The following is a 72,089-nucleotide window of genomic DNA, read 5'->3' as shown; positions in this document are numbered from 1 at the left end:
GGCTAATGAACCTCATGCACAAGGAGAGAAAATGTAGGTGCAGTCGACACCCGAGTTGTTATCGAACCCGATATTCAATCCTTCAAATTAGGACAGGGCATCATCATCTTGAACTAATCGACTTGAGATAATGTTGCCTGGGCTATGCGATATATAAATGGGGATCATTTAACGTATTGCGGAGCGGTCATGAGTTCAGGCCAAGTAATCACGAATTTAGGTTGAAACTTTCAACATGTGGATGGCCAGTCTAATTGAGAGCTTAAATAAGATCGTGGCTATTTTTGCTAAAAGTGCACCCATTATGCCTTAACAAATAGTGTCTCAGCCAATTGTGTTTTAGTAAATTGTTAAGACTAATTCTATCGGAAACCTAGCACCGGTACCGCCAGCACCGCTAGTTCTTATTTCACAACGGAACACACATCTTGATCCAGTACAGGAAGTGCGGAATATTACACCACTTGTAGAGTTCGGACAATTTGAACCAGAAAACATAAATTTCATTCTTGAGGCCAGAAATCCAGGAATACTTAGGGTGCAGCCCTTTGCTAGGAATATCTCTTACAATGTGGAACAATACCCGGTAGGTCTTGAGACACTACTCGTGGTTAAATCTCGCCATTTGGACCGTGATCAAGTTTTATAATTGATCCAAGAAGTAGCAAGCCAAGTTATTGGTTGTACTATTATTCCGATCTAACATGAGCCTTATCTAGAATGGATTGACCAACAAGCTCCATTGTTGCGACTAAATTTGATTTTTTTTTTACTAAGATGGCTGCGTTCAACTAAAATGTCTAAATTTGATATTTTTCAAACAAGATCGAGTTCGACAAAGATGGCTGAATTTGATGTTTTACGACCAAGATGTCCGAGTTCGACCAAGATGGTTAAATTTGATGTTTTTCGACCAAGATGGTCACAGTCGAGTGCGACCATGATGGTTGAATTTGATTTTTTTTTTTTTTTATCAAGATGGCTGAGTTAGACCAAGATGGCCGAATTTGATATTTTTCAACTGAGATGGCTGAGTTCATCCAAGATGGCCAAATTTGATGTTTTTGCCTAGTTAAGCAGTCACATTTATTCACCGAACGATGAACCAACGTCGCTTTCACCTTTTTATCCAAAGGTGAAGCAATATGGGGGCAATGTTGTATCATATTTTTTACCATTCCTACAAATAACCAATGAGGAAAAGACAGTTGTTAATATTGCATGGAAGAGAGATAGTATGATCTTTAAAGATATTTGGAGCACTTTTTACAAAAGTATAGAAGGCGCTGAGTTGGATGATACACGCCATCTGATGACGAGGCAGACAAAAAAGTCTAAGAGGCATAAAGCGGTCGAGCAAAAAAGAACGTTTAGAGAGGCATAAAGAGACAGAAGGATCTGAAAGACTAACATGGCAACGATTCAGTTGCATAAGCGTTAAAATAAAGAAGAGAAATGCTTGAAGAAGAGCTGCAACATAAATCTATAAATAGCAAGAAGTTCAACAAATCAAATCATCTCATACCAATCCAACAAACCAATCAAATTTATCTAATCTTTCCTTATCATAGCTTAGCTCTATCCTTAGAGTAGCCATAATCTTTAGCTATAATCTAAGTCTATACTCTTACTCTAGAATATTTTCATTTATATTACAAGCAGTTCTTTCAAAAAGGCTTTTCTGCAGTTGCACTCTGTGATCGCTGTAAATATTCCTTTTTGTTTGATTGTTTTCAATTAACTTGATGTACTAAAAAGTTATTCCGTACGGAAGATAGTGTGCAACTCATCTTCGGAGGAAAAAGCCCACCTTCCGACAATTGCCTAATCATCTTATAACAATTTTGTGAGTGCCTGAATAGACAGCTGATCTTCTCGAGTCTTGGTTATATATGATAGCATTCAACGTATCCACCTATCTCAACGCTTGGGGTTAAAAGTTGTTCGCTTTGAATTGAGCCGCACAATTGGTTTTGACATGCCTGCGCGCACACACCCGAGACCAAAACCAAACCAACTGTCAACAAGTTCATCTAGATCAACACCATACACAACTGTATACATGACGAATCAAAACCATCCGCCTTGGGGACCCCACAATGGATTGCCCAGGGTACAATAACCAGAGTAATTGGATGATACATCTCCAACTAAAGATGGTCTGAACATTTCTCGTTTTTGCCATCTTCTTGAAGGTCAGATTTGTTATTTGAAATTTTCTGGCCATCCTTGAAAAGGCCCACCGTATTGAAGATTTGTACCGGCCGCACGTATAACAGCATGTGGTAGTGAGCTGTATTGAACCGAGGTGAGTCCGGTGCATGAACCAGCAAAACCCCTCTGATTATTACAACCAGAACACATGCTAGTCTGGCTAAGCATGTGGGACAGCTGCCATGTGCATAAGTTGGCTAATTCGCGAGGATTAACATATGCATTGGGAGCACATACTAAGGTAGCCAAATGATGTGAAACATCCATATCGTTGCTAATACCATAAATAAGATATTACCCCATAATTAAGGGATGTGGATTGCCTCCAACAGCCCGTTGGATGTGTGTCCAACAATGATGAAGTGTGATGGTTGTGTATTAGGTATAGGATTGAAAAAATTTATTCCAAATAGGGAGAAATTATTGTTCGTAGTGTGAACATAAATCGGCCATAAGCTTTTTCAAATGTTACTTAGTTATCAAAATCTTGATTTTTTTAATCTTGATTTTTTTCGAACTTCAATTTCTAAAATCTCGATTTTGAATAAAATACTAAGGATGTAGAGTGGGATTTTTCATGTGATATTGCAATGTACTTAAATATCAGTTTTAAAGCAAAAAATTAATAATAATTTCCACTCAATTAATATAAAAAAACAAAAATCGATGCATTCAATCAATTGATACAAATATAATCTTAGATACAAATAAATACAATTAAATGGCTGAAAAAAAAACACTTCTTAGACTAATAAAGTACAATTTCCACTAAATTCTACAACACACACACACACACACACACACACACACACACACACTAGAGGTTGGGGCAAAAGTGATTTTATGACGGACCATGATCAGTCGCAAAATCAAATAAATCCGTCGCTAATTGGTTTATGTATCTTCGGTATTTTACGACGGACCAAAATCCATTGCAGAATCTTAATTTGTGACGGACTAAATCTGTCACAAATATCATTTTAGCAACCCGAGTACATCCCGCCACACCGAAACCCATGATTTCCAATAAAAAGATGTGCGACAGACATTTTCCGTTAGAGACGATTGAAGCCTGTCACTAAACCAAGCCTTCTTTTTGTCACAGATTGTGTCCATCGCATATTCACACTTTTCATTAGTGGCATTATGTATGAATTTTTACTGTAATAGGTCATATGAAGTCATCCGACTTATATAATTAGGTTGTGTCAGCACCTTTCATGAGAAAATGCATCTAACTTAAATTCACGGTTTCAGAAAAAAAAAACTATTTTTAATAAGTTTTAATTTGAATGTATTCCATCCATTTTATAAATTTGGTACATGTAGCATTTTTGGGATTTGCCTTTAATCACTACTGGAAATCATCCGGCACAATTAAATTAGGACTTTCTATTTTTAGTAAAAATATTTATTTTGGGTAATTTCTAGTTTAATAGAATCCTCTTTTTGCTATTTCTTTACAAGTGATGTAATATGGAATTCTAAACAACATCGGATAATAAAATTCTGTACTTTCCTTTTTATCTTATAGATTTAAGAATAACCTTGTAGGTTCAAGGTAGACCGGTGATCTTCCTCCTCACACCCTTTCCAGCATTAATGAGTCTTATATACCTAACACGTGCACATACCATTTATTTTTTTTAATGCTCTTTATTAATAATTAAACGTTTTGAATAATTCTAACCATTGATTTTTTAAGGTGAATGTGATCAATTGAAAATTTTCTTTTCATTGTTCTATATTCCTTTGCAAATAATTATAGGCATAATCATCGTTTCAACATTATTTTCTTGTGAATACCTACATAGCAATTAATACAAAACATGGGACAGTTCTGAATATTCTGTTCATTGGACAACTTAGGATGTAAGCCCAAGTGAGTAGCGATAGATGCTGGATCTTGGGCCACGACAGAGGGAAAACAAACTCCCAGTAAAAGAGTGGACAGTTTTTTTTTTTTTTTTTTTTTAAAGGAAAAAGAAGAAGAAATGAAAACACAAAAATGCCAGCACTCCAGATTTCAATTTGTTGCCTACCTCATGCTCCGCACGGTCCAAGTTGGCAACTGTGCTGCATGTGAGTGTGTGTGAAGACGGATGCATTTGGGGGGTGCAAACCTCTGCCACGCTAGGAAGTTTCTTTTAAAAAAATTAATAAAAAAGAGGACTTCAAATCCGTCTCAATGGAGCATGAAGGGACTGTTGAGATCAACATGATCAGTCCATTTTCTTGGCTTAATTATATCATTCAAAATTTCAAATTAAATTAATTTACGGGTCATGAAAGGTAAGGCCCCATGGTGGACGGTAGGGTGTCTTGCTATGATAAATTAAGACCGTCCATCTTCTTATTGATTGACTCAATGGACAAGAACCTTCAATAAAAGTTATTCTTGAGAGCCATGAGAATTAGAAGCTGTTGCCACATGATGGACATTAGATCGAATGGACAATAACCTTCAATAAAAGTTATTCTTGAGAGTCATTGTAACTAGATCGATGATAAGAACCATTAAAGTATAATTGATTTGAACTATCCATTTTCGTTATTGATAATTATATAATTAGGATTATCCAATCAAAATTATTCTTGAGAATTACAAGCAATCAAAGGTGGGCCTCACATAATGGGCAATTAATCTCAGCAATCAGACCTCTTCTGGTATAGTTAATTTGAAATGCCCATTCTTAGCCCATGTTTGGAAAGTTAGGATTGTTGATGATTAGATCTGGGTGACTCTCCACTTTGACCCACGAACTCTGAACCGCTTTAGCCTCGTGAACCTGCACACTTGCAATGAGCAAAGGAGACCCTGATCTAGGCAGATGGCCATCCGATGCCTAAGTCAGGTCAAGGGAATCTGGGTCTAAGTTCGGGTATAGTAAGAGAGTACAAGATGTTGCATACCTGTAGCAATGGAGTTTCATTATATTTATACCTGACTATCGGACGGTCTGGGTTCGTTAATCTCAGTATGATTCACTCAATTAGTGAGATACTATGATTGTGGAGATATTATCTGTAGTCTGGGGATCATGTAGCGTATCGTGCATATCTACAGGCGAAACAATCGGTCGTGTCCACTTAAGGTAGCTTCTTAGTTTAGCGCATGGAGCGTCCTTATCCCGCCTTGGCCTCGGCTCAAGATCCTAGGCCAAAGAGGCCTTGACTCTGAGCTTCGGGCTTAGACCAGCATACATATGGGCTTTTGTCATTGAGTTGTCAAGCGAGGACCGCATCGCGAGTTCGAGCCGAGCTCTGACCTGGACTTATGGTGGACTCGGCCTTACTTGTCTATTAAGTATTCCAGAGATCTCCACTTCGAGCTCCGAGGGGGGCGGCAGACTTAACCTGTCGAGTTGAGTTTCCCCGCTACGAGTGACACAGATGTGAGTGGTCGAACAATTCGTCTCTGGTCGGACGGTAGTGGGGCAGTTCGAGATCTCGCAAGTAGACTCTGGTATGATCTTCATACCGACTGTCTTAGTCTTGGATTACTTCGAACCGACAACCTCAGTGCCAAATCGCAACTAAGGCCAAGCTGAACATCATCCTTCAGATCAGTCCAGTTTTATTCTTATGTATCCGATCCGGTTAGTGTGGCGTCGGACCTCGGAATTGAAGGGGCTCGGATCTTCCTATAACAGAAGCCCCCTACTGTCCAAGTTCGGACACAAATTCGGAGAGTAGACATATATGGAAGATCAATCGCTTCGCTTGTCATATCTTCCATACGTGCAGTTGCAATTATAATTTCTATATTTAAAGAGACACGTCTTCGGGGTTTCTTGTCCACAACCCAACCTCCAGTGGGCACGTGGTGACAGTTAAGATCTCGAATCATTACTGAACCTATGGCTAACTGCCACGTATGCCATGGGAGATGTTCGAGCGACGTTCCCCTACTCGAGCGCCGCTTCTGTTACTCCGAGCTTGTAATCCAATGCCAGAAGTACGAGGCCTGGCAGAGCTTGAACCAGTGATCTACAACCACGTATGTTCTGGAGTGGCTCGCGACAATTCAGCTGCGGCCATCATGCCTCACCATTAATGCGGTGATCCTTCCCAGGCTATATAATTCTTAGTGTTTCGAAAACGCTTCTCACTTCTGCATTCTGAATTTGTGTGGCTGCTGGTTCCCTGAGGAGGCGATTTTCGACGAAAGCGATTCCGGTCGATTCGAAGTTTCCTGCAAGGCGATTCTGACCGATCAGGGGTCTACGGCAGAGGTGATTCCCGGTGACCGTCCGGTGAGTTCACCCTTCTTCTAGCGCTTTCCTCTCTCCTCTGTGAGATGTCGTCCGATTTGGATATGGTCCGAGAATATTATGACGATTTCGGGCCTGGAAGCTCGGATGACAGGAGAGGGGCATCCGAAGGCCCCTTGGAAGCAGTGCCTCTCTTCCCTTGGCCTCAAAAAAATAAAGAGATGGGGGCTCGGACCCGTCGGGTCGGCAAGAAGAAAGCTACCCGAGCTCCCCGAGACTTGACAACAGGCATCGCTGAGATGCCTGCGAGCGGCGGGCTTCAGATATTATCCCGGGAGGCTCCGTACTGACGGAGTCCCAAATGAGGTAGATCTGTTTGGAGTTTGAGATCCCAGACTCCGTGCAGATAAGGGCGCCAGAGCCCCTTGACACCACCGGCGCTCCTGCTGAAGGGGAAGTCGCCATTTTCCTCTGTTCTCTGCAATGTGGGCTCCGACTTCCTCTGTATCCTTTCGTCCGAACCCTGACGGCCCACCTGAGACTAGCTCTTGGCCAAGTTACCCCCAATGCTTAGAGGGTTTTGATTTTTTCCTTCATCATCTGGCATTAAGTTGGGAACCTAGAACTGACACCAAAGGAGTTGATAAGCTTGTATTTAGTCAAGCATGACAGCCAAGAGCCGTGGTATTATTTCGCGACTAGTGGCAGCAAAGGGTCGGGACTGGTCATGAATCTTCCATCCTTTAACAAGGACTGGAAGAACAAATGGTTCTGGGCCTCGAGTGAGTGGGATGCGCCGGCAGTGGAGCTCGGGAACTTGACGACTCGGGTCCCCATTTAGTTTGCCACCCCAGGTCGGACCTTCCACCCCCTTTTTTTATTTTATGTATCCCTTTCCCTTCTGTTGTGATTTCATTGAAGCTTTCTTTTTATTTCTGTAGACTTCCCGAGCAGTTCACCTCTCCTTATCTTAGACTTGAAGAATCAGGTCGCTAAGGCCAGGGCGCGCTCGGGAGAAGTCCGTTCCTGGTCGGATTTGATCAGAGCCACTAATCTTCATTGGTCCGGAATTTACAAATCCAAGCCTCTCCCCCACTTCCTTCAGTAAGTTTTTCATGTACTCCTTACCTTGAAAGGACTGAACTTCTTGACTTAGTTGTTGATTCGTTGCTTTATACGTAGGCATGACCGAGGCAGCCGGGTCCTAGAGGAGGAAAGTCGCCCCTACCGTCGATGAGATCTTGAGGGCCGAGCCCCGAACAAACATGACTGTTCAGAGGGGGCAGGCAGTTCCTCGCGGTGAGGGCCCCTCGGCCCTAATTTCTGTCGCTGCAGCCTCAATTTTTGTTGTTGCACCTCCGGCTACAGCGCCTGTTGCGGCTGAGGCCACTGTTGACGATGCTCCGGGTCCCACTCTTCCCCCCTCCGTCGCCCCTTAGGTTGCTGAAGCACTTCCCACAGCCCCCGAGCCCTGCATAGTCGTCCTGTATTCATCCGAATAGGAGGAGGCCGTTCGGATGGCTGATGCCATGCTTTCCCCTCCCGAAGTCGGGAATGATCTCAGAACCTATCCAGCCTTCTCGCCAAGTTAGATGAGTCTTTCGTCAACGATATTGCTTCCGTCTTCTACCGGGTACTTTCATTAGCTTTTCTTGCCTTCAGTGGTTATTGCATCCGAATGCTCATTCTCTTATTTTTGTTTAGTCCGTTCCGAGGCTTCTTCTGACTCGAAAAAGATTGAGGGAGCTGGCAAAGAAAGATGCTGAGGTGGAAGCCCTCAAGGGCGAGGCTGGGATCCTACGGGATGAGAACGCCTTTCTCCAGATGGAACAGGCGGAACTGTGTCGGCAGCTTGATGACGGGAGGGCTCGTGAGTTCCATTTACAGGGGGTCATGAGTGATCTCGAAGCCCGATGCAGTGCTGCTACAACCGAGCTATCCCGAGCTAGGGCCCATGTGGACTAGCTTGTTCAGGAGAACGCCCAATTGGGGGAAGTGCTGGAGTGGACCAGAGCCGAGGTGGTAGAAAAACAGAGCCGAGCCATCTCCCAAGCGAAGGAGGCTCAGCGAGCTAAGGATGAGGCCTCCCTGGCCTCAACGATGGCTGCTACAGTGGATTTCTTCAAGGCTTCAGAGGAGAGGGCCGTCGAAGCTACTAAGTTTTACAATTGTGGCTTCGATGCTTGCATCGATGCGGTATAGGACTTGTATCCGGACCTCAACCTTGAGCATCTACTGCTCGAAGACGCAGGAGAAAAGCCCTCTAGAGATGCTCACCCTGACAGGCTTCTGGCTCCCAAGCTCCTCCTCCTCCAGCTCCGATAAACTAGCTTTTAGCATTTCTCCCCTTTTTTTTATAACTTTTTTAATCTTGTCTTTTGGTGAATGATGGATGATATTTTTTAACCCTCTAGAGAGGGTGTGTGGATGATGATATTTTATATGTTAATTTATAGGTGATTTTTGGATGATGATTGTTAATTGATGAACTGATTCGTTGACAGGTTGATTCATTTCGGGGCATTGACGAGCTGACTCCTTGACGAGTTAGCTCGTTTCACTGCCGTTTCATAGAACTTTGTAATTCGTGGTGTTGCGATTGTCAAGCCCGGCCCCCTAGGGCATCGGCTCCTCCCACGATTGGCGAGCAACTTTAAATATATCCGTTAGTCAGTCGATGAGTCAACTCCTCTATTGGGGAGTCGGGTAGCCTATGGGCTTTTCCCCTAATGGGGGGATGCCTTGGAGATCTTTTTGTGGGGTAACGTACTGACCCCTTCTTCAAGGGATCAGTTCATTAAGTCTGCCCCTGCTTATGAGAGGTGACTTTTTATTAGTAGATAATCCGCTCATATAGATATGAAGAGATGTGAACCTTATTGAGAGCCTTAAAGGCTAGTCGCTCGAAGGCATACATTTATTGGGGGCACATAACGGCCATTACATTAAGGGTAGTAGACTTTCAGGTGCTCAACATTCCAGGGGTGGGGGAACTAGCGGCCCTCAAGATCTTCTAAGTGGTAAGAGTCAAGTTTGGTCAATCAGACCACATGATATAGCCCTTCCCAATTAGGCCTGAGTGCCCCAACCCCTGGTTCTATAGTGTTCTGGAAGACTCGGCGAAGGACTAGGTCCCTTGGACGGAAGAACCTGGTCTTGACTTTGGAATTGTAGAACCACGCTAACTGTTGATGTCAAGCAGCAACCCAGAGCCCTGAGATGTCTTTGGCCTCTTCAAGTAGATCTAGGTTGGCTGCAATTTGCTCGTTGTTTTGTCTCTCTTGGTAATTTCTGACCTGAACTGTAGGGAGGCCAATTTCGATTGGCACCATTGCTTCCAAACCGTAGGAAAGCGAAAATGGGGTTTTTCCGGTGGATGACTGAACCGTAGTCCTGTAAGCCCAGAGGACGAATGGGAACTCTTCGACCTAATTGCCTTTTGCTTTCTCCAATTTTGTCTTGAGATAGTGCTTGATGACCTTGTTAACAACCTCTACATGTCCATTGAATTGCGGGTGCCGAGGTGAAGAATACGCGTTTGTAATGTCGAGCCCCTGGCACATACTTCGGAACTTGTCGTTATTAAACTGCCTGCCATTATCAGACACAATGGTATGTGGAATCCCGAACCGGCAGATAATGTTTTTCCAGACAAAATCAATCACCTTCTGTTCTGTGATCTTTGCAACAGGTTCAGCCTTGGCCCACTTGGTGAAGTAATCAACTACGACAATGGCGAACTTGACTTGCCCTTTTCCTGTGGGCAGGGGGCTGATGATGTCGATCCCCCACTAAGCGAACGGTCACGGACTACTCATGGGAGTCATTTCCTCTGCAAGTTGCCTTGGCACAGCCGCATATCGTTGGCATTTGTCGCACCTTTGAACATAATTCTTCGAGTCCTCCCTGATGGTTGGCCAAAAATATCATTGTCGGAGTATTTTCAGGGCCAGGGCTTGACTACCACAGTGGTTTCTGCAGATTCCTTTGTGAATCTTCCGAATCACATAATCTGCCTCATCGGGTCAGAGACACCTAAGGTAAGGTTGTGAATGCCCTTCTTTATACAAGGTCCCGTCCAGGATTATGTACCGCGCCGCTCTGACTCTCAAGCGCCTAGCTTTCAGCCTATCCAAAGGGACCTCGCCAGATGTGAGGTAGCTATAAATCAGGTCTATCCAGCTCGGAGTATCATCTACCGGGTTGATCATTTTCTTCTCCGCTTGGTCAATGCTTGGACATTCTATGAACTCCATGAGAATGATTCGCGAGATCTTCTCTTCTGTGGCCGAGGCTAGCTTCGCTAGGGCGTCGACCTAGGAATTTTCTGCTCTGGAAATCTGATGGATAGTGCAGTTCCAAAATCTTTCTATCAATTTCCTTGCCTCATCTAGGTAAGCAATCATCCTAGTCTCCTTAGCTTCGTATTCGGTGGATATATGATTCACTACTAGCTGAGAATCACATCGTACCTGGAGAGACTGGACCCTCAGACTAGCCGCCAGTCTGAGTCCAGCTAGCAGAGCCTCATACTCCGCCTCATTGTTAGATGCCTTGAAATCGAGTCTAATTGCATATTGAATGGGTGTAGAATCAGGGGCGATTAGGACAATTCCCGCTCTGGCACGCTTGGCACTGGACGACCCATCTACATAGAGGACCTATCCTGGTTCAGATACCATTTTTGGACTACGTGGGGGGTCAGGCAAAGGAGTCACTTCGACTTCTGCACTGATCCCTTCTTTCTCTGAGGCGGTGAATTTAGCAATGAAGTCGGCCACGGCTTGATCCTTAATTGTTGTCCTTAGCCAGAACTAGATATTGAACTCCCCGAGTTCAATGGCCCACTTGGTTAGCCGCCCTGACACTTTGGGCCTCTGGAGGACTTGTTTGAGGGGAGAGTCGGTCAACAAGACGACGGAATGGGCCTGGAAGTACGGACGTAACCTCTGAGCTGAAATGACGAGACATAGCTCTAACTTGTCCAGGGCTGGATACCTCGTCTCGGCGGGCACCATGGCCTTACTCACATAATATACGGGATGTTGTTTGCTTCCTACCTCTCTAATCAGTGTTGAGCTGACTGTTGAGGCCGAGACCGTAAGATATAAAAATAGGGGATCGCCTTCCTCATGCTTAGACAATAGGGGTGGCGAAACCAAATATTGTTTTAGTTTCTGAAAGGCCTGTTCGCATTCCGACGTTCATTCTGCCTTCTTATGACCCTTCAACTGTTGAAAGAAGGGGAGACATTTATCCGTGGCTCTAGATATGAACTGTCCGAACGCTGCTACTCGTCCAGTGAGGCATTATATCTCCTTGACAGTCCAAGGTGAACTCATATCGATGAGTGCTTTGATCTTATCGGGGTTCACTTCAATGCCTCTTTGGCTGACTTGAAACCCAAGGAATTTATCGGAGCCAACTCCAAAGGCGCACTTCGCGGGATTCAGCTTCATCTGGTATTCTCAGAGGATGGCGAAGGTTCCTCCGAAGTCTGGTAAGTGATCGGATGCCTTAATGCTCTTGACAAGCATGTCGTCGATGTAAACCTCCATACTGTGTCTGATCTGCTTAGCGAACATTTGATTCACCAGCCTTTGATATGTGGCTCCAGCGTTCTTCAGGCCAAACGACATGACCTGATAATAGTAGAGTCCCTTGTCAATGACGAAGGTAGTCTTCTGCCTGTTTAGGGGATGCATTGCGATTTGGTTATACCCGAAATAAGTGTCCAGGAAGGAGAGTAATTTGTGCCTCGCTGTGTTGTCCATCAGCTGATCAATCCGCGGCAACGGGAAGCTGTCCTTCAGACACGCCTTGTTCAGATCCGAGTAATCCACACAGACCTGCCATTTTCAGTTGGCTTTCTTGACGAGGACCACGTTTGCGATCCAATTGGGGCAATGTACCTCCTCTATGAAGCCAGCGTCGAGCAAAATGGAGACTTTGTCGGCTATGGCTTCGTACCGTTCGGCATCGAACGGTCTCCTCTTATATTTCATGGGTTTGTGATCCGGGTCCATATTCAACCTGTGGACTATGACATCCGAAGAGATTCCGGGCATGTCCCTATGCGACCATGCAAAGACATCCCTATGTTGTCGTAGGAAAGTCATCATTTCGGATCGCTGCTCGGAACTTAGCGACGTTCTGAGTTGAACGGTCTTGCTCGGGTCTGCTTCATCAAGTGGTACTTTCTCTAGGTCTTCCACAGATGAGTCCTCTGTAGGTCCTCTGGGATTTAGACGTTGATAGTGAATTCTTGCTTCACAAACCCTTTCCTTACTACTATAGCGTAACATCGCCGATCTTCGCGCTGATCGCCTCGGAGTTAACCTGTTCCGCCCTCGGTGGAAAACTTCATCATCGGATGATAGGTGGAGACGACTGCCCTCATTGCATTGAGAGAAGGTCTGCCCAGAATGACGTTGTGCACTGATGGCACATTGACAACAAGGAAGTCTACTATGAGGGTGGCTTGGTGTTGACCTTCTCCTGCAGTCACGGGGAGGGAGATGGCTCCTTTGGAGATTATCCTTTCTTCATCAAAGCCATGCAAGGGGGGTCTTCACAGGTTTGAGGCGTGGCCTTGGAATCCTCATTCTTTCGAAAGCCTCAGAATAAATCACATCGGCCGAGCTTCCGGTGTCAATTAGAATGTAGTACACCTTATGGTTGGCTATGGTTATAGTAACCACTAGGGCATCGTCGTGCAGATGCTGGATTCCGCGCGCATCATCTTCCGTGAAGGTGAGATTGCATAGGCTGACCCGAGGTTCTTTGCTAGGCCACTTGGTCATGTGAATGTAATGCTCCGGATCTGACTTCCGAGAGTGGGCTTTTCGGGCCCGGTTTGAGTCTTCTCCACAAGACGAGCTACCAAAGATGGTGTGGATTTCGGCTGGCTCTTCTGGGGTGTTATTCGACTGCTCTCACTCTTCTTTCCGAGCCGTTCTTTCTTCCTCTGTATATTGGCGTAGATGACCTTTACGAATAAGGGTCTCAATCTCATCCTTGAGGTCTATGCAGTCGGCTGTGTTATGACCCTGATCCCGATGGAAATGATAATACTTGCGTTTGTCTCAATGCTCAGGGTCGGCCTTCATGCAAACAAGCTAATTTAGGAGCTTCTGCCCTTGGATGTCCAGTAGAATCTGCTTGGTGGATTTGTTGAGGGGGGTATAGGAATAGAATTTACCCTCTGATTTTCTGCTTGGACGATGATCGCGGGGAGCGCGGTCATCTGGGTCTTTGCTCGGTTTCTGAGGCTCTTCGTTCCTTAGCCTCTTCCCTTTGCCAGTCGGCTCTGTTACTTGAGCATTCTTGTAGGCGTTGGAGAATTCCTTAGCGTTAGCATATTTTTGAGCTCTGGTGATGAGCTCGGTTAATGTCTTCGGAGGATTCTTCCCAATGGAAAAGGTGAACTTTTCCTCTTTTAGACCACTGAATACTGCAGAGAGCGTCATCTTGCCGTCGTAGTCTTCCACTTGCAACGCTTCCTCATTGAAACGAATGATGTAGTCATTTAAAAACTCCTTAGGCTCTTGCTTGATAGTGAACAGGTGGGTATTTAGTTTCTGAGTCTTCTTACCGCTTATAAATTGAGTAAGGAATAACCGGTTGAGTTCTGCAAAGGAATCAATAGAGTTGGGTTTGAGCTCGCGGTACCAACTCTGAGCGGATCCTGTGAGTGTGATTAAAAACCCTCTGCACATCATTGTGTCCGTCGCTGTCTAGATCTACATCCATGAGCTATAAACCTCCACGTGCTCGAATGGGTCACCAGACCCAGAATATTGGATGACGGGAGGTGAAGGGAGGCTCGGTCTCTTCCATCATTACTTGAACAACAGCAGGAACTGACGATGGCTGTTGATTCTTTTATAGCGTTAGGATCTTCTTATTGAGCTCCGCGAACTGTGTTTCCTACGGATCTTTATTTTCAGCCACTATTTCTTGGGTGTCTTCCATTTCGGGAGTTCTCCTTCCCCTCCTCCTTTCCAACTCATGGTGGAGATTTATTGGTGCTAGGGTCGAGGTGATTGAGGCATTCGTTGGGACCCAAATTGTTGTATTCCGAGCTGGATCTCAGATTTGGGTAGGGGGAGGGTTCTAAACAGAAGCTGGTACTCGAGCGGGTTGCCGCTGAGACCCCTCGGGTCTTATACTCCTTGGTGTGGAATGCGCTTTCACTACCGGACCAACCATTTCCTGAACAAGGTTTTCCTGAACAGGATGTGGCCGCGGCTCTTGTTGTCGCTTCATTTGGTTAATTTCGTCGCGTAGGGCTTGTATCTCGCTTTGCATAGCTCGGTACTTGCTTGTCCGATTGCAAGAGCGTTGGGAAGGCCCTGGAGCTGATTCAGCGTGAAGTAGTGAAGAGGAGCGAGTCTGATCATTTTGCTCTGGTTCCACAGCTACCACTTTCATCTTTCCTCTTGCCATAATGTTTAAGAATAGGAACCTGACCTTTCGTATCAAGTTCCCACAGACGGCGCAAAAAATGTTGATGACTAGATCTAGGTGACTCTCCACTCTGACCCACGAACTCCAAACCGCTTTAGCCTCGTGAACTTGCACACTTGCAATGAGCAAAGGAGACTCTGGTCTAGGCAGGAGACCCTCCAATGCCCAAGTTAGGTCAAGGGAATCTGGGTCTAAGTTCGGGTATAGTAAGAGAGTGCAAGATGTTACGTACCTGTAGTAATAGAGTCTCATTGTATTTATACCTGACTATCGGAGGGTCTGGGCCTGTTAATCTCGGCACGATTCACTCAATTAGTGGGATATTATGATCGTGGAGATATTATCCGTAGTCTGGGGATCGTGTAGCGTATCATGCATATCTGCAGACGAAATAATCGGTCATGTCTGCTTAAGGTAGTTTCTTAGTTTAGTGCATAGAGCGTCCTTATCCCGCCTGGGCCTCGGCTCGGGATCCCAGGCCAAAGAGGCCTTGACTCTGAGCCTTGGGCTTAGACTAGCATACACATGGGCTTTTGCCATTGAGTTGTTAAGCGAGGACCGCGTCCCGAGTCCGAGTCAAGCTTCGGCCTGGACTTATGGTGGACTCAGCTTTACTTGTCTGTCAAGTATTCCGGAGATCTCCACTCTGAGCTCCGAGGGGGGCGGCAGACTTAACCTGTCGAGTTGAGTTTCCCCGCTACGAGTGACACAGATGTGAGTGGTCGAACGATTCATCTCTGGTCGGACGACAGTGGGGCAGTTCGAGATCTCGCAAGTAGACTCTGGTATGATCTTCATACCGACTGTCTTAGTCTTGGATTACTTCGAACCGATAACCTCAGTGCCAAATCGCAACTAAGGCCGAGCTGAACATCATCCTTCAGATCAGTCCAGTTTTACTCTTATGTATCTGATCCGGTTAGTGTGGCGTCGGACCTCGGAATTGAAGAGGCTCGGGCTTTCCCATAACAAGGATCATTCTATCAAAGTGATAAGGATAAATAATCAAAGCTAGGGTCACATGATGGATGGTATAGATTGGTGATTGGGAATTTCCATTATGATCAATCAAGTTTGTTGACTTTCTAGTCATTGATAAAATTCCTTGAATAGTTTGATCAAAGAGTGAATATCAGGAATCATGGAGGCGGGCGGGCCAACATGATCGAGGTCGAAATCTAAGATTAGTTGGGTGAACTGGATCATTATAAACTTAAAATTGATTTTAGTTAATAACCAAACAAGTGACAGCTTTAAATGTAAGAGCCTGAGGTAGATGCCTAAAAATGAATTGATCTCATTTTAGTTAATCATAATCAGGCCTGATCTAATGGGCTCAGTATATTGAATTTCTAATTTGGACAAGAAGGCATCCTCATCAACTATCTGGACCGTTCATTATGTTCAGCCCACTCTACCAATAATATGCAAAAGTCACAGCAATCTGTGATTGTAAGCATTCATAACTGGACCTATCTTCTGAAATTGATCTTCTCCATCCATTTTTGCATGCAATTAACTTTATGGTTTGAGTCATCAGATCAGTGAAATCTTTTCAAGGCATGCTTGGAAGAATCAATTCGATCTAACGTGCGGTCCAGATAGGTGAAGTGGATGCCATTAAGTCAGATGCAACTACATGCATGGAAGTTTCAGTACACTTAGCCCACTAGATTGTTTCTCAATGGTAATAATGTATTGGAGATTGTGATAATTGGTTATTGAGATTATTCTTAATCCCTAACAAAAACAAATATCATATCTAATATATAATTAGGTTTAAAGAAAATGAGATGAACTTATTTTTCTAGTGGTGTACCAAACAAGCCCTAAATCTTAAACAAGACAACCAAATTACCCCGTGGTTCATCCAGAACTAAGTTATAATCACTATTTAACATATTTTTTAATCGGATACCTTCAAATGTTGATTGTTGGGTTCCAGCCCATGGTTCACTAGTAGACAGAGTGCAATAAGCATTTAAGTTCAAGGCTCCAATTCATATTACCTATGTAAAGAAATAAACGGTTTTGCTAACATACCCACCTTCATGGGACATTAGCAACATTCAACCTTTGGAAGGTTAGGATCACCCCAATGGCACGATTTTTGCACCATGGAGTTGTATGGATGAATGAATGATTCGGATTGACAATAATTCAGCCTATGTGCCATTTAAAAGGTTTGGAAACGTTGCTAAAAAAAAAAAAGGCAAAAAAAAGGCTTTTCTTCTTTTTAAACATTTAGAAGCTTGAACGTGAAACCTTAGAACAAAAGCGTAAAAATGATCTTATGATAGACATCTGTCATCATCGTAATGAAATTTGGTGGAAAGGTAAGACCATTTTTACAAAGATTTCAATGGAGAATAATTTTCAGCAAGAATATCAACAAACCACATTCAATTCTCCCAAGGAAAGTTCAATGAAAATCTTTAGAGTCACGAATGGCCGGCAGAGACTTTTTTTTCCCCCTCCTTCAGCAGAGACAACTAAATCAAAGTGACACAAAAAGAAGAAAAAAATAAAATCAAACACTTGAGTGGGGTTTGGATGAACTGGTGAAATGAATTGAGAAGCTTTCAAGTTCGCTGCACGCTCTAGAGAACAAGTGGCGGTGTGATTAGCGTGTCTGGGTTGTCTAACTGGTGGGCCCAAGGGTTGAGCCACGTGAGCCCAGATCTCACATGAGTAAAACGCGCTTGTGTGATCCGTGAATGGCCTCTTCAGTCCATGGTATGATAGCTTTAAGATTTCTCTTCATTGTCAATGAGGGAGACAGAGCCATCATGGCTAGTCGGGCTAAGCTCAATGCCAGACTACTATGTTCTTCAGGTTGGGTTGGGTCCAGAAGTTCGGCTGAGTCAGTAATCGGTATGGGCTGGATTTAGGGGCACAATGTTCCATTGCTTGGTGGGGTCGGGCGAGAATCCCAGTAAGGGCACTTGATCAAATGGGTGAAAAGCATACTGCTCAGGAAAACAAACAAGGACCAGGCGAGAACAGAGATCCACAATAGCAGTGCCCACGATCTACCTGCGCATGGAAGTCTTTTATACATCCATTTACCTTTTAGGTAAGCTTAGACTTCCAGTGCCCCACAACTATCAAGCAGATCCATGGAGATTTGAAACACGAGAGTGCCTACCTCCGAGCCGAGAGTGCCCACCCTTCACTTTTTCCATAATGCAGTCTGGGATAACCGTGACCGTCCACAACAGTCAACAGCTGGCTCTTTCGGTCCTAGCTAGCCAGTCCAGCGTGTTGGTTCCTTAGGTTGGGTTTATAAAATACAATTTTCGTTAAATTCGGGTTCAGCATAGGATGACCCGGACTTGGCTAGGTCCATCATGAGTTGTAAGTGGGCTCAACCGGGCAAAGCTCGTCTAGAATTTATATGGGTGTTCAAGCCGTCTAGAATTTATATGGGTGTTCAAGCCCATTTATGCTTGCCGGCTAAGAAATCGAGCTTCGACTTGGACTAGCAGATAAGACAAATTCAAGCCGAAGTCCATAATTAGCTATGGGGCCTAAAACTCAGGGCCTGGTCCAACCATGTGCCTTGAGGATCATCCTAATCCCATACAGCAAGCTAGAGCTGCTGGACAATCGAGATGTTTGGATGCAACTTGCGCAGCACGGGTTATGCAAGTCTAGCTGTGTCGGCATAGGTTATCAAAGTTAGATTTTTAAGATTGGTTATTTCAATATTCCTTATTTATCGAATATCAAAACTAGGATCCTTACTCTTGCTCCAGTAGTAGACTCTCAGGAGTTTCAACACCTGATCAAGGGTTTAAGGGCGTGTTTGGGCAGTCGGATTAGAAGGGATTAGGTGGGATGGGATTCATCTGGTCCAGTGCCAATTCTACTCCATGTTTGGAAAGAATGGAAAAGCTTAGAATTAGATTAGATGGAATTGCATTGGGTCCGTACCAATTTCACTTAATGTTAGCAAGTTGTGTAGGTCCCACCATGATGTGTGGGCTATATCCACATTGTCCACCCATTTTTCAAGATTATTTTAGAGCATCAGCCAAAAAATCAGGGCCAAAAAATCAGGTAAATCTAAAGCTCAAGTGGACCCCACCATAGAAAGTAATGGAGATTAAATACTTACCGTTAAAAACTTCTTTGGAGCTACGTAAGTTTTGGATCTACCTCACTTTTAGGCCCATGCCATAAAATGAGGTTACAAAACAAACGAATGGTTTTAAATATAACACACGTGTGTTATTCTCAGTAATTTCAAATGATGGTGGGTATATCCATTCAATATACCACTGTATTACCAACAAAGCATGGCATTAATCTTATCAAATGCCAACAGGAGACCATCCTTGCCATGGGTGATAATTATGTTTTTTGAATCTCATCCCATCTAATCCCTTCTAATCCCACCGCCCAAACACGCCCCAAGTATCCATAGGTAGGTGGTGAAATTCTACTACAGAGCGTGAGTGTGTGTAAAAAAAACCCTGACAGTAGGGCCCACCTGGATATATTTATTGCATGTCTAAGCTGTCTATCTATTTTTCCAAGCTTATTTTATGTGTGAAAAAAACCCTGACAGTAGGATCCACCTGGATATATATCCACCCTGTCCATCTATTTTTCCAAGCTTATTTTAAGATATGGTCCTAAAAATGAAGCAGATAAAAATTCCTGACAAAATAGTGGTCATTGAATGCCACCACCACTGTAATGTTTATTAACCATCCAACCTGTTGCTGAGGTCGATAAAACAAATGTAAGCTTGATCCAAAACTTTCGTGAACCACAAATGAATTTTAATGGTCAATAACCACCATTTCCTGTGGTGTGGTTCACCTGAAATTTTTATCTATTTTAGTTTTGGAACATAGCCTAAAATAAGCTGGAAAAACAGATGAATGGTGTGGATATCCAATGCATACATTGAGGTGGGCTCCTACTGTCAGGGGTCTCACCCACACCGCAGGTTCCATGGTCGCAGCCAAGCTGCACTCGATATGTATGGAAATCGGATTGCGTACCGAGTTACTCAGAACGATCGTACTGATTAAACACTGTTGGGCTCACCGTGAATGCATGTACTTTATCCATGCCGTCCATCCGTTTTTCCAGATCATTTTAAGGGTTTAGCCCAGAATTGAAGGATATCTAAAGCTAAGGTGGACCATACCGCAGGAAACAGTGTAAATATTGATTTCCACTGTTGAAACCTTTCTAAGGCCTCCAGTGATGTTTACTTGTCATCCAATCTGTTCATAAGATCAAAAAGACATGGATAAAGTGAAAATACAAACATCAGCTTGATATAAAACATCCGTGGCCCTCAAGAACTTTCAACAGTAAATGTTGAATTCACACTGTTTCAAGCGGTGTGGTCCACTTGAGCTTTGTTATGCTTCGTTTTATCAACAAAAATCTAAAATTATCTGATAAATTCGATGGACTGAGTGGATAAAATGCATGAATGATGGTGAGATCCACCGAGACTCGGTACGCAATCTGCTTCCTTATATGTGCTATATGTTGGGCATTTGAAGATTGATAATCGTTCATGTATACATACAAGTTCTTTACAATTGATGTACTGATTGATATCAGCATAGGAAGCCTGTTGTCCTCACTAAATTCCTGTGCTTAGATAGGCTTGATAAACCACAAACAAGCTATTTGCACAGGTACAGCTTTTGCCAACACAACTTTTGTTGAAACCAAACGCCCCTAAGAGCATGAGTCAAGCAATCCTGGGAGGGTTACTTGCACGCCATATGTGTATTGGTAAGGATTTGAACCAGACCGCTCGCTTAAATGGGTCAACCATCTGTCTGGGTGACTCTACCTAAGCATGAGTAATGCTGGTTTCCAGGATCGGCTCTTCCTAAGCATGAGTAATACCACTTTCCGGAATAATCAACGGGTCTATTGGATTGATGTAGACCTGTGCCACCTATTAACAATTTACATTATTTACAAAAATTTGAAAAGACGTAGATAATCTTGAGGTGGCGACATCCATATCAATAAAGAAAGGAACGGTGATGATGGTAAGGACGATCTGATGATAAAAAAGGTTCATAGGGAGGCAAAAATGGGAGTTACAGTGCTTATGGGCCATGACTAACTGGGGATGACCCTTGCTACCAACGGACGAGGATTCGAGTTCTTACGCTGGAAGCCAAGGTGGGGCCCACCATGATATTTATACAAAATCCATCCTGTCCATCCGTTTTGTGAGATCATTTTAAGAGATGGGATCAAAAACGAGCCTGATCTGATAGTCAAGTGAGCTGAAAGCATGAGGATTGAACATCCACGGTTGAAATATTCATGGGGCTACGGAAGGTCGTATCAAGCTAATATTTGTGTTTTTCCTGAGCGGCATTTAAACGTCACTGTCAACCTCAGGGAGGCTTGGAGGGTAAGAATTTCTCTACTCACATTTTCTTTGGTGCGGCTCACTTTAGTCTCGGGTATTTCTCATTTTTAGTTTAAAGTTACGAGATGATCTCATAAAACGGATGTATGGGTAGATTTCGTACAATCATTACGGTGGGCCCGGCTAAGTTTCCAGAACAGGAGCTTACTGCAAAGGCTTTAGCAGGAAATCCGCATCTGCTACGAACATCCAACCATTTAGATAATGAGGTGAGCCCTACTGGCCTACAAATGGATGGTTGACAAAATCCAGTCATATTTAGCTAGAAAATACCTATTATTTTGTCATTTTCTCAATGGGCCATCTATAGATCTACACCAACGGTTCCGATTGTGGAGGATTGGTCCATGCTCAATAAAGATCACGCAGATTACAATTTAAAACGAGCACGATTTCAATGCCCTCCAGGAGGTTAGTGGCCCCATTGTTTCCCACCGTTTAAAGACAATTGGCGGGAAAGCATAAACATCACAAAAATTGGATTTTCAAAAGTCGAATTTTGCGATGCGTGTTGAGAGTCCCATCCCCTCCCCCGTCGTTAGATGGTGGGAGATACGTACGCATCGACTCTCGGCACACACTGCGAGCACTTGATACGTTTCCCAGAATGTGAAGATCCTCTTTCGCCATCTACAAATGGAAAATTATATGATACACGAAGGAATATTTTCACAATCTACGCCGGCTTTCAATTCTGTCAATTTGGGACATTGGTTCAGTAATCCAGACCATTGGTTTGTTGCGTCCCACCATTACGAATGATAATTATTAATATTACAGTCCTTAACATTCGATCTGTTCCCTAGAATTTTTCCACTAAGAAGGGTTTTATAAGACTGCAGTCCACATACAAATGTGAGAAAAAATTCCCGTGAATTATTGCTGGTATCTTGATAATTTTTTAAACTATAGTCCATCAACTCCTTTAAAAAAATATCAATGGTCTGGATCACTGGGAAATGGGTCCCAATTGTCAGAATTGAAAACCAGCGTATATGTTGAAAGACGTGGGTCGTGTAATTCCTCTTCTATAAATACCCTCGAAGTTCCAGTCACCTTTTTCTTCCCTCTCCGTTTCGATTTGTCGGATATAGCTCGCTCGCTTCCTCTCTCCGATACTCGTCTCCTACCGTTTTCTCCGCCCCAGCTTCTGCTCGTTCGTTCATGAAGCTGTTCTCCGAGAAATTTTCAATTCCGGTACTGTAAATCTGCATCCGAGACGGAGAATCCAATGCTCGGATCCATCGGTGAGTTTTTTTCCCCTTTCTCTCCTTCTCAATCAATCTTTCTCATCGCCTTTTCAAGATTGTTCATTTTAATTTCGCTAGGAGGAATGCTGATGGAGAATTTCGTTCCGATTTTCCAATCTGTTAGCCAGAATTCGATGTTTAATTCTCGTGTTTGATCCAATGGTGGACTGGATCCATGCATTTCTTTTTTTTTTTTGTATTATTTATCTTTCTCTGATTTGGAATTCCTTTCATCGGGATTTCTATTTTAGCGTTCTTTCCGCAAGCTTAGGTCTCCGAGATGTTGGAATTTCTAGGGATGTGAACGGTCGTGAATGAAGTTACGAATAGTATTATGTGTTGTGTGGTGCTGTATAGCTTCGATGGGATTCGGGAAAGATATTAACTTAATTCAATTTCTGTCATTAACTTAGTTTTGATTTTTTATAGAAATATTAGAAAAATGAAGTACTGAAAGATGCATTGAAAATTTAATTCAGTCAATGTCCTTAAAAATGAAAATTGCAGAGTGAGTATAGCATAATTAATCTAATCCTCGATCTGAACGGTTTGTTCTTCAGGCCCTACCTTTTATGGCCTATCATTCTCAAGAATCAATTCAACCATGTGATCCTAACTATTCCAGCAAGAAAGTGAATGTTTGGATGGATAGGGTCATCTGGTTGATGTGATTTTTATTCGTTAGCTCATGAAGACAGGCGTGGACCGAAGGTGCGGTCCAGATTGATTGATTGGACTGCTCACGTGTTCAAATGCATCTTGATGCGCTCTAACTCGCAAAGTATTGAGCATAATGGAGCAGCTCATTGCCATCTGTACGTGTCTCTCCCTCTTCTTGTGCTCTTCCACGTGTCAAGGTTTCTGTGGGCGTGTGGAGGGCAGGCCTACATATTTATCTAATGAATGTATATGTAGACTATCATATATAAGCATATGGAAAACTGCTTACATCTATAAGCAATAAGCAGAATTAGCATTTGTTTAATTATGATTCAACATTCTTCACTGCCATAGTTGATACATGCCACATTGATGATCAATGTCCATCTTGGTAATGAAATAGGGTTGTTTGATCGAGGATGGTTATGATGATAGAATTTATAACATAGTACTCAGATATCTTTTTTGGAATATTTGGGAGATTAGTCATTCTAAATTGACTTTGGCAATCTTGCTCATATTTGTCTACAATGTCTAATTTTAATGGAGAGAACCTATGGTTTTTGTATTCTTTCTCCTCTTTCTGTTGCTGGAACATAAAATTTGTAATTCTTTCACCCAAATTTTGTTAACTTCATAAGGGCATGTTTGGCTGCTACTTAAAAATGAATTCATCTCATTTTAGTTAACATTAATTGTGTATTAGATGTCATAGTTTATATAAATTGCTGGTTATATTTTTTAATCCATACAAAAAATTGAACTCTAATACATAAATACTATTAAATGAAATGGGATGACTCATTTTTTAGTGGCACCCAAACAGTCCTTAAGTAGTTACTGTCTGTATCTTCTCGTTATAGGCTGGTATTATGTTTTTGGAACTAGTGTCTTCTGCAGAGAAAGTTATACCGATCTTTCAGTTCGGGCTGAATCTGGTCGACTTTTTGATCTACCATCCCGACTTATAAGTGACACTTTAAAAAAAAAAAATTGTATCCAATCATTTAGAAACACACACACACACACACACACACACACACAAAAAGAGAAAAAATCATATAATTTTACATTCACATCTTCAAGGGATTGCTTCTGAGCCTGATGTTTCCTTGTCATTGTCCTTTCCTTTCTTAGGTTTTATGAAACATTTAAAATTTTGAAACCTTACAGAGCCAGTGTGGACATGTAATAATAAAATGTTTGATCAGAACTAAGTGATAACAATTTTGCTATTTTGCAGATGAGGCAACCTTCAGCTCACTAAAAGCATAAATGGAGAGTTTTCAGCTTTTGTTGCCTTTGGTTGATGTAGTCCTAGATTCAAAATGTTCTCTATGAGGTGAGAGGTGGGACGAAATGGTTTTATTTTTGAAAGCTTCAATGAGATGGAGGAGACACCAGGAGATGCAGGGCTGTTGGAACCTGGGCCTTCTAATGCTAGTTGGTTGCCATCAGGTTTTATGGAGAAGTTAAAATCTGTATCTCTGGTTTCTCAAGAAGATACTTTGAATATTAGAGAATCTGCATGCAATTTGGAACAAGATGAGTTGTCATCTCAGACAGCGTCACAAATTCTGTGGGCCACCGGTTCATTTTCTGGACCGATACCCAATGGTTTCTACTCCGTCATTCCAGTGAGTAATAAATTCATTTTTTCTTCTCCTTAGGATTTGGTTTTTGATGTTCTTTTTTCAGTGCCATCCTGATTTACATTTCCTAGCACTGGATGTTTTAAGACTTAAGTTGATGCAACCAAAGGTTTATCGGAATTGGGTTGTTCAGAAGTTTCATGAGTTCCATTAATAGTTCTGTTATGCTTCCCAATCTTATCATGATATGTGGTTTTTATAATATTTGTTGTGGGTTGGTTACTATGGGCATCCTTTGTATACAGGTGTTTAGGATTGCTTAATATTGATAATATTGACAATCATTCATTTCTAATTTAGGTAGTTGTCTATGACTACCTGTCAGGAACATTCAGATCTCTCTATTGGTGAAACCCAAGCTTTTACATAGAATAGACGCCTAAGGAGTCGTTTGGATGCCCGTAATTTTTTTAGTTGTAATCGGTTTACATGCTATTCTGTTTGGCTTTTAAGTGCTAATCTGTTTACAGGTAAACAGATTGTGTGTTTGGCTAGCCTGTAAAGTGTTTACAATGAATAAAGTAGGTATTCATACCAGAGAGCTTGGGCGGTGTACCTTCAAAAATCTGCAAAAATCAAATAAGAAAGACATGATTTTTTTTAGGGCCCTAAGAGAGCATTAAAGCATGAACACTAAACGGATTGAGTGTTTTCCACCCATCACAGTGCGCCTCAAATGCAATCTAATAGTTTTTAATGGTGGACGTCCCATCCTTCCCTCGTGTGGTCCATTTGATAATGGACGAGCTGTTTCTTTAGGGTCATAGGAGAGCATCAAGGGAAGTACATGATGGATAGATTGGACATAACATACACATTATGGTGGGCCCCACATATCATGAGTATATATAAACCATTGTGTTCTAACTTCTAACATGTATACTGCCTTTTTAGCTATAAAGACTTTACCTGTAATCTGAAACATGGCTTTTTACCAGGTTTCAGATTACTGCTAAAAGCTGTAATCTGTTTAGAGCATGTAAAGCCTTTACAGACAAATACGTGCATCCAAACAACCCCTGTAATATGATTACCTGTAATCCTTTTACAACTCAAAGACTTTACAAGCAACCAAATGACCCCTAAAATAGAGTGGCTACCTGGATATGAGTAGAGTCAGGAATACAGTGGAATCTGTTTATCAAGGTTGGGCACATATAAGGAACATTTGTATCATAAAATAAATTATGCACTGATTATCGATGTCTCTCATCCCACCTTTTTAAGCAGGTTATAACAACAACAACATTTGCTTCTATATCAGTGGCAACTATTTCCCAACACACTATGTTCATGTTAAGTTTCACTGTGAGGCTTCCCCAGTTTGGTCCTGCTTCCGTTACCTTGAATTCATGATCCTTTGCGTAATCTCTTCATCTAGTTTTCAATGGTTGATGAAGTTTCACCTTTTTGTAGTTCTGACAGCCCTTGGGTTGCTGAATCTTGCTGACTTTTCAGGCATGATATATTGTGATGCTATGTTAGTTCTGTTAATAAAATAACAATGGCATGAGGTCAGAATCATCAGACTCATTGACTTGGCTTTTAAGATGCATGGACTTCTCAGTCCTTTATAGGATTTGATATATTTTATGTGTTAGATTGGCGATATGGAACTAGCACTTAAATTACTTGAGAAAGAATGTTGTAGCTTTTCCACATTCAATTATGCTCATGCATTGTTATTTAAGGCCACTGTTTATAGAATAACGGCTGTATTTAATAGAACTCATTGGGTGCAGGAAAAAAGAATCAAGGAGCTTTTTCATAATATTCCTTCTCCTGATGAGCTTTGTTCTTTGGGTGTGGAGGGTTCTAGAGCTGATATAATTCTTGTAGATGCAGAGAAAGATAAGAAGCTTTCCATGTTGAAGCAACTAATTGTAACACTGGTGAAGGGCCTTAATTCAAATCCAGCTTCAATGATAAAAAAGATTGCTGGACTAGTGAGTGGACTTTTGCATTGTGGCATAGATAAACTGATATTTTTACATCCTTGGAAACGGTGTCTTTATCATAATTATGATTCTTTAAAAGTGCTCTTCATTTATGTTAACAAGGCCACAGTTGCATTTGCTAAAGTTATTGCTCAATGTTCTTCCCCCTTTTCTTTCTGGATATTTATTCCTGTTTTTAGTACTTTTACACCTGTTTCTAGTAATTCCTTTCCCTATAATAAGAAGACCCTTATTTGACCAAGAACATGGACTTTTTTGGAACACTTTTCTATTTAGTAGTCATGATTTTAAGTCAAAACCTATGTCTTCTGTTGCAATGTTTCCTAGATTGCCAACCCCCCTATGTTTTATGCATGGAATCTTAAGATCCAAATTATGGCTATTTGTGATTCAGATCACTATTTTTACTGATCCGAAATTAAGGATCTATACCCCTAGTATAGATTAACTTGTAATGTTAATCTATATTCAGAACGTAGAGATTAGTACTTTGATTTATAGAGCAACATATAATATTATGCATACCAGACCTATGAATAATATTCATCATTTGATATCCAAATACAATTATCAATTCATCAATAAAACCAATGTTCGAAATATCGGTATCGCGTTATGTATTGCATCCTTGGGATATAGATACGTATCGGTTATCACATGGGATATATCGTTTGTATCGGATAGTTTATCACACTTTTTGGGAGACATGGGGAAACATTGGGAAAATGGTTGAATTTTTCGATGGAACTTCAGGGATTATTAAAAAAGACCTTAATACATACTTTTAAATCATAACATCTCAAAAACAAAAGTGCCCACAATAGTTTTCTTTTATATAAGGTCATAAGCTATGCATTGTCTGACTGAATTAATGCAACTATATTCAAATTGAATGCATAACATTTGGACTGTATGTGATGATCATTTCATCAAACACTCCTAAATACTTCGAAATTAGTCTCAATTGAAAGTTGGTTGAAGGGAAATTTTGATTAAAAAAAATATTTTAATAATTTTTAATTAAAAATGATTTTTACTTTTTAAAAAATTGACAAGGACTTGACAAATCAATAGATCAACCCTCATACATGCTTGCTTTCATGTTTGGAGTGCAACATTGCAAACAATTTGCAAATTGGACCACCTACACTTAAAATTTGAAATTAGAGTGTTTACGACGATCATTTCATCAAATACTCCTAAATACTTCAAAATTAGTCTTAATTGACAGCTGCTTAAAAGAAAATTTTGAAAAAAAAAAACATGGAGAACATGAAGAACCAATGGATATCGAAATAAAAGCTCAACTCCATGATTTTTCATGCAAAATATGAAGAACTAATGAATTTATAACCATTTGACACTGATTTAACATAATCTCAACAAAAAAAGGGATTGAAAATTGAAAATGCTCTTCGGATCAAACATGTGGGATATATCGGCACTACCTGTGTGTTTCATATCGCACAGGTGGGATACAAGATATATCGTGGGATATATCGGTCGATATCGTCGATATTTAAAACACTGGATAAAACTATCTGTATATAGCTGTCGGTATATATTGGAGTGACCATATGATCTTACCCCTATTGTACCACGTACCGGAGCAAGCCAAGATCTAGGTAACCTTGGTCTGCTGCAAGAGTACTCACCCACCAGGTAGATGTTGCTTATGCACACTCCACATTCACAAACACACTCATTTGTATACAACCATGCATGCATGTAGGCAAACAAACATACCTGCATACTTACATACACTTGCCTGCATGCGCACATGAACTCGTATATACATGTTAAACACACCCACACACACATCATCATCATCATAGCCTTTTCTCAGCTATTGTGGGTTGGCATTTCCACATACAACATGCATACATGTTGAAATTTATCCTGTTTGAATGTAATTCTTTTGTTTCTAAAATAAAAGCAATTTATTCATTTTGTAAGAGCAAGTACAGACGCTAAAAGAACTGTGAGGTGGGAAGGCATGAGACAAGTATCTGACTGACTCTATATTTTGAAGCAGGTAAGCTTTTAAAGGTTGTATGACTTGGTACCAGGGGTGAACTTAGCTATGGCTTAACCGATATGACTTGATGAGTCATGTTGAGTCCATTTTTAGAAATAAATTTGAAAAATAAGGAAGTTGTGGAAAATGGGAAAGAAGGGTGAAACATTATCTTGCACATCCGTCTGATTCGAGTCTTTCAAGCTAAAGGAACTGAAAACAGGATCCTAAACCTTCACCCTGAGTGTGCTACTGCATCCCACCGGCCACCCCACTCGAGCCCGGTGTGAAAATGCTCTTGCATTAATCACCCTTGGTGAGTTGTCTTGAACAAGACACCTCTCACTCTGATACCACTTTGATGCAAGACAACTAACCACTTGCTCTAAAAGCTCGAACTAATAGAGCATGGTGAATTGATCCCTTTATCTCATAGCCCAGGCCCCATATCTCATGGGTTAGGTTCTCGGCCGAACCCCTATCGTGGGCCCCACTTCACATGGCTTCCGCTTCACACGAGCCACCCACATCACACGGGTAGGGCCCGCCTCACACGGGCCGCCCACCCCGAGTGTGCCCCTACATCCCATAGGCCACCTCACTTGAGCCCAGTGTGAAAATTCTCCTACATTAACCTTCACCTTAAAATCATGGGCTACTCGCATTGCATCGTCAATGACATTCATCTACCTTCTTCAAGTGGTTCCTTTTAAAGTTTATTTTCACCTTTCCATATCGCTTGGCATGGCATTGTTAGTGACTTCCATCTACTTACATGGCATGGTTGATGACTTCCATCTACCTTTCCACATCGTCATTCAGTCTGCAGTTTATGCATCCATCCATCCATTCTTTCTTCCAGTCCTCCCTCTAGGATCATTCACTATAGTTTAACTTGACATGCCTCATTTTTATAGTTACTGTAATTTCAAGAAGATTTTAGAATCATGTAAATCAGAACTATGGTGGACAATGGTACTTGATAATTGCTCTTTCTTGTTTGCTAACTTCCAGAGACGAAAATTCCACCCATCGAACAACATTTTTCAATGATCCCATCATCATTTAGCATGGTTTTAAGACTTGGCAACTCAGGTTGACTCATTTTGCACCAGTCAAGTTACAACTCTCCTGAGTTGGGGGTGACTGGGTGACTCATGGTGTATTGGGATGAGTTCCACAGACTCATCTAAGTCTTAAAACTAGAGTTTTAAATAGTGGTAGCGTGATGCATAGCGCTTAGCTCTCTATAGCGTGTAGCGTAAGCTACACAATACCTCTATTTTTTAATTTAAAAATAGGACAAATATAATAAATAGTGGAAAAAAGGGAAAAAATATAAAAATGCCTAAAAGATTATTCATTTTATCAATTATAAGCATGTTCAAATGATTTATTAGTTATCATTTATCAAAAACCAATCCACATGTATAAGCCAAATCAAATAATTGTCACATCAACAATTTTCTAAGCAAACCACTTTAATTAATAATGTCTAATTGAAACTATAAGTTACAATTATGAAAAGAAATAAAAATCCCATAGGTTAAAAGTATTAAGTACAATACAAGTGTCACATTCATCAACATTAGATAGAAAGAAAACATGAGAAAAGTAATAAAATAAAATAAAATAGTTAAAAAAAAAAAACATTGTAGCTTACGCTATGTACGCTACGCGCTACATAGCTGTATCGTATGCTATAGGGGATTTACGCTATTTAGGACTCTACGTGGCGCTACAGCCACGCTACGCTACGTAGCGTACGCTATTGCTACGCTATGGGCGCTATTTGAAACACTGCTTAAAACCTTGCCCATTACCTTCTCCTCCATCCCAGGTATGCCAATTGGTTCAGAGGTCCTCTTTAGAAGGCTACATCACCTTGTGTCCAAATGGGTATTGGTTAATGGCTGATTTTTATGGTTGCTCAAAAGTGGTCCCTTTTGGAAGGTGGTGATGGGGACATCACGCGCACTCACGCCGCCCCCCTACGCACGTACGCCAGAAGGAGGGCTCCACCGTCGATCTGGATCGATGACGACGTCCAGGGAGGGCCTCCTACATAGAAGACGAAGTTTTGATTCAAAAGAGTGGGCCCGTTAGTCAAGAAAAGCCCATCATGGGATCTTATGATCGTGGCCCACTAGTCAGATTGATTTCATATTTTAGGTTTTGCTTATTAATGTTATTTAGAACATCATGGACGCTTTAGATTTCTTTGATTAGTTTTTATTTTGGTTTACTTCATCGCCAAGTAATAGGTTGCGCACATGGCGCGAGTTTTGGGGTATAAGGTTTTTTTATAAATAGGCACCCCTTGTAGCTTTTTTTTAATTAATTGAAGATTAATAAAAATTCTGCGTTTTCCTACTCTCTGAGTTGTGAAGCCTAATTGGGTGCGAAGCCCTCCTTTCATCGAAGGGTTAACTACTGTGCTGCGAAGCCACATCTATTCCGATTCACCCCCATCCATCTCCATCTCTACCACCCATCTTTTACCACCCCTTCTTCTCATCTTACCCCATCATCTACACTTCGAATCAATCATCTATTGCAACAATTCTCCTCCCTACAACAGAATTTCAGAATTTGACCCTACAGGAGGGCTGAGACTTCGGCGGAGCACCACACACAAACCGTACATTGGATCGAGCTGAGATTTGGAGGTTTTGGAGTCCATCCCTAGTCGACTAGGGCCAAGGTGGCCTTTTTCCTGAACGGTGGGCTCCACACACGTGCGGCCGAGATCACACGCATGTGCGTCTGGGCCATTGTTGTTGTCCACGTGTGCGGTACTTCTCTGGTTCGTCTCTCTCCTCTCTTTCACTTCGCTTTCACCCAAAATCTCTAAACCTAACCCTATATTACTCAAATATCCAATTTTATGTCCCTTTTCTTACCTTAGGGTTCCTTGATTTGAAATTGGTAAATCCCTTGGATTAGGAACTGATTACTATGCATGTGTGGATGATTATTTCTTATCTTTGAGTATCGTTTGGTTCATAATTTTTATTGATCCAGCCCTATCATGTGTAGGCCTGGACCTGTATAGATTCCCCTTAATTGAATGTTTGGACTTTCATGTAGGATATGGAATTTGTGTAATTGTTTTTGAACTAATGTGATCTTAAGCCTGAAATCTCGCATATCATATTTAATTTTCATGTCCGGCATCAGGTAGGAACTTACGTAACCTGGAATAGACAACTCTGATTTGTTAGCAAATCAGAGTTGGATCTAGGCTGGTTCATTAGTATAGTTATTGTGTATCTAGTCAGGTTTCAGGCTTTCTTTGAGTGACGAGAGGGTCATTCAAATGTGGGCCTGGTCTTATGTAATTTACTTTTTGATAATGAATCTATAGATCATCAATTTTCAAAAAAAAAAAAAGAAAAAGAAAAAAGAAGAAGAAAATGTTACCAAGGTACTCGATATGATAGAGATGTGTCATATGTCTGGATTTTGCTCTTGAAATTGGAGCATTTGGTATGGATATGAAAAGAAAATGTTACCAAGGTACTGGATGTGATAGAGGTGTGTTATAAGTGTCTGGATTTTGCTCTTGAAATTGAAGCATTTGGTACAGACATGGCATTCAAATTATCTATACTTTCAAAGTGTATTTATACATGTAAATATGAAAACAAATATTTTCTACAGCATTATGTTTGAGCATTAGGTAGATTGAAGACTGCATTTGTTGGCAGTCGTGTTACCTCAACTTCTCTATGTGAAGGAGTTAGACTTGGGTTTCATTGTTAAGCCAAGATATGGCTTATCATTGCTCTTCGGAGTTCTTTACTCCATTGCACCCTGGACTCTTGTTCATGTAATTATTTATATTGAACAAGTAATGACATCCACGAGACATTTATTTGTGTACTGCTACTGCTTTTGCTTATAGGGTTAGCAATGGACACCTCATGAGAGGTAGGGCTTTATTATTTTCTCCCCAGAGTCTGATTCCTCAAATTATTTCCTGCTGCTCCTATTTTGGATTTCCTCTCACTATAATATTTTAGATCTGTGTAACTGAAGACCAGCTAGCCTTTTCTTTTTTGTTTGTCACTGGGATTGGCCAAGATGGCTCAATTCTTGTAAGTAATACTGGTAATCTGTTATTGGTGGTTCTCAACATATAGTTTGTGAATTTATCTTCCACTGCATCATCGAGTTAACAAAATTTGTTACTTAATAGTTAGGTATAGTTTTCTGTCTCAGCTGGCCAACAGGAAGGTAGGACGTCAAATATCATTTTGTAGTTGCTCATCTACAGTCATTCTCAAGGCCATATCTGTGGCTGATATGCTCTTTTCTTTTCTTTTCTTTTCCTTTTTCTTTTGTAAATACAGGTGTTTGATTTCTACGGACGTTCAAACTCTGAGTTAAGTCTAGCAAAAGCTCCACTGGAGGAAATCGCTCCTGCATCAGAGGTTCGAGGTGTCCAACTCTTGGGGCAAATAAGGCATGCATCATGCCGTCCTCGGGCAATATTATTTAAAGTTCTTGCGGATGCTGTAGGTCTTGAGAGTAAGCTTATGGTGGTAAATTTCCCATCTCTTTAAGCTAGCATGCTGAAACTGTTTCTGTTACTATCTAGCCTTGCGGCTTGGATGTCTGTCCTTCATCCCCTTGAGTTAAAGAGTATACTGTATGTAAAGATGCCTTTTAAATTGATGATATCCATAACTGAGCTTTTAATACCCTACTTTGGCCATCTATATTGTCAGGGCCTACCTAGTGATGGAGCTTTTGAATGCACAGGCTCATATAGGCACATGTCTGTGGCAGTCGTGCTGAAATCTGTTGAGCTGCTTGTTGATCTAATGAGATTCCCAGGCCAGTTAATACCCCCTTCGACCAAGGCAATCTTCATGTCCCATATTTCTGCGGCAGGAGAGAGTGACTCTGCAGAGAATGATTCATGTGATTCTCCCCTTGAACCAAACAGTCCACTATGGGCACTTTCGGACAAGCTGAGTGGTGATGGGTAAGCCGTTAGTTAAAGCATATGCCTTCCCTTGAGAACTTTGAACCTCTAATCCTTGAACTGTTTTGCCATTTCCTTGGCATGTTCTTTAAGAAGTATCCTGGAGTTTGGGCGAATGGCTAGCGTTGTGGGTTTGCTCCCCACAGACACGGTTTCAATTCCCCTCCCCGTGCTTTACCCGATGCACGTAGTTTGTGGGTGATTGCCTAGTCTCGCCTTCAAAAGGGGTGGGGACACTTTGTTGTCATTTTAAAAATAAAAAAATAAAATTAGCTAGTCGTCTTAAGCAAAAAATTATCACTATTCACCTTTTCAGGTTAAAAAAGAAAAAGGAAAAGAAAGCTTCTGATTGAGTATTTGGTTATTTAATTTCTTTTCTAAGTACTTTTTTGAGAGATTACTTTTCTAAGTACTACATACTATCTAAGGCTGTGGTTGGTAACACCACCAGAAGATACTTTGACAGATTCTCTTACAAAATAAAAGCTATTCTAAATTGTAGAGTGGCTTCTATTTTGAAAGAGAACTTCAAAACTGCTATCAAATGCACCCTAAAGAACTTCAAAACTCAAATATGTAAATCCTCTTTACCTCCCTTCGCTTTACATTGTGTTTGTGTTAAACATAAAATGGTTTTATTTTTTCACCACTAGAAGTGGCTTTTGATGCATTATCACTTCCAATGCTAGCTATTTCCTTGAATATTTCTCAATGGTTTACTTTAGCCATAGAACAAGCCTCTCATCATGTACTATGTGAATGGCTCTTAGTGCCTGGGTAAAGATTGTCTACACCCATCTATGGAGTTTCTTTTTTTAGACAAGCAATTACCATGAAAATTGGTAAACATTTATGATTGTTTATAATTTTAGTGTTTTGCGTTTGTATCTTGCTTAAATTTTTTAAAAAGAACATTTAATTCTCTTTTCATCCCATGTATAAGTTGACCATCCAACTTGGAAGATGTATGGTATCTGTAAATGATAAGTTGTGCCAGGGTGCCACTATTGTAACTATACTGCAGTGACATAATTCTAACATTGCTCTAGTGGCATGAGTGTAAATATTTAATCTTTTAAGATCTCTAAAATTCCCAAAGTTTTCTAGAATAAAGTGTTTTGAACAACGATCGTAGCATAGCTAGGGTTAGCAAATAGCATAAATCCCCTGTAATGTACGTTGTTGGGGTTGTAGCGCATGTAGCGTTGTAGCATACACGTAGCGTGTGTAGCATAGGCTACTTTTTTATGAAAAAAAAAAATTATAAATGATAATTGTATTTTCTATTTTGTACTTGCTACTCTCAACCTATGGGATTTTAATTTGTTTTCATACTTGTGACTTGTGGTATCAATTAGACATTATTAATTAAAGTAGTTTGCTTAGAAAGTTGTTGATGTGATAATGATTTGATGTGGTTTATATGTGGATTGACTTTTGATAAATGATAATTAATAACTTGTTTGAACATGCTTATACTTGAAAAAAAAAAGTATAATCTTTTAGATATATATATTGGTTTTTTCTTACAATTTAACATATTTAGCTTATTTTTAAATTAAAAAATAGAAATATAATGTAGCTTATGCCACACTCCCCCCAAGCCTTGGGCGGAAAAGCAACTAGTAATAGAGATGTCAACCATCGGGCAAAGATTGGCCAGAGAAAGGCAGGATAATCGGAGTGGGGTATCCCCACACCAAACATCCTCCCAAAATCTAACCTTGAACCCCTCCTTGATGGCGAAACTCAAACCCCCAACCAGTAGCGGCACCAAACTAGCCACCGATCTCCATAAAAAGGAAGCCCTGTACATGAAAGATTCCCTGATCCACCGGCCCATAGGGGAGGAGCCGTACTTGGCAACAATCGCCCTCCTCTACAGGTTGGAGTCCTCCACACCCACTTGCCTAGGAGTGATGAATTAACGACCTACAAACACCTAATCTCCACACCACCTTCAACAATAGGCTTGCCCACCTCATTCCGATTAAGTAAATGGAATTTCTGATTGCCGCACCACCTTACCAAAGGAAATCCTTCCTATGCCCCTATCAATATGGGCTATTATTGGCTTAGGACACTTAAATAGAGACAAGAACTAAATGGGGAGATTGGAGAGGGAACCTTTGTTAGGGTTACATCCTACCACCAAGGGAGAGATATTTGCTTTTCCAAGGGGATAACTTCCTTTCAATTCTCTCGACAACCCCGTCCCAAGGATGCAAAGTAGGTTTATCCAAACACAACGGAAGGCCTAGATAAGTCGAAGGAAAAGAACCTGCTTGGCAATAGAAAGTCTCAGCTAATTGGGCAACCTTAACCTGAGAGATTTTAACGCCCTAGAGCTCGCTTTTGGTGAGATTATTATTAAGGCAAAAAACTACCTTGAACCACTTGATAACTATCCGAAAGTTAGCCACCTTAGACTTAGAAGCCTCTTAGAAAAGGAAGGTATCATCTACAAATTGAAGATGGTTAATAATGTAAGGGAAATTGATAACCTTAAAACCTTCAAAATGACCCTTGGACCTTTAGTTAACATCTTACTAGAGGCCTCAGCCACCACGACAAACAAAAAGGGAGAAAGAGGATCCCCAGAAGGCCCCGAGAGGCTTTAAAAAATCAAAAGGGGACCCATTTATCAACATCGAAAATTTTGTAGTAGGAACACATGGACATATTCAATTTATTCACTTAGTGCCAAAACCCAGGTGAGCAAGCATGTAATCTAAGGACCAATCCACATGATCGTAAGCTTTTGCAAGGTCCAACTTAGGGATAACACCCCGCTCGTCCGCCTTAAGGCAAGAATCCAAACAATCATGAGCCAATGGTGCCCTATCGAGGATCTACCTCCTAGCTACAAACACACTCTAAAAACACGAAATCACCTTAGTGACAGCCACCCTGATTCTTTGACTAAGAATCCTAGCTATTATCTTATTGGGATTCCTAAGTAGATTGATGGGTTTGAAATTCTTAAGACTATTTGCGCCTTCCACCTTAGTAATAAGGGCCAAGAAAGAACAACCTAAGTCACAGTACGACTAGAGTCGAAAAATTCTTCAGCGAAAGCCAACAGATCTAACTTAATTAATTCCCAGAAAGATTGGAAGAAATCCAATGGAAAACCATTAGGTCTTGGGGCTTTTTCCCTCCTTAGGTCCCAAATAGCTTCCTTAATTTCCTCGATTCAGTTAGAGACATCTAAAGCACCAGTCTCCTCGAGAGAGGGAGAATCAAAGTCAAGATTATAAAGATTAGGTTGTAGATGCCCCTCATCTGAAAGTAAGGATTTATAAACCTTAATAATGGCCTCATAGATATGATCTTTATCAACCAATATAATACCATCAACCATCAAAGAAGAGATACCATTGGCCCTTGCCTGGTGCTGGCCCTTCTATGTAACTAGGGACCTAAAAACCTCAACCTCAAGCTAGACCAATGTGAATCTGAAAGGCTTAGGTTTCTAATTCAAAACTTCACCTCCAGTAAAACAAGAGAATGATCCGACACATGCTTAGGAAGACCTAACTGATGCGAGAGGGGAGACTTATTCACCCACTCAGGAGAAACCACGAACCTATGCAAAAAAGACACGACGGAAGAAGCTTGACCGTTAGACTAAGTGAACCCCACTCCCCCCATCAGGATGTCCATCGAATTATGCTTAGGGTATGTTTGATTTTTCATGATACATGTAAATCTTTGCAAATAAGTAATTATTATTTTTTCACTTGTTTTGAAAATGAGTGAGTAATTCCACCTTGAAAACCGGCCTAAAAGTGTTGACTTAAATGTGTGGGACCCACCATACTGTATATGATATATTTGTGCCCTCCATTTGTTTTATCAGAACATTTTGGGCATGAACTGAAAAATGAGGCAGATCCAATGCTCAAATGGCCCACAAGAAAGGAGACAGTGGCTTTAATTTGTCCACCATTGGAACTTGCTTCCTTCATTGGGCCCGCATTGAGGTTTATTCATTATCTAATTGGTTCATAGGGTCACAAAGACATGGATAGGGGAAAAACACAAATATCAGCTTGATCCAAAACTTCTAGGGGCCCTAAGAAGTTTTTAATGGTAAGCGTTCTATTCCCATTGTTTCCTGTGGTGTGGTCCACTTGAGCTTTGGATCCACCTCACTCGTGCCCTAAATTCAGCTGGCATAATGAATGGGCGGTGTGGATTAGCCACATACATCATGGTGGGCCCCACATTTATTTTGCAAATTTCTCAATTTTAGTGTTAAAAAGTAAGCCGTCACTGTTTACATTGGGAAAGATGAAGTAATTACATAGGTGAATAATTATTACCCATTTACAAGGTAAATTACCATTGAGCGAAAAATCAAACAAGCCCTTGAGGACCCAAACGGTAAAACCATGCATACTTGTGTAAACCCAACCCTTGTGAAGTTTCTCATGAGCAAAACGAATGATATTTAAAGTCCTCACTGACACACCAAGAGAGAAGCCATCAATCAAAAACCAAGGACAACTCATCTAAAAAAAAGGACGAACAGATGGACAATTCAGACCATAGACTCTAGAAAATACTCATATGAAACTAAAAGAGATCTCCTGAAAAACTACATTGACCAAAAAGATCCCCACCCAAAAAGCCTCCTACCAAAGAGATGTTCCAAAAAGCAACAATACCCCTGACGCCTCAACCGAACTTCAGGCCACCCAATCAACAACCTTATGACCTCAAATGGACTCCACAATACCCTTATCCACAAAATAGAGCTTGGACTCTTGAATCACAATAATACTAGCTTTGGACCGCTTATAGACAGACTCAACTTGGATGCACTTTTGGAGACATCTGAGCCCACAAACATCTAAACCCTCTTCTCCTCCTCTCACTTCGAGGAAAAACTTTGAATTGTCCATCTGGGTCTACCCCTAAATTGATAAGCCCCCCACAACCCTTAGAAGGCCTCGGGGATCTTCTCTGAACCTCCCTCGACGAAAGCCAAATACCCCTCTATTCCATAAGCTGTGAAAGGGCAATATAATCCTTGTCTTGGTCTCCAAAAACCAACCCTAGAAGCCAAGCAACATGGCATATAGCCTCCCTGACCCACTGCTTCCCCCTAATAGAGGCAACCAAACTCTCCATACAACCAGGAGAAAGGAAGGAAGAGAGCATAATTATTGGGGAATACAGATATCATCTAGATAGAACGCTGACTAAAGGAGGGCCATGTCTAGAGCATTGCCACTGACTTGATGTCAAAGAGCCTTGCACTCACCTGACTCAGACCCTTCCTCATGGAAAAGATTTAGGGAAGGGGCCTTAGACGAGAAAGGAACAAGAGCAAAGGAATCGAAGACTTCCGACTGACTAAGACCCTTAGACCCAAGAGGACTCACTTGGGATGGGGACACTGGACGAAAGGGAAGAGAAAGAAGAAAGATGAGTATGAAAAGGGTCTGAGTGAAAAAGGGAAGAGAGAGGAGAGTCACTCGTGGGAGAATAAATCGACTCATCTGAACGAACAAACTGACTGAGTTAACCACATGAACTTACACGAGTAGATTGGAAAAAACTAACACTTGGAACCATCTATCGTAGCCCCTTATTAGCTAGCGAAATGGTAGAGGGGGCCTGAAACATGTCACCGCAACAACCAGTGTCATCAAAATGACCATACTTGGCTAGAGAACCACCGCCCTCCATAAGTGCTTCGTTGTCCTTATCTGACTCAAGAGAGCCATGCATCAAACTCTTATAAACTTTTGAGGTAGTGGACAAAATATTACCTTCAGAGTTAAAAATACACATGTTTGTAAGTGTCAACAAGTCCTCGTTGGGGTTGGCATGCGTTTGGCCACCTAGAGAAATCGAGAGAGAAGGCGACCATCAACTCTTTCTTAACGTGACACGTAACCATCTCTCTAATCGATGCGGGCTTAAAAGCACAAGGTTGGCCTCCCTAAAAAAAAATTTGCAGATTTGATAGAGATCTATTGGGGGCCAATTTGTGCCCATCAAGAGCACGCTTGACTGAGGGCATGACACATGGATGCTCCTCCCCTCCCAAGGCACGTAACAAGCTAGGACCAGATGCATCAGGAGGAACACGAGGCGCACATCGGGGCCACATATTAGAAGGGACCCCACAAGACAAGCTTAGGTGGCCACATAGCTGGCCCACCTTTGAAAACCTTCATCCATAATGGCATGATGAATGGATGTATGGGAAGGAGACGCCAATTGTCTCTCGGAGGGGGTACAGGAAGAGATCGGGAACCCATGTGTCCTATCCAACGGGACAACAAGAATCACACGAGCTGGAAGCAAGGAATTGCAGGATCACCCGAAATCGCAACCTGCACCACTTGAGGATACAACCCCTTTGGCCTCCTGCCATGGAAACTGGTGAAAGAGGCATTAAAAAAAAGCCCGAGCCATCCTCATAGATTGCCCTAACGGAAAGCTTAACCTCCCCCATCGAAGCAGGGATGGAGGAGTGGCCGACCACTACATTTTTAAGCCTTATACAACTCCTAACCCGCTTAAATTCCTCCGACCTTAGGGTAGCGTCATCGATCATAATAACTTCCCTAATATAGGAACCGATAGCCACTAAGGCCTCTTCAAACCAGAGCTCTAGGGGGACATCATAGAGACAAAACTAGACATCAAAGCATCCAAATATCGACCACTCCTCCCACTTACAGAAAGAGAGAAAGAGAGGACCAGATCGGACCGTTCCAAAAGAATTGACTAGGAAGAACAATTTTATCAATGTTCTCCGTGGGGTGGAGAGAAACCAAAAAGACCAAGTCGACAGTTGCTGAAGAAGGAAATCCTCCTCCGACAAACTGCAGGAGTGGGTGGGCCAGGATATAAGGTTAGGGGATGAAGAGCCCACCTGCATCGATGCAAGTAAACTCCAATGGAATGCGAACCTGGCTTTATCTATGACTAGAGGGAGAACTTTGACCTTGCCACTAGAAAAAAAGAAAGACTTGGGGAGGAGGACTAGGGCTGAGCATTGGAGAAGACTCCATAGGAGACAATAAAGAGGCAACCACCTGGACATTAGCCTAACCAGATGCACCCCCCTTCTAGGAAGAAACCCCCACGTGGGCCTCCTTGACGGATACCTGATCCCCCTTTAGAGTCTCACCCATTCCAGCCACGCTCACCAAAAAAGAGGAGGATATGGGAGCTGCTATACTCACCTGCTGACTATCTACCTGGGGCCTACCCTTCCCATCTTGGTTCATCGCCATCAGCTCAAAATGAGCCTTCTGGGCTCTAATCTCCTTACCATTGGAACTCTAACCATCTATACCTTTGATTGTTCTACAGAGTTCGTCTTCACCATCCATTCTTACAAAAGTGAAACCCTCGAATGGAAGAGGACCCTCACCCTAGGTATAACCACCTTCCTCACCATACCAAAGTGCCCAAAGACCTGGTGAAAAGTTTATCTCCATGACTCCATCCACTCCTCCGGGAACCAATCTACAAAGATAGTTGGCAGCTCCTTGAGAGGCACCCCTCTAGACTTAGGATTAGAAGCTTGATATTTCTTTCTTCCCTTACCCACTGATATCCACTTGAACATACATTTCTTTCTACACGTTTTTGGTAAGGATTTTGTTAAAACCAAATAAAGCAAAAGCAGGGAACGTTCATGTTGCAGACCCCAATTAATTGGGATAAGGCTTAGATGATGAAAACAAAGACCATTAAAAAGCAAAAAAACAACAATAGAGAATCCAAGAAACCCCAATTGCAAATACACTAAACGCAACCTTTAGGGAAACAAGCTCAATCCTCATAAAAATCCTCCGAAGAAAACCTATGAAATTCTTGTCTTGGCATTTGCTCAACTAATGATCATGGAGAGAATTTTCGTCTTTAGGCATTCAACTAGAATGGCTTTATCCTCAAAGATTCTCCTATTTATTTCCTTCTACACCACCATTGTATTCTGAAAAACACTATCTTCCACAAAATTTCCAACCGACTTTTGAATGGACTAAGAGTACCACACTAAGAATGTCTCACCAATGGACTCATTAAAAGCCCACATTATTTGGAACCGATTGAGGAAGAAGCTCCATGCCTTTCTCATTGTTGAAAAACCGACGGAAGGGTGGTCAATTGAGCTTAGGAAGAGCCATATTTTGCTTCTTTAGATTATTCACTGTCAATATTTTGTTTGATGTGGCAACTGAGGAAAAAGCTTTAACTCCTATGCAAGGCGTGCAAACATGGTTTAGCAAAGGTCATTACATAACAGTAATGGTGGACACCATTACACATTATGGGGCCATAACGGCTGTTACAGAAAAATGGCCCTTAAGTGTGTTTTTTAATTTATTAAAAGGGCCGTAATGGCCATTATGTCCTGTATCTTAATGGTAACGGCAGTGGCCGTTATAACCACTGTTACCGTTACTGAATACCTTGCTCTCGGGGCCACGGTGATCTTCCAAGCTTTAGCACATGACGGTTAGGAGTTGCCATCCCTCACCCTTAGCATCGAGATAAAAGACTTAGCTGAGAAATTATGATTAGGCGACCAACACCAAGCTTTTCTGACGTCCATTGCACTATCAATATGCACATCATTCAACCTGTTTAAAAGTCTGGCAAGAACAAGGTCTGATTAGTCAGTGAAAGAAGCCCATTGCTAACCAAGCTTCTTTATAAAATTGAACTCCACCAACCTTGCCCACCAAAACTTGAATACCCTTATGAAATTACAAAGCTGCCCTGCTAGTTATGTCTCCACTATCAGAGTGACACTCCATCTGAGTAATTGCTTTCACACCTCAGAGCCATGTGATCTATTATATGACCCAGGAACCACGCTCTCTCTACAATGCTGTATTTCCTAGCAATCATATTCCTCCAAAGAGCCCCGGTTCCTATCTGAATCTCCACCACCATTTACCAAAAGAGCCCAATTCCACTACCTCACATTACCAATTCCGAGGCCCCCATCTTTCGTTGGTTTTGAACCTCCTTACGCCCCAATTCCCTCCTTTTGCATTAAAAAAAATAAAAATAAAAATAAAAAAAATCCTTTGAAGCTGCTCATTTTACAGGCCACCACTGCTAGAATCTTGAAAAGTGAGATGAAATAGGTCCCACTTGCAGCTTTGATGAGGGTTATTCTTTCCCCAAAGGAGAGAGAGACTCATTTCCGTCTTGCAAACTTCTTCTCAATCCTCTCAATGATGGATCCCAAAATAAAGCAATATTGGGCTTCCTCAAGAGGAAGTCCCACATAATGCTGAAATTATGCTAGGGATTTTAAAAGATTCATGTTGTTCATGGTGTCATGAGATTTGTTTGACTTCACTCTTAATTAGCTTCATTCATGTCTATGTTTGATGTTTACTATGAGACTGGGCTGTCAATCATTGTCCCTATCAGAAGTTTCTTCTCCCTGATGAGGATAAGCATCTTGTTCTGCTCTTTTGAATTGCATAGAATTGCATTGCCTTGTAAATATTGGAGAAGCGACTACATTTTGATTCTTTTGAAGTTTTTCAAAAATTTCTCTGTTTCTTCTTATTATTCTTCTTCTCTCAGAAACTGCGGTTCTGAGCAAGATGAGAATCTTCAGTCCTTGTACCAGTGGAAAGTTGAGGCATTGTTAAATGTCTCAGGCCCTTCATTTAAAAGTATCTTGCAGCCTGCTGCTTTTGTTGAAGGAAAGTCAAGGTACCGTTACCGCCTTACCTTAGCAATGTCTATTTGAATCTAGCAGTAATCTTTGAATTTCATCATTCTTCTTTCTTTTTGCTGTGCTACAGTCTCTGTTAGAATGGGTTTTGTGTCTTCGTTGTGGATGTTTTGTTAGTATCAGCCTTTTAGAAGTACAGTTGTTGCATCTCTGTCCTTTCTGACTCTTTGTTGGACCAGTTTATCAAATGGTGAACCCAATATGGCAAATGCTGTTTGGCGACGCAACCGGAGGAAAGCCATAGCAGATCAACGGGCCGCTGGTTCAAGGTCTCACTCCTTTTTGTCCTACATATCTTTCTGTATCTATAATATCAGTCTACCATGCTACATGGATGGAAATTGGACATTAGATTGGTGTTACTCTAGGGACATGTATTTCCAGTTTCTTGTTTCAACATTCTAATCTAGTTTACCTTGAAAACAGAAGAACCATGCACCTTCATTTCTGGTGCAGTTTATGACAATGAATGAGTCAACTTTTACAGTACATGATGGGGAAGGCGGCAAGAATGATGATGTGTTTAATACTAGAAGCATTATAATATATGTAGTTTCTTGATGCCTTGGTGGGATTACTAGCATGCTGGTCTAAAATCGCTTTCTTTCATCGCTATTCTTCCTTGTTGCTGCTACTGCTCATGCTGGAATTACATTGCTTTTGTCTGTTTTGGGGGGGGGGGGGTGGGATCGGCCGGGCCCAAAAATGAGACAATATGGGTTGTATTAGACCCGTAAAGGAGATAGCAAAGGTCCTGTTGATGATCTGCAAAAATGATCAATGGTGATTCCCAACTATTGCATTATGTCCATGGGAGACGTGGAGTTAGTGAACTAGTTCATTCACCGCGCAGTGGCTCAGTCGATTTTGGATAGATTCCTAGCAATTTTCAGGAAAATCACCCTTTTCATTTTCCATTTTAGAAGTTAATAAATACAATTTCCATGATAGGAAAAAACTCATCTTTCCTTTCTTCTCCTTCCCCATCTCAACCTAATTTGTCACCTTGCACCATTTAGTTAATCTTAACAATGTGGGGGCTCATAGTTAGTCTATTCTAAGCACTTGTATTTCAATTTGGGGCACATATTTGGTGATCTTAACTCTGTGTCCCATCATTTCTCAATCAAAACCATGCATATTTCCACATTATGCTCATCATTAGATGATCTTAACCATGTTGGCCTATCGCTACTAGTTGACAGAAATCATGTATTTCCCTGTTGGACCCATAGATTGATAATCTTAACCATGTGGGGTCCATTGTTAGCTGATCAAAACCATGTGTATCTCCATGTTGAGCCCACCATTATATGATCTTAACAATGTTGGGCCCATCATTAGATGATCTTAACCATTTGGGGCCTGTCATTAGTTGATCTTAACCATGTGGAGCCTATCAGTAGTTGATCCTAACAATGTGTACTTTCACATGGTGCTTGTTTCTAAATTATCTTAACTATTTGGGTCTATCATTACTCCTAACCATGTGTATTTCCATGTGGCACCCATTGTTAGATGATCTTAACCATTTGGGTCCCATCACTAGTCAATTGTTGCCATGTGCATTTCCACACAGACCCATCATTAGCCTATCTTGACCAGGTGAGGTGCGTCGTTAGTCCCTTTTTAAGTATTGTCCATTTGAACATAGGGCGATCATTAGTTTATCCCAACCATGTGCGTTTCCACATGGGGCCCTATTAGATGATCTTAAATATGGAGGGCTCATTGATTGTTGATCTAATGCGGGGGCATTTTCACATCGGGCTTGAGTGGGGTGGCTTGTGGGATGCAAGGGCACACTCGGGGTGGGCGGCCTGCATAACCCATGGATTTGGGGCCCGTGTGAGGCGGGTGGCTCGTGTGAGGTGGAACACATGGATTTGGGGCCCACGAGGAGGGTTCGGCCAAGGACCTAACCCATAGATTTGGGGCTTGGGCTATGAGATAAAAGGATTAATTCACCATGCTCTATCAGCTGGAGCTTTTAGAGCAAGTAGTTAATTGTCCTGCATCATGATCCTAACCAAGTTTGTACGTGTGATGGAAAGAGGTGGACATTGATCGTGAATATTTATTGATATACAATAAACCAGGTGATAAATTTTCTGTGGAAATTAGGCAGGCTGCCAAACAACAAAAATATGAAAATCAGATAAATTTCGTGGGAAAACAAACGGAGGAAATAGTATTTCATTTCCACCACTTTTCCTTGAAATGTTATTTTCAAGGAAATCAATTTTCCCCCTCTTAATTTGAACAGATCCAAACAGGAATAATCGTTTCAAAGTTTTTACTATTACAGGTTATGATATGCTGGGAGATGCCATTTTAATTGATTTTCTAACTGTTTGGTTATTGTAATGAATTTGGTCACCACTTAATTGAACATAGTGGTAGGGGGACTTATGGTTTGAGTTTCTTTCTTTGAACTCTCACAAAATCTTAATCTCACTAATAAACTTATTTCATGATCTTTTTTCATTCTGCAGCCCAGAGCATCCTTTGTTTAGAGCACATGGACGGTCAATGCTTAGCAGTGCTGGTGATAGAAAATCATTTAGAGAATATATGGATGACATGGCTGTATCAAGGTTCTTTGTTCTTCGTGTATACCAGTCATTCAAATATTTTCAAGTGTATACCAGTCAACAATATAGTTTACTCTGATGTTCTGTTGTTAACCTTTTGTATCCTGTGTTTGATTTTTCAATAAAATATTCACTAGTTTCTGGATGATTCATTACTAATAATCCCTGTTTCTCTTTTCCATGGTTGTTGCTTCTATATTATAGTGCACTATCATAAACATATTAATGCTTTCTTCATGACGTTAGCTGCCTTTTCTCTATGCTGAATTGGCTCATCAGCAAACATTCAGTTTGCCAATGCATTTGATTACATACATTTGGGACCACGATTCGGTGATCTAAGCCCTTGCTCTGATGAGCCCACCACGGTGGATGATTCTGCTAAAATCTATTTCTTTGGGATATCAAATTCCTTTTATCATTCAACCGTGTTTCTAGGAATACGGATTGCTGCTACATTTTTTTCTTAACTGTCTGCAGGTAAACAGTTATCAAAGTGTTAGAATCTTCCATTGTGCAAATCCCATCCACTGTAGGGCCCATCAGTCCAAAGGTTTCGATTATCAAGCCATGAACTTGATGTAAGGAATCCTGTGCATGGGCAAGCATCAGTAAACTGTATGTTAGCCCTGCCCACACACACACACACACACACGACAAGTGATGTGGGCACAAAATCCAGATGGTCCACTAGATGAGTCACCTCATGAACCCCCTGGGCTAACTTTTTAGCCTGATCTAAAAATCTGGTGGGCCATAGCAACATGTCTAACCCTAGGCCCTTGATTTGCCTCTCACTTTGCTATGGCCCTCCAGATTTTTGGATCAGGCCAAAAAGTTAGCCCTGAGGGTTTCATGAGGTGACTCATCTAGCGCACTGTCCAGATTTTGTGCCTGCCTCACATGTCAAAAGTTCTTACGAAGTTCCCATGAGAACTGGTTCTTAGGAGAGCATCTCTCTCTCTCTCTCTCTCTCTCTCTCTCTCTCTCTCTCTCTCTCTCTCTGTATGTATGTATGCCTATTTGCTTGGTCCTTTTTTTTTTTTTTTAGAGAATTCTTTTTACCATATCAATCACTTCATCTGAAATTCACACAAAATTGTCATGGAGCAATCCTCAATTGTGCACTGTTTTTCCTGCTTGTTTGCTCAGTCATAAACTTATAATAAAAGTTGTCCCAGAATTCTAACAATATGTATATTTCTTAATAATTTAACCAACTTCCAACTCTTTTATCTTATGCCCTTTTTGACATGAAAAACTGTCAGAATCTTCTAATAATGTAACTATCAGTATCCTTGCCACATTATTTTACAGTGTTTCAAATAGCACCCGTAGCGCTATGTAGTGTCCCAAATAGCATAAATCCCCTGTATCGTACGCTACAGGGGTCGTAGCGTACGCTACAACTATGTAGTGTGTAGCGTCCGTAGCATAAGCTACAATGTATTTTTTTACTATTTTAGTTTTTTTTTTATTTTTTCACGTTTTCTTTGTTTCTAACGTTGAGGAATGTGGCACTTGTATTGTACTTGATACTTTTAACCTATCGGATTTTTATTTCTTTTCATAATTGTGACTTGTGGTTTCAATTAGACATGATTAATTAAAGTGGTTTGCTTAGAAAGTTGTTGATGTGATAATTATTTGATTTGGCTTATATATGTGTATTGGCTTTTGATAAATGATAACTAATAACTTTTTTGAACATGCTTATAATTGATCAAATGAATCATCTTTTAGGCATTTTTATATTTTTTTTCCTTTTTTTTTTCACTATTTATTATATTTATCCTATTTTTAAATTAAAAAATAGAAGTATCGTGTAGCTTACGCTACACGCTATAGAGGGCTGAACGCTACGCATCACGCTACCGCTATTTAAAATACTGTTATTATATTTTCTAATAATATAACAGCTGTATCTTTGTCTATTACTAGGAAAAGCCAAAGATATTGATAGTTTTGTTATTTTACATTAGTAGTAGGAAACTGAAAAATTCTACATCATCATCATCATCTATGCCTTATCCCAACTAGTTGGGGTCAGCTACATGAATCCAATGTGCCCTATTTCCAAAGCTTAATTGCAGGAACCTTGTAATGTGCTCTACTTGCTCCACAATCCCCCTTTGACTTAAAAAAACGAAGAAGGATTCAGTCAGTTTAGAAGATGAAGTGTGGGATAAAGATTCAATGGAGAAGACTTTGAAACAACGAGTAAATTGGTGGAGAGATTTATTAGTTCCTTTGACAAAGAGGCAAATCAAGTCACTTGTGCTGATTGGGTGTCTACTTTGGTACATGTAATTAATTAAGACTAAGATAAAATATGACAAGTTATATGAGAGGGTGTTTGATGATAATGAGAAAGGGTGAGAGAGAGAGAGAGACAGACAGACATATGTAAACGAAAGGTTTGGGTGTGCGTGTGTGAATAGCACAAAAACATGTGTAAAAGAAAGGTTAACTACAGTGTCCCTTTTATAAAATTTCTTTTATTGCCTATTTTTAGATAGATGCTTCCGCCCGCGCCCCCCCCCCCAAATAAATCCCACTTCATGTTCATTCCCTCAGGACCAGTTACACACATTGTTTATGTTGTGCCTATTTTGTGATTATATTGATTCAGTTGTATCCCTTCCATTATTACAGGTCAGTTGGGGCATCAACATCAGAAAATCGTAGAACAAGAAGACGAAGCATTAGCATTACCCCGGAGATTGGTGATGATATCGTGAGGTTGATGTCCACTTCATTATGTATTTGACCTATATCCTGTTGTAGTGACTGTAATGCTGTGTCTTTATGTTTACTCCTTTTTGTATCTTTGGTTTTAGTAGCTGTTTTTATTTCTTTCTTAGCTACTTGTAATTTATTTAGTTGTTTAGCATCATCCAGGTTGGGTATTTATGTTTCACCAACACCTGTTAAGACTTATGGCCCTATGTTCTCGTCACCAAATTTCTCCATATTGTGCTGATTTTATATTTTGTCATACTGTCACAGTTGCTAATTTGAAGAGTTCAAAGTGATGGGCATGCCTTTCATTCATTTATGCAAATAGTTAAATATGCTTTGATGCGACATATTATTCCCTTTTCTATGAGATTACCCACACAACAGTTGCCAAAATTAATTGATGATGGGAATTGGGATGCTCATCCTGTCCAATCCATTTTTCTCAGCTGTATGGATTTTCATCTAAGTAAAATTTGGTAACCTACAATGTAATGTACAAAGTTTTGTTTAAATACTTGGTAATAGAATAATTATACTGCATTAGTTTCAAATATAATAGACATAAGGCAACAAGGTTCATGATAATATGTTTAACTGAGGATATGGTCCTTGATAGAGTGGCTTTGTGGAATAGGCTTCATGTGGCCAACCCCAATTAGTTGGGATAAGGCTTAGACGATGACAATGATGACGATGATAATGCACCAATATGTTTAATTAGGAGTTGAGGACATAAAATTTTAATTTCCCGTTGCATTAATGCATGCTGAGATTGTCTTTTTCTTTCCTTTCTTTCCAATCTCCAAATTGAATAATGGCAGAGATAGAGAGGCGACATCATTTATATCTACAAACCCTAGAAAGCTTCAAATGTAAGATCATGGCTAAGCGAAATTTAGGGTTTTTGGTGTCTTCCCTTACAAAATAAAAATAAAAATTGGATCGACGAATCTCGTCGTTCTAGCTACTACCTTTGATGGAAACTCCCAATTCCGCAATAAAGTTGATAGAGATCCATGGCTCTCGATGGAAGGTAAGATTCGAAATGGAGAGGGTGTTTCTAGAGGGGCCGAATAGGGAAGGTATGATGGTGACTGAGAGAGAAGATGAAGGAGGCAAATGGCGTATTGTCCTTAAGAAGGATGAACTCTTAAGGGGTCCCTTGCGAGCTGAGAGAGTCTTCCTTGATGGCCCTTGGCGGTAAAGGTCAAATAGTAGTTGTCTGCAATGAGGAAGTAGGAGGTCTATGGAGGATGGAATGCATAGTGGTTCTTGGTAAGGGCAACAAAGGTAAAGTACCCACACACCAAACCTTATCCCCACTATCTGTTGCTCGTGGTATTGACGACGGTGGATGGATTCTGGCAAGGAGAGGTAGGAGGAAGGGGAAAGGACTTGTATCAAATCAAACCCTAAGGATTTCCCTGCGTTGTTTGTGGATATATTTCTGGTTGATTGGAATGAGCTGAACTTCACTAGGGTGTTCAACTATTTTGGGAGGGCCATGGGTGTCTCAATCCCCAGGATTCAGAGGGTCCACCATTAGGGGTTTCGCCTTTGTGAGGTTTGAGAAAGCCGTGGACCTTCTATTCGCCATCATGGGGCTTAATGGCAAGAAATTCAATGGAGAGCCTTAAGGGTTCAAGAGGCTTGGTTTGGCTGACTAGAGACAAATAAGTAGAAGCCTGACTTGGGTAAGCTCGCGTTAGCCACTAGTGGTGAGTTGGGTCCCCCGGTGATCTTCGCTAGGGGGGTTGCTTCGTTAAAGGTTGTCGGTAGGGCTCTTAGGGTTGCCCCAAGGTCCTTTAGGGAAGCCCTCTTGGGCAATCACCCTTTAACGACCTAATCTAGAACCCCTGAGAACCCGCCTCTCTCCCCAGTTCTCTCCATCTTCCTCCCCCTCTCTTCCTTCTCCTTCCCCCACCCCCTCCCTTCCTCCCACTTTTCAGTGTCCAGGTCAATCTTGTCCCAGCCTGAGATTCTTATCTTGCCTTCTTTTGTCGCTAAAGCAAGTGAAGGTTTGTAGTGGAGTCTAGTGGTTTCCATGAACCTCGGCTTACCCTTAAAAGACTTGGAAATTTGGTTAGGGTTTTGTTGTGATTTACATCTGGAAGATTTTCTCCTTCATCCCCTTAGTGAGTTTTATTTCGACCATCAGAAAACTTAGAGAAAATCTTATTCTCAAGGAAGATTTGTTGAGTTGAGCTGGTGGCCAACATTGTTAGGTGGTTTGATTGGTCCCCATTTGGGTACTCAGATGCTCGGTTCCACTTTCTGGGGGTTCAACTAGAGCTTTGGTCCTTTGATTTTTTCCGGTCTCTAGGTTCATGCATAGGTGAGCTGAAGGCCATTGATGAGTCGATCGAGAGATGGGAAGAGCTTTGTTCGGCGAAGCTCTTCATTTGGGTCGTGAATGTTGTCAAGACTGGATTTGATTATTATATTTATGGGAGAGTTTGAGCACCAAGGTTCTTAGGGAAGGATCCCCTGCTTATTTTGAATGGTTAGGCAGAGCTTCAAACAACACCAATGGCAGTCTTCGGTCATCTAGCCCGGCTCCGGTTGAAGGGTCGTTAGCTGTAGGTTGTCGCCCTTGGAAGCTCTCCAGGGTTGCAATGCGTCGGCCATTTGCATTCGACTCTCATTTGGTAGTTGGCACTCGTGCGAGCTTGTGGGGGGTCTCGGGAGGGACATGTGGACGGTTGGATCTTGAACTGCTTGTTAGGAGGCAATTTCCTCTGTCTTGATTCCCTTAACCTACCTCATCCTCGAGCATAACTCCTGACTCCTAGACGATCCACATTCCTCATACGATTGCTACTTGTGTGGAGAGGTTTTCCCACTCTGCCACGCAGCTTCCAAACCCAATTCTCCCAAGATTTTCATTTTACCGCCCTCTCTCGATGGGCTAAGAGAGAGGCTGCTAGCTGAAGAAGCCTTTGCACAGTAGCTTCAGCCCTCGAGACCTGCGTTGGGTTAGTCTCTCATAAATGAGGTTGTTATGAATGACGTCATTAAGCCAACGTCTCTGAGATTGAGGACATGTGCCCTGCCCTCTTACCATTGGGGCCCCCTATTGGAGACATGCTGATCGTTGGCCCAGGCGCTTTTACGAGGCCTATCTCCAAGCCTTTGTGCCTTCGTCTCCTCCCGCTACCTGTCAACCCCTCTAGTCATCTTTGTTGGGGCGATGGATTAGAGAGGCTCTTGGATGGAGGACAACATCCCCCTTAGCCAATCGAGACTAGCCACATGGTGACATCTATGCCACTCGTCGCAAATCGATGACTGCCAAGATGATGACATAAGCCATAATGTTGCACTTGTTCTAGAGACTACTATTGACAGAGAATTTTTTCTTCATTCCACCCTTAGAGACGGAAGTGTCCTTAAGAGTTCAAAAGATCTTTCGGAAGTGGATTCATTTGATGATTCACCCTTGGATGATTCTCCGTCTCTTATAGACTCTTCTCTGACCTCTCTCCTCCACAATGCTGAAACCTAGAGTCCTCCTTCGAAGATCTCTTCTCTAGTCTTTGCTCTCAGTTTGTCTTACCCCTTTGCATATGGAGATGTCTCCTTCACTCCCCAGTTTGTTGCCCCCCTTGGAGATTTTTTCTCTGTTTGTGTAGATTTGGTTGAGTCATGTGCTTCAGGTCTAGAGGGTGTAGATCCTTTGGCCATGGTGGTTGCACCTCCGTCCTTGTCCAATGAGGAGTTGCCAATCGCATAATTAGGGTTGCTCCCTCAACGTATTATGACTGATGCCTTGGTGATCTCCCCCATTAGGGCTTCCTTCAACTTTAGTTAGGATTCTCTCTCCTCTGGCAACCCCCTTCCGCCAAGGTTACCCAAGTCCAGATTGAACCTTCTTGCCCTTATTAAAGAAAATCAGTGGGCTATGGACGCGATTCAACATGTCGATTGATTGCCAAGGTGGTTTTTAGGGAAAGAGACAAGGATTATATCTCTCTGTTTTGCCTTACGGCTAAAAGGGGAACTAGAATCCCATCTTTTGGCTTCCCTAAGGGCTCTCTTAGACTACTGAAAGGTAATAGGGAGTTGATGAATCTAGATGTATCTGAAGTTTGGGTGGACGAGGTCATCCCATGTGTCGGGAGACAAGGAAGAGGTGGTAGAAATGTGTACCCATGAAGATCCTGTCTTGGAATGTTCGTGGGTTGGGTTGCTTCATAAGCGATCCATTGTTAAGGAAATTTCCTCCAAATTGAAGGCCCGTTTGATTGTCCTCTAGGAATCTAAGTTGCAAACTGTGGATAAGAGGATGGTTCGTACTATCGAATGGGAATCTAAGTTGCAAATTGAAGGCCCGTTTGATTGTCCTCTAGGAATCTAAGTTGCAAACTGTGGATAAGGGGCCGAAAAGATATCGAATGGGAATCCCTTGTTGCCTCTAGCTCTTTGGGAGGTATCTTGGTCCTTTGGGACCTTGCTACTTAAAGCAGGGAGGATAATTGGTCCGATATATTTTTTTATAAACATTGTTTTAGAGAAGTAACCTAAATAAACATTGTTTTAGAGAAGTAACCTTGGGTATCTATTGGGTATTTTCGGGGGTATATGGCCCAACTTGTCCTCTGCTCTATGAATTATTCTGGGATGAACTATTATCCGTTTAGGACGAATGGATGCTCCCTTGGTGCATAGGAGGGGACTTCAATGTGGTGTGTGTTCTTCATGAAAAACTCAACGGAACCAAAGTCTCGGGCCGTATGTGTGGATTTTTCTAATTGGATAGGGAATCATGATCTTATTGACCTCCCCATGGAGGGAATGAAATTCTCTTGGTCGAATGGTCATGCTTTCTTGGATGTCTCTATTAGACAGATTTTTAGTCCCCCCCCTTGGGTGGATCCAAAGGTTCCCTTTAGCTTGCTAGAGAGGCCTACTTAAGCCAACCTCAGACCATTGCCCAATCCTTTTGGAAGACAATGAAATTAATTGGGGCCCTAAACCCTTTAGATTCGAGCTAGCTTGGCTCGAGGTGGAGGCTTTTTCCTCATTGGTTAGTGGCTGGTGGTCAGCCTTTTCTATTCAAGGTAGACCCGATTTTGTCCTTCTTAAGAAAATGCAGATGCTTAAGGATAAACTAAAGTTGTGGCATTGGGAGGTGTTTGGCAACGGAGAGGTGGAGATGGCATCTATATCTTGGAGCAAATTCAAGCACTAGATATCCAAGAGGAAGGGAGCCCTTTGTCAGATGAGGATTCTACTCTTAGAGATGAGTTATCTTCAGATTATACCTCTAGAATTAAGGAAGAAATTAATTGGCACCAGAGCTCTAGAGCTATCTGGCTAGGAAGGTGATTAAAACACTAAATACTTCCATGGGGTAGCGTGCTAGAGCGAGGTGCAATGCTATATCTTCTTTACTTATGAATGGGGATCGTCTTTCTGATAAAGATAACATTACTATTGTTGTGGTTAACTATTACACCCATCTTCTCTCAGACGAGGGCTATGATAGATCTTTCATTGATGATCTTCCTTTTTTTCCCAAATTTCTCAAGAGGAGAAGGCCTTCTTGGAGAGACCTTTTCTTCTGGATGAAGTTAAGGCCATGGTTTTCGACTTAGCCAGAGGTAAAGCCTTTAGTCTTGATAGGTTTCCTTGTGCCCTTTTCCAATCCTTTTGGGAGCTGGTGCTATTGGTGGGGTTTTCCTATCCTCCGATCTTCTATTGCTGACCTCATATGTTTTATAGTCCCTTTTCCACTTTGATGCTGTGGATGTGTTTAAGATGAGAACTGCCTCTTAATCCATGTTTGAGAAGTGATCTAGTGGGCTGCGTATGGAAACCTTCTCATGCACCTAGTTGCACTTGGACATGTTGGCATCAACATCACTTATCTAGACCATCCATTAGGTCCAATCTACTCTTCGTAGGTTGCCTTGAAATAATCATATCAGCTGGATGGTCCAAACCGTATATAGTCAGTGGCAAGCGAAAATGGATGGATAAGTGATGTGGATGCCGAACAGTCCAAATACACCTAGGTGCATGGGAATCAGGAAGGTTTCCTCATGCTCAGTCCACTTGATCATTTCTCTTTTATGTTGTAGATTTTTATAATATGCTCAGCACTTATAGTCTTCTCCTTGAACTTGTGCCTAGGGCTGTGCGTGCAATGAATGAAACACTCAAACAACACCGTCTTTTGAAGGAACAAGGTGATGATGGATCAGGTTTTTATTTTGCTAACGACCAGAACAATTGTACTGATCCATCAAAAACTGTAAGCTCTCCTCAGCCTAACCTTGTAATTTTTCTCTTTTTAACCCATGTAACTGACATCTCAGTACATGTCTTTGAAGTAAGCTGTTTTTATGAGTTATCAACAACTTGTTGACTTCTTGCATGCTGGATAGGAAGCTTCAGATAAATATCGGCCTTTTACTTAATTGTTTGCAAGGTTTGAAATCTTGCAAGTACTAAAAAAACATGAGATACTTGGTCAATACGCTGAAAAAAATCGATATCTTGTGCCAAGTTCAATAAATAAAAAAAAAATTTTAAAAAGGAAGAAAATCATACATACTGTAACAATTGCTATCCACTATACTCCAGTTGTTTTCAGCAATCAAGGTTTTGGGGTGTTATTTGGAGGAGATCCTACAATTGATTGACAGGTTCATGTGCATTCCAGATCCTGCCCTACCAGGTGAATGAACCAATGGTCCTGGGCCAGATCAATCTTATTTCCTTAGAAAAATTTTCTTTCTTTAATCTACTGCCTACTTTTACCTTGGGAAAAATACAGATTCAAATTTTCATGTATTTAAGCATGGGCTGTGGGGGAAGCACGTATGGTGTTTTTTTTTTTTCTGTGTAGAAGGTATTTCGAGCCATTTAAATCACTTGAAGTAGAACTCGATAAATATTGTAGCCAGTCAAAGGAGCTTGAGTGTAAAGATTTGTTTTTTCCCCTTTTTTTCTTTTTTCCTTCTTTGAGAGGCCTAAAGATAATGTGTTATTTATTTATTTATTTATTTTATTTTATTTTTTGTGGGGGGGGGGGGGGTGTGTGTGTTTCTCTGCATAAAAGACATTTCAATCCGTGTAAATTGCTTGGAATTAGAACTTGATAAATATTATAACCAGTCAAAGGAGCTTGAGTGTAAAGATTTTTTTTCCTTTTTTCTTCTTTGAGAGGCCTAAAGAGGTTAGTGTTGGAAATTCACAGAAGAAAAAACAAGAAAAGGAATACAAAGACAAATAGAAGATGACCTCTGATAACCTGGGCAAGCTATTGGAAAACAGAGCATAATTTCTGTATGTGATGTACTGTTTTTTATTTATGTTGATATGATATGATCTTGTAGTCTGTTGTTTTTGGCATTTTTCTGTGTATTTTGTGCTTTTTGTTTGCAGCAGACTAGCATCTCATAGAGTGGCTTGTCGCTTTAGTAATTAGTTTCTGTCCTTATTTTTCATTAATAGTTGCTCAATCCTTGATTAGTAATGCTAGTTACTTTGTGATGGGGCACATGACCTGTCCTTTGGTTTTGGTCTTCCTGACTAGCGAGCATCCAGATTTTGTTACTATAATTTATGTTGAATTCTAACGTTTCAATGGTTGATCTTTTTACAATATTTGCTGCACGGATAGTTATGTCACATTGTGCTTTGAAAATACGGCTGATTCAAGTTTGGTTCACTGAGTTTCGCTTGATTGATGCATCCAGGCCACACATTTGGAATAGATACTAGGATATCCAAATGTAGATTCCACAAGCCATCAGATCAAAAGATGTGGCCCATAATAGGACTTGGGGCCTAAAATTCCAATCAGATGGCCCATATACATTACCTTGATCGGACTATGGGGCAAACAGGTCCAGTTAGATCCCTTAGGGCCTGTGTTGGATTGGTGGAATCCTCTGCAAAACTGTATAAATGGAATCAATTTCTAAAGATGTGACGTTTTCCCCTGTTTGTGAAACAAATTTATCTGTGGAAAGTGAGTTTAGTGCCTGTCATTGCTGGTCCCAAACCCGGATAAAGAAGGGCTGTGTCAGGTTGGTGGCCGGCATGAAACTTATGCCATGAATTTCATCATGAATCCTGACATGGAACATGATCCATGTAGCGGACCCTAATTAGTTGGGATATGGCTCAGATGATGATGTTGATTTCTCATGATTGCAGGATAATTGAAGATGCTTCTGATATCCAAAGAAGGTTCCAAGAATAGCATTATTATGTGCTTGGGTTATATCCCAATTATCCTTGAGAAATTTGGTGTATAGCTTGAACAAGAAAACGTCTTCTTGTAAAGTGATATCCTGTATTATTGCTGTTTATTCATTATTTCCTATGCATAGAAGATTATGTCTGTTGAATCAATGGTATCAAGGTAGAAAGTGGACTTTTACTTAAATGTTTTTCTATCTTCTCGTATTCTCTCTTCCTAGTAAAACTGATTCATTCCTATATGTTCAGTAAAAGACTTCATCTTTTGACCCAACTTCCATGGTTGCTTCACATGTTTCCCTTTGTGTAGTTGGTCATGGTGTTGTGTCTGCTGTGATATTCTCTTGGACAGTACCTGTATAATCTGTATTTAGTTCATCCACAACTTCAGGTCTCAAATTTCCATCAGGATGGTCGTGGCGAAATATCCAGTGAAAGATCTGCTGCATATAATCTTTTCATGGAGCAAAGAAATTCAAAGGAAAAGGCGATTTCATTACCTTCATCTCCTAATGAATTTAGGGGTCAGGCTCATGGGAGAAGTGGACCTTCAGCCTTTCTAAGAACTGTGGATTTGGTCTCAACATGGAAGAAAGTGTTACAATCTTCATCATTTCTAAATAAGCCCCTGTCACCTTTTCAAGAATGGAATATTGATTTCTCAGAACTAACCATTGGCACTCGTGTTGGGATTGGTAAGCACCATTCTTGCTTTTGAAACTTATATTCTGTCTTCAGGAGAGCTGCAATCAATGAAACTTTTTCTACTTTTGTTTTGATTTCTCACATCATGCTGATATCAATAGCAATTGTATGGTACATTAAATTGGAAGGACTAACTATTTTTGGATAGTTGGGATTAGACTTTAGAGGACTCATGCTGACAGTTTTTTCTTGGGTTTACTTGAGGTTAAAGTGGCTCAGCCTTTTGTATCGGGGTGACAATCCTCCATTATCACCCTTATTTTTTCTCCATCTTTCTTTCTAAATAAATTATTGTTCTCTCTCACAACCTGCTTGCTACTTGAAAGTGTTTGGGTGGAAAATACTTTCCAAGAAAATGACATTTTTCCTTGACTGGGAGTGTTCCACCTTTTGGTGGAAAACATTTTCAAAGAATGCGTTTTCATGATGATGAGGAGACATGCATACCTATACATGCTACAGTATGCATGAAGGTGGCAATATGTCATTTCTTCTAACATGCTACATTATATCATGCAACTACCAAACATGTGATTTTGGGCTGCTGTGCTCTGCCACCAGACCTCAAGGTGTTGGCTCCATGGGACTAGACTGCCACATGTCTAGTTCTGTCAGTTAATTGGCAAGTCACTAAAATTGTTCAAATACTTTAAACTAGCTGCAGCCAACAGCAATAGCAACTCTCACAGTGGAGTGAATAGCTAAAATCTGGTTATCAGACATTTTTAGGCTGCTGAATAATTCTTACTTCTGCTAAAACCACGTGTGCTGAAATGGTCACACCACTTCATTTGTATATTGAGTAATACTTTAAACTGCTAAAACTAAGCTGAATGGTGGTTTCCCAGGCTAATTACTTGTATATTAATTCATTTTTAGGGTTCTTTGGGGAAGTTTTTCGTGGCGTATGGAATGGGACAGATGTTGCTGTCAAAATTTTTCTGGAGCAAGAGTTAACAGCTGAGAATATGGAGGATTTCTGCAATGAAATATTTATTCTAAGGTATCATCTCACTGATCCACAAACAATTTTGTTGATCACCTATTTCCCTTTTCTGCTTCCTCTGACCTGGTTTGCTTATTTTTGTTTCTTTCCAGCCGCCTTCGACATCCAAATGGTAATTGATCTCCATCTACAATGACACTTTTCATGTTGGTTTATGTCAGATACTTCCCTTTAGCATACGACGGTTCTAATTATGGAATGATTGGATTTTTTGGTGGAATGATACGGAAATGGAAAAATCAATTTATTTGTGAAGCACTTGGATCTTGTTTCTTGCAGTCATATTGTTCCTGGGTGCTTGCACAACGCCTCCTCACTTGTCAATGGTTACTGAATACATGGAAATGGGATCCTTGTATTATCTGATCCATATGAGCGGCCAGAAGAAAATCAGCTGGCGCCGGCGACTGAAGATGCTCCGTGATATATGCAGGTGGGTTCAACCTTTTTTTTTTTTTTTTTCTTTTTAATCTTTTTAGAGTTCTTTTATGATTTTATCTTTTTCTGCCTTGATGCTCAATTTGCCATCCATCCAGTGTCTTGCTTGTGTTCTCTAGAAAGTGTCTATGTAGTTATGTGGGAGTGCTATCTACAACCTCAAAGTGTAGTGACATTTTTTAGTGCCATCTACAACCTCAAAAGTGTAGTGACATTTTTTTTTTCTCCTGTGATTCTGCTCTGAGAGGCTCCTAATTTTCCTCATCAGTTGCTAAATGTAACCAATGAATACATACCTACGGCTCCTGCTGTAATTTAACTTGCCAAGACATTGAAATATTTGTGGACACTATTTAAAGCATGTTCTTAGAAAAACAGAATCAATATGCCCACTTGTTCAGTTGATTTGAGCATCTTGACCTTGTGGATGAATAAGACATGGTTTCACATCCAACATATGCATGTCTTACTTACAGAGGTAGAAAGGTTGTGAGGACCACGGCCCCTCATTTGCAGTAAGCAATAGCACCAACCTGAAGAAATAACTAGCCTAGGGGTCACCCATTTCAGCTGCCTATGAAGGGCATAGTCATTGAGGATGACCAAGCCAGGCCTCATTTACAACGGTAGGCATTGTTTGCAATACCTTTTGGAACCAGCAAAGCACCCATGGCTGCATTGAATTAGTTGGCCTAGTAGAAGGTTCTACAATTATCTGGTAATGTTAGAATTGGGTGGTGTAGATCTCTATTCTGATGGATGGAAGAATCTCTCTCTCTCTCTCTCTCTCTCTCTCTCTCCGTGACAATCCACAGTAATAATCCACTGTGGCCTGCTGGAATTCAGGGGTTTGATGTGCATGCACCGCATGAAAATAGTCCACCGAGATCTGAAAAGTGCAAATTGCCTCGTGAACAAGCATTGGACGGTCAAGATCGGTGATTTTGGGCTCTCACGAGTAATGACAGAGGTTCCCATGAGAGATTCCTCATCTGCAGGGACTCCCGAATGGATGGCTCCTGAACTCATCCGCAAGGAACCCTTCACAGAAAAATGTGACGTGTTCAGCTTTGGGGTGATAATGTGGGAGCTTTGCACACTAAGTAGACCGTGGGAAGGTGTACCATCAGTTCAAGTAAGTGATGCATGGATCATATCTTGATTGAATTTTTCTTGAGAATGGAAGAAGATTGAAAATAATTAATTTTCTTCTGTTTTGTTCAGGTAGTTCATGCAGTTGCCAATGAGGGTTCACGACTGGAGATTCCTGAAGGTCCAATGGGCAAGCTGATTTCAGGTCTTTCAAATAGCTGCAACACTAGCATCTTACATCTCCATTCTTGCACAATTGCCTGCTCTAACCTCTCTGTTGCAGATTGCTGGGCACAACCTGATGAACGACCAAGCTGTGAGGAGATCCTCTCCCGCCTACTCGATTGTGAATACACCATCTGCTGATTCTAATTGTCTAGCAAGCATAAGAAACTGAACTTTGGGTCAGCTCCATTTGTAAATTTGCCGGTGCCTTTGTCTTTGCATTGTTATAAACAGTGAGATTATTAAGCATCTTCATTTTTCCAAAGCATCCCAATCTCTCTGATAATGCTCGAATTTGCCATGAGATTTGCAGCATTAAGAAAGCAATCTTGAAAACAAGGTAATAAAACAAAAGAAAGGTGGATCATTATAACTGTTGAGGACTATGTTCAAACTAAAAAAGGACACCATGAGAAAATCCCCTGCAACTTAAAAACCAAGCTCAAGCTCCCATCAGTTCAAAATTGGTGTACCTCACCGCATGTAACTCCAACAAAGTATGAGGAGAAAGGTGAAGAATTGAGTTGGAAGCACCATTTATTTTTGGATTCAGTCAGGTATCTGCCGTCTGTTCAGATCATCCTCGAATCGACTGCACGAATCCACCCGCATCTCCGTACTTGTGTCGTTGTCTGGCGCTGGGTAATAGTCTTCCCTCAGCTGCACATCCCTGAGGTTTGGGATTCTGAGTAGAAACTTAATGAAGTGTTCATGGGCAGTCCCATGGATGAAGAGCTTTCTCAGTGTGGCGCATTCAGCAAGCAGCCCGGCTGCAGGAAGAGACAAGCTCCTCTGGTTCACCTCCCTGTCCTGGGGAGGCCAATAGTCGAGCTCACTGAGGTTTAGCATCTCAATCCCTCTCAGGTAAAACCTCTCCCACAGGCTCAGATCCATATGCCCGCTCGGAGCGGTCAGTGCATAACCGATGGCGTCTCCACAGTCCAGCTGCATCTTGAACAGCCTAGGATAACGATAATGATCGAGGGCGCTCAGCCCAAATGCCTGCTCCGTCGGCTTTGGGCGGCTCCTGCAGTCACCTTCCACCTTTATCCGAATCTCCTCCAATTCGGGACAGCTCTCCAGCCCTGCCAATGGCAGGGGAGTCAGCAGTTCGCCAACAGGTATCCACAAGGATAAGTCACGCAACCGTTTCCATGTCTTGCACCAGAACTCACTGCCATTGCTCCAACTCTCATTAGAACAGTCTGCCACTGGGGAGTACCTGGATTTCTTCTGTTTTGTATCCTCGCAACATCCACTGGTGCTCTCCCTTGTGTCCATGAAGTCGAAGAATCCAGCAGGCTGCCTGGATGGGCCTGATTCGATGAGATTGAAACCATGGATGGCTTTCCTCAATCCGTCCGACCCTTGGGAGCCATCCCAGATGCAGTCAATGTGGAGATGCTGAATCCGATCACGGATCGGTTCGAGGGCCCGCAGCGAGCTGTTCGCATCCAGATGCTTGCAGCAGGAGATGCTCACATCAACCAGGGTCCGGCGGAGCATGCCTGCGAATCTCTTCATCCCTATCTCCGTGATGTTCTTGCAGCCGTGAATGGCAAATTTGGCCAGCTTAAGACAGCCCCGAGAGATGGCCAGCAGGCTTGAATCCGTCAGGTCAGCTGAGTTCTTGATCGACAGGAATTCCAAATTCTTGCAGAGTGCGACGCCATCCAACTGCCATTCCTCTGCTCTGCAGATCCCATGAAACTGCCCGAGAGCCAGAGATTTCAGCTGCGGGCACTTGGAATCCAGTGTCTCCAATGCAGGCCCGGCATCCCTGACATTCTGGCAGACATCTAGGGTCAGCTCCTCGAGCAGTGGGAGCCCAGCGAAGACTTCCTCGAGCGTGGTGCGGCTGATCCTCGCATCCTCAGGGGTGAAGCCGTCGTCTTCAGGGTCGGCGCGGGCGCCGGACAGGGCTGACTTGTCGGCGAGATGGAGGAGGGATAGCAGGGGGCATTTGGCGGCGATGGCGAGGAGGGCGTCGTCGCCGACGAAATCGACGTAACGGGGATCAAACATGCAGGTGGCGAGGAGGTGGCGGAGGTTGGGGCAGGAGGCGGAAATGGCGAGGAGCTCGTGGGACTTGAAACCATCGGGGGAGGAGAGGGTAAGGAGGTCGAGGCGGGTGAGGGAGGCGGCAGCAGAGGGGTGGGCCTCGAGGGCAGGGGGGAGATCTTCGGTCCAGCAGTAGAAATGGGAGAGATCAAGGGTGGAGATTGAAGGACAGAAGGCGAAGAGAGGGTGGAAATCGGAGCCGAGGGGGGCGGCAGAGCGCTGGTGCCAGCGGACGAGCTTGGCGTGGCGGAGGGAGGGGAAGTGAGGGGCGATGAAATTGAGGGTGGAAGGGGTGCGGGCGTAGACGGTGAGAGAGGTGAGGGAAGGAAAGGCCTGGGCGAGCCGGTGGGCGAGGAGCCCTGGATCGGACGATGAGTCGAGGAAGGATTGGCCCCAGGGGGAGAGGAGGGAGAGATCAAGGTTGGTGACCTGGCTGAAGGAGGTGGGGATGAGGAAAAGGTCGCGGACGTTGCCGCGGAGGGAGAGGGAGGTGCGGGTGGCACGCTCAAGGGCGAGCCATTTGGTGCAGACGAGGGACATGGCGTTGCGACTCCGGGTCGATGTCACTAGGGCGAATACGTTGGACAGTATCACGTCCGGCAGGTCGTGTAGGTGTGTGTCGCTGCTACTACTCGCCATCCCAAATCTCTCTCTCTCTCTCTCTCTCTCTCTCTCTCTTCTGGGGGTTGGAGGGAAAGGGGCGGGTGACGGGATTTGTGGATGAAGATGAAGATACGAACGGGAACAGGTGGGTTTTGTCGCCATATGCTGCCCACGTGATCGTGATCCTTTACCCATTCGCCTCCCCTAATTTCAGTTGCCACATCTTCAAGCGCCAAACAGAAACGCAAGAGACGTGCCTAGTAGGCAGACATGTGCGGGTCCGGGAGATGGTCCCTGGGTGACTGTTCCCTGATCCAAAAATCTGGTCGTCCAACTAACCAGGTGGGATGGTGGTCAGAAAAATCAAAGGCAACCGCTTACCTTTGTCGCCTACTTTACTCCAGCAGGCCGGCCTGACTTTTAGGATAGGACAGACTGGTGATGTACTGCGATCATCTGATGAACATCCTGGACCCCGCGCACATGTTTAATTGGTACGTGTTTGAAAATTGAGGACTTGTACCATACTCGGGCAGCTTATGATACTCAGTACTCTGGCTACATCTGGTATGCTTAACTCAAAGTAAACCGACAATCTATTGGAACCCACTTTTCATTTTTAATCGTATCAGTGCCTCCACCAATCCGAGAATAAGATAATAAATTAAACTGGGAACCTTGATTTGGATGTTTTAATCTGAATTAGTTTCATTCCATATATGCAATTTCTAAGTAATTTTCGGGTGGTTGTGTTAATCTATCACACACTGCCAGAGTATGAAAATTTTTTCCTAGAAGAGTTTTTGAGCGTTTAGAGCTAGCATTCCGTGCTTAAAACTTTTGTTGGTTTTCTTTTTCTGTTTTTAGCTTTCTTGGATATTTGCCCACTTTATTTTTATTTCTTTTCTTTTATTGCCCTTTTTTAATGTTATATATTTACTCCGCTTCTCTTTCCTGGTGGGGACCGTTACCTCAGATGGGTGGGTGGCGGGGGACGATTTGCCAAATTCCCGAAAGAGAGCCCCATCAATATATGGACGTGGAAAATCTAATGATGCCTGCTCGTGTGAGTTGGTTGGTGGGCTACGCAGCAGGCATGCTAATATGGAAAACGTGTGAGAGATCGGGACAATTGATCGCCATTCATCAGCTAGCATCATGGACACAGTAAGTTTTTACCAACTCTGTTTCTCTCGTTCATGTGTGGCCTCACTGATGAGTGGACTGGTCCGCTGGCATCAGGCGTGTAATAGGAAAATCATATGATACTAGAATATACCGAACCAAGAGGTCCCATGCTTAGATGATTTAGACCGTTGATCTGGGGGGAGCGGATTAGGGATTAGGTGTTACCCGGGTAACACCTTAGTGGGTGTTACATTTACTGTGGGGTCCACCTTGATAATGTGTTACATATCCACGCTCTCCATCCATTTCTCCAGCCAATTTTAGCACGTGGTCCCAAAAATTAAGCAGATCCAAATCTCAGGTGGACCACACCACAGGAAACAGTGGTGTATGAGTGCCTCACCATTAAAATTCCAAAGGGCCCAACGTAAAGTTTTCATACCGTTTATTTTACATCCAACATGTTGATAATGTCAAGAAGACGTAGATGTAGGGAAAATACAAAGATCAGCTTGATTCAAAACTAGTGGCCCACAAAAAGTTTTTAATGGTCATTCATCACTGTTTCTAGTGGTGTGGTCCACCTGAGATTTTTTTTCCTTCTTAAGATATGGGTTGGCACCCAAAAATGAGATGGAAAAACTGATAGACATCATGGATATACATCAAATACATCATGGTGGGCCCCACACGGTTAGGGTTAACAACTAATCGGCCCCCCTTCACATAGACTGTCGATGTAGTTGGACTCGGATTGCTTAACGTAGCACCCACCACCGACCCTGTGGTGTGTTGGCGTGGCAAAGTTCATTGGGCCCACTGATGTATGTGCTATGTTCACACTGTCTATCCATTTTGCCGGATCATTCTAGGGCATAAGCCTAAAAAATTGAGGCACATGCATAGCTCAAATGGACAATACTACAAAAAGCAGTGGGACAATGACACCCATGTTGAAACTTTCCTGGGGTGCACTGTGACATTTATTTGCCATCCAATGGGCTCACGAGGTCACACACACTTAAATAAGGGAAAACACAAATATCAATTTGATCCAAAGCTCTCAAGAAGTTTTTAATAATAGGCAATCAAAATTTATCATTTTCTGTGATGTGTTCCACTTGAGATTTGGATGCAATTTATTTTAGGGTTTGGGAATGTACGGTGTGTATGTAATACTTAATTATGGTGGTGCCCACAACTTTTATGGTGTGTATGTAATATGTAATACATATCACGGAGGTTGGTGGTGCGCGAGAGGGTGTGTGAAAGCCTTTGGCAGAAAGTTTATGCACCAGGATGTTGGGTGGTGATGTTTGTGAGAAATTCATCTTATCCATCCATTTTACGAGCTCATTTTAGGACATGCGACAAAAAATAGGTGGATCCAAAACTCTACTCTTGCTCTAGTGGTAGACTATCAGGAGTTTCAACACCTAATCAAGGTTTCAAGTATCCATAGGTGATGAAATCCCACTAAGGCATGAGTGTGTGGGGTGTGTGTGCGTGTATACAAAAAATAAAAATAAAGTAGATCACATCATATGGAAATTTGGCAAAAGAAATACCTACCATTGAGATTTTTTTAGGCTCTACCTTAATGTTTATATGTCATCCAAACCGATTAAGGTCATTATCACTGCAATGAAGTGAAAATACAAAAAAAATTAATAATAATAAAAAAATAAAATAACTAGACACAAAACTTATATGGCCACGAGAATGTTTCAATGTTTTTCACTGTATTCCTACGGTATCCTCTCGTACACCTTTGAGTTTTGGATACAATTCATTTTTTGTTGCATGTCCTAAAATGAGGTAGAAAACGAATGAATAAATAAATTTCTCACAAACATGCATCATCATGCGCAGGAACCTCCTGATAAAGGCTTTGGCAGGAAATCTGCGTCCGTGCGGAAGCATTCCAATTACCGAGCCCAATGTAACTAGGACCGGATTAGGGGACCCCGCCTCTCCCAAGTTCGTGCGGCCCACCGTGATTTATGTTTTCTGCATCCATGCCGTCTATTCATTTTTCCAGATCATTTATGATCCCAAACAGTGGAAACAATGGTGATTGAATGCCCTATAATTAAAAACTTTTTAGGGTGCATCTTAATGTTTCCATAATTTTTATTTTCCATCTAATCCGTTAATAAGGTCACATAAACCTGGACTAAGGGACAAAGCAATTATCAGCTTGATTCAAAACTTTCGTGGCCCATTAGCGGTCAATTACTACTGTTTCCTATGGTATGGTCCGCCTGATAATTAATTGGATTTGCTTCTTTTTTTTGGATAATGAACTAAAATGATATGGAAAAACGGGTGAGCCGCGTAAATACAGAATACATACATCAAGGTGGGCCCCTCGGCAAGGACTGCGTCTTGGGTGAGTACGGATTTCACCTAATCCGCATCCAATGTAATTGGGGCATGGACAGACCGTGAGATCCATTATACGAGTAGAGTACACGGGCAAGATAAATCTTCCAGCCAGGCTGGGATTTTGACGGGTATGTACTCTGTATTGACGTGGAAAACTTTCAGGTCAGCTGTCCTTTTTTTCTTCTTTTTTTATTTTTTAATCTCTGTTGAATAGTATGATGTGTTCCTGGGCCATTCTCACCATACACGTGTCTGTATATAGAACTATCCGGATCTTTTCATTGGACCACTTTCTTAACAACCGCAATACTCAAGGGAGCGGATTAGCTGTTACCCGGATAACACCTATTTGGGTGTTACCCTTACCGTGTGGGGCCCACCTTGATGAACTTGTTGTATATCCCTGCTGTCCATCCATTTTTTTCATATCATTGTAGGACGTTATCCAAAAAATTAAGAAGATTCAAATCTAAGGTGGACCACGCCACTGTAAAAGGTAATGAATGACAATTTAAAGCTCTTTATATGCCACAGAAGTTTTGAATCAAGTTGATCGTTGTATTATACTTTCATCCAGTACTGTTTGACCTTATCAACGGTTGGATGGTAAATAAACTTTACAGATAGGGTTACAGTGGGCTGTGGGTATATTTTTAATGGTAAGTGTTCGATCACAACTGTTCCTGTGGTGTGGTCCACTTGACATTTGGATCTACTTAATTTTTGGGACCACGTCCTAAAATGGGCTGAAAAAACGGATGGACAGCGTGGATATACAACATATCATCAGGTTGGGCCCCGCAGTAAGGGTAACACCTAATCCGCTCACAATAATCAAACAATCTTTAACCGTACAGTGATTATCTGCAAGTCGGTGATTAAAACAAAAATGGACTACGTTTTTCAAATTGAATCCGCGAAAGTCAATTGATTAGATGGTTACTGTTGTGAAAGCAGTGGAATTTTTGTGTTTTAGCCCATCTAGAATGTTGACACTCATCTCCTGGCCTAAATATAGGCCGTTTCACTCTTCCCGTGTAGGGCGGTGCACGAAACAAAACAATTGCTAAAAACAATTGTTTTAGTTGTACGTTTGTTTTGTAAACCATGGCCCACCTGAGAAATAAAACAGCCTGGCTTTTTTTAATCAGAATCTAAACGGTGTGACCCACCTGAGGATTAAAGTAGCGTGACTGTGGGGCAAAAAGACGTAAACAGTGTGGCCAACCTGATGCTCGGTTCTCACAAGCCCATGCTGACTTGCATCCTTCCCTCTTTATTGGGAGAGCTGCACCTGCCTGCGCGAACCTCTACTGTAACGGCAGATTGCGTGCGGACTAACTCAGCGTAATTAGTAATTTCTGTGAGGCCACTGTGATTTATGTATATATATCTACTCATGTCTATTTATTTTATCATATAATTCTAGTGCTTGAGCTCTAAAAAAAAAATGAGATATAACTAAATTTCAAGGAGACCATGTTATAGGAAACAGTGTGAGTCGGACATCTGCTGTTAAAAATTTATTAGAATTTACAAAAGTTTTAGGTGAAGTTGATATTTGTGTTTTTTTCTTAGATCATGACTGCATGAATATGTTGGATGACAAATAAACATTACAACAAGCCTTAAGAAGGTTTCGACGGTGGAAATCATCATTCCCATGATTTTCTGTGATATGGTCCACTTGAGCTTCCGATATGCTTTAATTTTAAGCTCAACCTCTAAAATGAGCGGGAAAAATAAACGGACGGCATGGATAAACCACATACATATTACGGTGGGCCCAACATAATTTACTCAGTACCATAAAAGCATACAGAGTGACTCATTATGCGATCCCACTTGTTCTCCTACAATAATTTCTCCTTAATAGAATGGGGAGCATGACATGGTGTTCGTGTCAAACGTGGTGGTCCATGTTGCCCCAAAAATATCCACAATAGTATGGTCCATCTCCAATACGTGGTTGGGAAATCAAGAACATGTCCACACTCTTATTAGGAAAAACCCCAAGATTTATGGCTTGGATTTAGAGCTTGGCATTGGACCGAGTTAGACCGGATTCGGTCCAACCTAATTCGATCTGAAATCTACGTGGCCGGATCTGAACCCAATCCGATCTGGCACCGAGTTTGGGACATCTGACCCGAACCGATTTGTTGCATGCTTGGCCTGACCCGAACCAAGTTCGACTCGGTCAGGGAAACCGAGTTGGATCGGATTAGGTATGAATTGATTTTTTTAACGGTGAAAATCATTATCCTCGATTTTCGGTGTGGTCCATTTGAGCTTTAGATATGATTCATTTTTTTCCCAAATGCTTTAAAATAATCATAAAAAATTGATAAACGGTATGGATATAATAAATACATCATTATGGGCCTCACGTAATGTGGATCTCATTTGAGCCGTTCGTACATCTCGGAGTTCAAGGAGTACAGCTGTGTTGACGTGCACAGCACGCTAAGCAGTTGTTACGTGCTGTGCACGAATGTGTTGTGCATGGTGTAACGTTAGCAAGTTCTGTGGGTCTCTTCATGGGGTATATGTTATATCCAAACCATCCATCCATTTGACGAGCTCGTTTTAAGGCTTGAGATAAAAAATAAGACAAATCTAACTATCAAGTGGACCACACTTAAAAAAGCTGTGGTGATTGAACGTCTACCATTGAAACCTTTTTCAGATTAATTTAAAATTTGTTTTTCCTCTTAATACAGGCCTCTGTTACCTTATGAACAAATTGGATGGAAAATAAACATCATGGCGGGCCCTAGGAATTGTTTAACGGTGAAAATCATTCTCAGCTGTTATTTGCCGTGTGGTCCACATGATCTTTGGATACGATTCATTTTTTGGATAATGCTTTATTATAATCTCTAAAAATATATGAACGGTGTAGATATGATAAATACATCACCGTGTGGCCATATAACTTTGATCTCACTGTTCGTACAACTCGAAGCTCAAGGAGCGTCGATGCTCGTCTTCGCACGACACGTTCCTATAGCTAGCTACTGCTAGCTTTGTATGGTACATGGGCAAATCTTCTTATCGTAGTAAGTAAACTCTGTTGGGGCCCACCTTGAATGCATGTCGTTTATCCATGCTGTCCATTCGTTTTTCCATATCATTTTAGTGGTTGAACCCAAAATTGATGAATATCCAAAGCTCAAGTGGACCATACCATAGGAAAAAGTAGAAATATCGATATGAAACACTCCGGATTGAATCGGTCCGGTTCCATTCGGATCGGGTCAGTCCGGATTAACCAGGACCCGATCTCGATCCAAAAACGGTCGGATTTGAAGGGCCCCTACTCGATCCGCACCGATCCAAGCCGTCAATTCTGTTCGGAACGGATCAGATCGGGTCGGATCCATCGGATTGAGTCAGATGTGCCCAACTCTACTTAGATTCTCCTAAAATGAAGTTTTGTTGAGCGTAGTCCATCCACATCTCTGTTCGGTGATCAGATTAATGGTGAGCTCGTTTCCTTCACCTTTACTCGGATCTAGATCATTAAAGACAAGGACCGGACCCATGGTTCTAATGTCCAGGAAAAGACGATAATAAATAAAGTAGAGCGACCCAACATTACCATTTACCAACTAAATCTCGTGCAAATGACTTTAGTAGTTTTAAAAAAGAAAATAAAATAAAGAAGGGGACGACCCACCATGCAGTTCGTAGATTTAGGGCCATGTTTGGTTTATCCAAGCCATTGATCTGATGGCCCCATCATGTATTGGACAATCTCAGAAATCCCCTCGATCATCTCTAACCTTCCCATTAATCAGATGCAAATATATGATTAAAAGGAAATGCATGTACAGCCTACACTCCTTGGAGGAAAGACCAAAGAATCCTGATTTGGGAGATTTTTGGCAACGGTCCACCCATGATGGGGACCATCAGATCAATGGCTTGGATAGACCAATAATGGCCCCAAATCTACAAACCGATTTTTCCACAGAATACTTTAATGTGAAATGAACAGGAAACTCAGGCCTCAGAAAATAGATCCTAGATAATTGCAGTATAGAAAGAAAAAGATAGAGACAGGAGAATTAAACAAACATACATAAAAATGGACTGGATACATGGTGCTTTGCCACGATTGATTAGATAGAGACATCTCAGTCCCCTCCACCCAGTACGAGTGTTAATCAAGACCGTCAAAATCATGGGGACCCATGTTGAATGGGCCAAGCCTCTAAAATCACAAGGTTCCAATGATCTAACCCAAGGTTTATAGAAAGCACTATCATGGTCACATTGGAAGTAAACCTAACCGTATCTCCACCACTACTGCAACGGTACAGATGAATGAGTAGATGATGTCTGATTCCTTGGAATTTCACAATGTTGGGAGCACTAGGGAGATGATCTTTCATCTTTACCACTCTTTATTCCTTTCTACTTTCTTTGATTTGTTTGCATTTAAATATTTCAAGTGGATAACTGATACAATCGACCAATCTAGGCTGTCCATCAGGTGCCACGCACATTTCATGGGCGACTATATAAAGATTTTACACTGATGGGAAGATTCTAACCATCTGATCCATAACAAGTGGATAGATGGTAAAGATCACATCTGACAGAGAATCCTAACTTCCAATCAACGGCGCAGCACACGTTTATACGCTACAATGGAAAATCACAACCATCGGATTATTTGATCCACCACTAAGTTGGCCTTATCTATTCATTTTACTAGCCAAGAATTGGAAGTGTAGGATGATCTGAAAGAAGTGATTGAGAAAGGATGGTTCACATTATCGGTTGGACCTTTTATTATTATTATTAAGTGATTTGACCGTCCATTTATAAGACATTGATCGAACCCCTAGAATTTTCTTAATGGGGTAACTTTTAGAGGGCATCCCATTAAATAGACGCTACGTCCAATGAACAGTTCAGATTGATCATTTGGATTGTCCAAGTGGCCCATTGTAATCAGGAGCACAGGATCATTTCTCAAAGATGATATGTACTAATCATTTATCAAGCATCAACCTCCGTACACGTGTTATAGGTTGTGTTACCGTGTCTTCAGATTTTTTTATGGTGTCCTCGACAGGAGCTATCCATAAAAAAAAAAAAAAAAACAAAGACATAAATAAATGAAAGAAAGCGATGGAGTTTTTGGACAACAGCCTTTACAAAATCCAAATGAATTTCCTTTTAGTCCTCGGTACTCATTTTCTCAGCCTTATCTTTGGGTGGATTCTCTCAAGATTAGCTTCCCATATCTGGCATGGATTGTGACTGGTGGCGATTGATTTTGATACTGG

The 72,089-nt window shown here is 41.7% G+C and overlaps 2 protein-coding genes across 5 annotated transcripts; one reads left to right on the top strand and one right to left on the bottom strand.

Moving 5' to 3' along the window:
- The first annotated feature begins 22,382 nt into the window (after window positions 1-22,382).
- On the top strand, window positions 22,383-60,874 carry LOC131245390 (serine/threonine-protein kinase EDR1-like). 4 transcript variants are annotated; one of them, XM_058244827.1, is made up of 17 exons: window positions 22,383-22,571; window positions 24,478-24,871; window positions 26,629-26,832; window positions 33,217-33,408; window positions 33,595-33,854; window positions 43,437-43,568; window positions 43,770-43,859; window positions 46,086-46,187; window positions 48,840-48,926; window positions 55,062-55,180; window positions 57,527-57,835; window positions 58,725-58,848; window positions 58,944-58,963; window positions 59,131-59,284; window positions 60,136-60,424; window positions 60,514-60,586; window positions 60,665-60,874. In XM_058244827.1, exons 2-17 carry the CDS (start codon window positions 24,623-24,625, stop codon window positions 60,745-60,747), a joined length of 2,487 nt encoding a protein of 828 aa, XP_058100810.1. In that variant the 5' UTR covers window positions 22,383-22,571; window positions 24,478-24,622; the 3' UTR covers window positions 60,748-60,874. The 4 variants fall into 4 exon arrangements, with proteins under 4 accessions (XP_058100810.1, XP_058100812.1, XP_058100811.1 ...); XM_058244829.1 differs by having other exon boundaries at window positions 55,062-55,182; window positions 57,550-57,835; XM_058244828.1 differs by having other exon boundaries at window positions 55,062-55,182; window positions 57,532-57,835.
- Window positions 60,875-60,892: 18 nt separating this feature from the next.
- On the bottom strand, window positions 60,893-63,722 carry LOC131245392 (F-box/LRR-repeat MAX2 homolog A). Its single transcript, XM_058244831.1, has one exon. The coding sequence runs from the start codon at window positions 63,463-63,465 to the stop codon at window positions 61,156-61,158; it is 2,310 nt and encodes a 769-aa protein (XP_058100814.1). The 5' UTR covers window positions 63,466-63,722; the 3' UTR covers window positions 60,893-61,155.
- Between the last annotated feature and the right edge of the window lie 8,367 nt (window positions 63,723-72,089).

Source organism: Magnolia sinica, chromosome 5 (assembly GCF_029962835.1).
Source record: "Magnolia sinica isolate HGM2019 chromosome 5, MsV1, whole genome shotgun sequence".
Taxonomy (NCBI): Eukaryota; Viridiplantae; Streptophyta; class Magnoliopsida; order Magnoliales; family Magnoliaceae; genus Magnolia; species Magnolia sinica.
The sequence above is the reverse complement of the archived record's forward strand: the minus strand, read 5'-3'. Positions and strand labels throughout refer to the sequence as shown.

Excerpts from the sequence above, each read along its gene's own strand:
- LOC131245390 (XM_058244827.1), top strand. The coding sequence starts at position 24,623 with ATGGAGGAGACACCAGGAGATGCAGGGCTGTTGGAACCTGGGCCTTCT. Across the intron at positions 59,285-60,135 it reads ATGCTCCGTGATATATGCAG|GGGTTTGATGTGCATGCACC; the intron begins GTGGGTTCAACC and ends GCTGGAATTCAG. Across the intron at positions 60,425-60,513 it reads AAGGTGTACCATCAGTTCAA|GTAGTTCATGCAGTTGCCAA; the intron begins GTAAGTGATGCA and ends TGTTTTGTTCAG.
- LOC131245392 (XM_058244831.1), bottom strand. The coding sequence starts at position 63,465 with ATGGGTAAAGGATCACGATCACGTGGGCAGCATATGGCGACAAAACCC.